Below are 67,214 nucleotides of genomic sequence, written 5' to 3' on the forward strand. Positions count from 1 at the left end.
ATTTTTCTATGTAAGCTTTTTATATCAGTATATAATTTACATACAAGAACAAATTGATTTTCATCTTCTAGTAACATTAATGACATTTACTTTCCGAATAAGGTATAACAGCTGGTTTATGCCATCTTCTAGCCTCTACCTGTAATCTTTGTGCAGACATCCTTTATCTTGACAATGCAATTATATAATAATCAATTTTAACTTTTTTTTTAGATAAGTTGTATTGTTGAAATCAGCAAATAGCACATTGGTTTTATCTCTGGTAGATTCTATTAATTCTGAGCGCAAATTATATATAAATATATCAGTAACTCTGTGCTAAAAACATTCAAAAAGTCTTTAAGTCAAAAAGCATATATATATATATAGTGTGTGTGTGTGTGTGTGTGCGTGTGTGCGTGTGTGCGTGTGTGTGTGCGTGTGTGCGCGTGCGTACGCACGTGTGTATATGTGTATGTGTGTGCGCGCGCGTGTGTGTTCCTTTGCTTACCTTTGCGCCATATATAATACACCACGATATATCTATAGGTACTTCAACATCTTTTCATCAAACTGGCCATGACACTTACTTTTTAAAGCTGAAATTTTCGTCCAACACTGTGGACATCATCAGAGCAACTGGCCTGACTATCGCTCACTCGCAGCTCTGACACTCGGGACTTCCCGCCGAATTTCCGTAATCCGGCGAAAAGTGGGTTGTAAATCCCAGAAAGGAAGGCCCCCTCGTCCCGGTTCATAACTGCCCCCTCAGTTTTGATGCAGATAGCCTCCTTCGTTTTTCGCACTCTCCAGTCTGATTCTCTCTCTATTACGCGTGCCCCCTCCCAGTCTATTTCATGATTATTTATGTTCTGGTGATCTGTGATTGCACTTTTTTCTATTGTCGATTCTGATTGTTTTCTAGTTGATCTAGTAAATGCCTTATTTGAGTTTGTTTCACAATCTTTTTTGTGTTCATTCAGTCTTATTCCAAATTTTCGCCCCGATTCTCCCACGTAGACTTTATCACAATTTTTACAAGGTATTTTGTAAATTACTTCTGCTTTCTCTGTTGTTTCCTGTTTGTCCTTGGGGTGCACTAAGATGTTGCGTAGTGTCTGATGTGGGCGCATGGCCGTGGCGACTCGATGTTTATTAAACACCCGGCTCACTGCTTCAGATAGCCCTTTCACATACGGAATAACCACCATCCCTTTAGATTTATTGTCTCTATCTGTATGTTTCACTTTTTTCTTGTCCATGTTTTCATTTTTTCTTTTCAAAATCTCGGTCTTAACCCTCTTTATTGTCCAATCAGGGTACCCACACTGGCCTAAAGCTTGTTTTACATGTTCTTCCTCTTTATCACTATCTTCAGTTTCGGTGACGAGGTTGTAGCACCTGTCTAATAGAGTTCTGACAACGCTCAGCTTGTGCTGTATTGGGTGGTGGGATGAAAAATTCAGGTATTGGTCCGTGTGGGTTTTCTTTCTATATACTAGCAGTTTGATACTACCATCTTCCTTCCTGGTGATGAGAGTATCCAAGAATGGAATAGCCCCGTTGCTTTCTTCTTCGTGGGTGAACTTGATGTTATTGGTAACGTCTACAGTGTTGAGGTGGTCAGTGAGGTTCTGTAGTTGTCCTCTCTGAATCTTCTCTAATATGTCATCTACGTAGCGTTTCCACAAGGTTGGTTTACATGTCACCGGAGCAGTTGCAATGGCTTCTCTTTCCAAAAACTCCATATACAGGTTAGCCACTATCGGAGATACTGGACTTCCCATAGCGGTGCCAAACTTTTGTTGGTATATGTCACCTCTGAACTGAAAGTATGTTGTAGTCAAAATAAAGTCTGTTAGATTCATGATGTCATCCACACTCAGCTTGGTTCTCTTTTTTAGGGTCTTGTCTTTCTCTAGGCGGTCTCTTATGACTGATAGGGCCTTGTCGATGGGGGTGTTGGTGAAAAGTGACACCACGTCATGTGAGGCAAACACTTCGTTGTCTTCAATCATCACTGTACTCAACGAGTCTGACAAATGTTTAGAGTTTTTCACATGGTACTCACTTAATCCCACTAGTGGACCTAATACATCTGCTAACAGCCTCGAGCTGTTATAACCGATAGATCCTGTATAGTCGACGATCGGTCGGAGTGGGTTCCCCTCCTTGTGAATTTTCGGAGTGCAATACATTCTAGGTACCTGCTCTGCTGTAGGGTATAAATGTCTATACTGTCCTTCTGTAATCTTGTCATCTTTTTTGAAGCCTGTCAATATAGAGACCAACTTCCTCTTATAATTTGATGTGGGGTCTTTATCTAACTTCACATACGTCCGTCCATCACCTAGCATCACTCTCACCTTCCCCTCATAGTCAGTGGTATCCAATACAACGGTGGACTTACCCTTGTCGGCTCGGAGAATAGTGATATCCTTATTTTTTGACAACTCTCTCAAAGCCACTCTTTCCTCCTTAGAAATGTTCCCTTTCGACAACTTGGCGTTTTTTAGTAACCCAACAACCTCAGTTCGCACAATATCCGCCTCATTATTGTCAAGAAATGAGCATACTTTTTCCGTGGCACAAATGTACTCTGACACCGGTACATTTTCTGGGGAGACTGCAAAGTTCAGACCTTTAGACAGTACTTTTTCTTGTGTGGGGGAAAGTGTAACGGATGAAATGTTTCTTACCCATTTTTTGAGCTGACTACCAGATAAATCTGGTTCCGATGACTCCTTTTTCTTAGATAGCCAACGTGAAAGTTTCTCTGTGTGCCGCCATTTTGTGCATGAAAATTCCTGTTCTCGCGATCTGTCAACGAGATCTCGCACCTGTTGGAGGTCGTCGCTAGGCAACTTCTCTTTCAAAACAAGCTCACAATCAGCTGATTTTACTTTCAAAACACTTACTTTATTGCTATTAACACGTATTCTTTCATTCAACAACCCCTTTCTTGCTCGATCTACCATCTTTCTGGCGTTATCCGTATTGATAGGGCATTTCAAGTTTAGACTGGGAGGTGTCAAATTCTCATCTTTGCAACGAAGGGAGAAAACCAAATGATTTCGATGTCTCGCTAAACTTTTTACAGTTGTTTCCCATTTTCTCGCTAGTTTTAAGGTCTCCTGACCGTACTTGTCACGAATATTCTTTCAGTTATGAACCGGGACGAGGGGGCCTTCCTTTCTGGGATTTACAACCCACTTTTCGCCGGATTACGGAAATTCGGCGGGAAGTCCCGAGTGTCAGAGCTGCGAGTGAGCGATAGTCAGGCCAGTTGCTCTGATGATGTCCACAGTGTTGGACGAAAATTTCAGCTTTAAAAAGTAAGTGTAGTGTTTGAAGAATATGTTATCAATCTATTGGATTTACCTACACAATGAACTCATTCAAGAATGGCCATGACAGCTTTTTTGATGTTTATTACATATTTGTGGAGAACTATTTACAAATGTTAAAGTTTAACACTGAACACCTGATATTTCCTCCTTTCGTTATTGCATAATCTGATAATGTAGACGGACATGTTTTTAATATTTCAGCTATAAGCAGTTATGTATAGTATAAGATCTTATTATTTCCTGACACGTCCGGTCACAAACATTGTTAACAATCCATTTGAAATTCCATTATAAACCCCATTTAAAGACATTAGATACATCGGTGAAATAACTCCAATAACCAAGACCTTAAGTTGGTATGATTATTTATTTTAGTTTTATTCTTTACTATACCATTCATTGATGGAAATTTTAAAAGTCTGCGTTTATTTGCTTTACCGAATGTACACTATTAAGAAAACCCTGTGTGTTATGTATTGACATTTTTTGTTAAATATTATATTACGGGAAGAATCCATTAAGGAATGTTTAATCTGTGTTGTTATTTTCTCCATACGTTTTTACCAAACATTTTGATCAAAAGATCGTTTTTACTCGTTATTCCCTTGAAAATCTTTGACAAGAACATTACAGTAGGACTACCGAAATCGTTTACGTTTTTCAACTGCAAATATAATATTTTTATAACCTAATATGTGTTGGTAGTAAATATAACTGACTACTCTAATATTTACCTCATTGTATATGGTTATTGAATATAAACGTGATAATAACGAATATATATATATATACTCGTATATGTATATCTATATATAATAGATAAAATACAACCTGTCGTGCTATCTTCAGAGAATAATAAATAACTGTTTCTGTTTTTGTGAAGTCAGAAAAAATGGATTTATTTATTAGACGAAGATGAAATTTCTCGAACCACAGATATAACGTATTTAAACTGGAACAACTCAGACCTGTACGGTCTGTGTCCCGCACAGAATTAACTTCAGATGGAGTTATTGCAAGACTTAGCACCAAGGTAGGTACATTTCTTTTGAAAATATCTTCAATGGCCAAACAATTTCTTCTTTAATGATAAGGCATTGTGAAAAGTTCTTAATTTAAATACGTCTTTTTCTTAACAAAAGTACAATGCAATATAAATCTAAAAACAATTAAATGAAATAAGTTGAAAAAAGCGAACAGCAAGTTGTAAACGTTCGTTAATCATAACAATGGTAAGTACAATTCAAATTAGGCAAACAATAAGAACTTCAACATGAAATCCGTTAATTGGGATTTCCTGGCTGCTTATGTTTTTATTAAAGAACGTATGTCATTAACGATGGCAGTTAAGCACGTGACCTCATTCCAGCTTATGAAACCGAATAAAGCTAATATGCAACTGTGTTTTAATAGTGATAGCATCAATAGTCATTAGGTCATCAGAGCGGCTGATATACAATTAAGCAAATTGAAAAAATAATACAATGTACATAGTAATTCAACGTAACGCAACAACAATAACACCTTTCAATGACAATTGATTGACACCACCTATGAAATAATTCAAAACTATGATATGGAATAAGACCTTGCCTTGAAATAAACATAAAAATAAATACAAACACAAGTACAGACAATAATCATATAACGATAAATAAAAAACATAACAAATACAAACAGAAATCATACGAAAGATAAATCGACATTAAATCAATATAAAACAGAAACGATTGAGTAAACAGAATATAGAGTGTGTATACCACGAGATAAATTAAGTCATAAATGCTACGTCGGAAAGCAATATATTGCTTCAAATAAAAAGATTAAACAAAGATAACATTCATCCTTTTAAATGAAACATGGCACAGTCTACGCCGCTTACAGAGCCCTGCCTTTTGTGTTTTTACTAGAGTTTGATTGAGAGTTAAGTTTCTTAAAACACTTCGACAAACCTTTTCACAAAACCGCCGCCTAATGTAGCACTATCAAAACATTTTTGGAAAGAGGTTTGTCGAAGTGTTTGAGGAAACTAATCACCAGATCAAACTCTGGTAATAAAACGAAGGCGGTGCTCTTTAAGCGGCATAGACTGCCCTTTTTATTTAAAATGGTTAAGAAAAAGAAAAGTTATCTTTGTTTTAAGCCATTATACGAATAAAAATGCTGCCTTTAGATGTAGCATTTGTGACGTAATTTATCACGTAGTATACACACACTGAGAATACAAACATAACAAAGATGTATTGTAATTTAAGGCCTTCAGTCCCAAATAGGAATGAAAAAGCAAAGATAATGCCATGTAGAATAAATCAATGCTGCGTTAATGGATAAATCATAATACTAACATACAGAAAACTTATACAAATAAAATAGTGACTTTCTGTAACTTTTCAATGAAAGCATAGCTGTTAAAATCAGTGTAGCTTTATTCAAATCACGATTACTGCGGTATTCTCTCCTTTTTACATATGTCTTAACATTGCATTTTGAAAAGGCGAAACAGGACTTGTTACTATTTTATGACATTATTTTTAAGGAGAACTGTGTAACCATACTATTATCTGCATAATGCATTCAAATAACTATAAGGCTCATATATTACATAGTCATATACAATATTAATGTTCTTTTCAAACAAATGTGAGCATTTTCCTAAGACATTGCGAGATGCGAAATGGTGTTTGCTTAAACGTTTTGACTACTGGGCATGCTCCTGCAGTTTTCATTGTATTATCATATTTTATAATTACCCCATTGCTTATTTTCTAAATGGATCATAAATTAATTATTGAATATGTGATGAATGAATACATACATATACATCACAATTAAGTATTATAACCACATAGTAGAAATGATATTTATCTTCAATATTATTAGTACTTCATAGTTTAAAAATAAAGATTTTGGTACTTGTGACCTTTCATAACCCGAAATAGGCCTATTTTAAATAGATTAACACTCACTTTAGTAACATGGTCAAATAAGCACCTCACTAATGGTATCATTACTAGTTTATTCGCACAAATGAACGAATCAATGTATTTTCGTCAAACTGTTCATCATGTTTTTTTTGACAAACAAGGTAATAAATGGTTCACTCTAATTCTGAAGGACGGCGACAGGGCGAAGTACAAGTATGGATTAGCGAAGTTGTTTATGAAGTACAGTCTCAACAGCAAAAAGACTAAAGTGTTCCATGCGGTTGACTCTGTCTTTACTATAAAAATAAGTAGATGCATGACCGTTGGGATAGTATATGATAAAACAAACACCATTGCTACGAGGCCCATCATCTTGTTAGTTCTCATTAGCCGCCTGTTGCTTCTGGAAAATGTTGTAGATGAACTGGAATCCATGTGTTTTATGTGACGTCGAAAAAACAATATTATTCTTGTATAGCAAACAATTACCACTGTACTTGTTAGGAATGCGATGAAAATGTAACCAGCATTGAGGTGCCTGATGGTTTTACTTTCCTTGTTAATTACACAATATCCCCAACGATCAGTATGCCTGTTTACTAAGGCAAATAGAGATATTAGAAAAGACACCAATAGTATCGTGATATACAGGTGCGTAGCTTGTTTCGCCGTAAATAAGTCCTTCCCTTTGGTTGTTTTTCTTTCTCTAACAAATGCTGTCAGAGCAGTAAGCGTGCTTGCAAAAGAGAAGCTCATTAATAACACTACGTAATGTATTTTACACATAAAAGATGGCATGTACATGTTCCACAACAAATGGGTGTCCATCACAAAACTAGGAGCACATATTAGTAATGACAGTAAATCGGAGACAGCTAAATAGAAAATTGTCCAATCTGTAACAGACGGCTGGGTAAGCTTTCGATGGGCGAATAAAACCACGATGTTACCTGTGATCCCTAAACAAAATGACGTCACAAGAAATGACGTCAGAAGTAATGATGCCCACGAGGGAACTTTCGCTACAAGGGAATCCGTGTATTGTTCAGCCGTAGACATATTTCCGACGAGATTACTGCTAGCATGGACTGTAGTGATGTTCATCTGCGCGGATGCCCTTTGCAATGACCTGGTTATTAATGGAAACAAAAATAAAAGGTATACATTGGTCAATTCTCTAATTGGTCATCTAACGTCTTTGCTAAAAATTTAATGACGTAAACAAATATAATTCAAAACGTCAGTCATATCTTTACCTGTAAAATATTATTTCGTAAACATGGATATTTCGTAGTCTTGACTAAGTTTGTGACAACCTTATAACCAGACAAAAGCAAGGAATCCAGAACGGATAGGTAGCATAAAATATTCATACGCATATAACAGTTTAATGGTAACATTCAGAAAGAAACTTAAATCAGTGCTGCAACATTTTGCCTTTTCAGAATCGAATGTTCAAGATAATAAAAACAAGAGATGTTTGTCAAAAATTATGCCCCCTCCCCCCCTCCTGAGCTCCATGTTGTCAGTATTATTTGGACAATTGAATGAAATATGCATGGACCGAAATAACAGCTAATTTGTCATTGTCATTAGATGCATTTGAGGCAGTTTTAAGATTATGACCATTCAAAGTGTGGGGATAGTAGGTACAGTTTTATTCATGTTCAGATGATGACTGATATTTGTAGATAAAAATGTATCCTCTCTACAGCAGTGAATTAGTAACCTTTTACCTTTGACCTGCAGACCCCTAAAATCAAAATTGGTAATCTATAGGTCAGGCCCAACCTCCAAGTCCAGTTTGAGGGCCTCGGGTTCAGGCATTGTTAAGTAATCACTGGAACAACATTTTAACATTTAAAAGTCACTGTTACCTTGACTTTTGATCCGATGACTCCTAAAATGAATAGGGGTTATCTACTGGTCAGGCCCAGCCTCCATCACAAGTATGATGACCATAGGTCCAGGTACTATTGAGATATCAGTGGGAGACGCTTTCATAACTTTTTCACGTAAATGGTCACTGTGACCTTGATCTTTAGCCTGATGACCCCTAAAATCATATACTGGTCAGGCCCAACCTTCATGTCAAGTTTGGTAACTATAGGTCCAGGAATTGTCGAGTTTGCCTTCAAGGTCACTGTGACCCAAAAAATCAAAAGGGTTCATCCACTGGTCAGACCCAACCTCCAAGTCAAGTTTGAGGACCATGGGTGCAGGGATTGTTGAGTTATCACTCGGACAACCTTTAATCACTCAAGGTCACTGTGACCTTGACCTTTGGCCCAAAGACCCCCCAAATCAATACGGGTCATCTACCGGTCATGCCCAACCTCCAAGTCAAGTTTGAGGACCATGGGTGTAGGCATTGTTGAGTTATTACTCGGACAAACTTATACATCCTTTTACCATTAAAGGTCACTGCGACCTTGACCTTTGACCCGATGACCCCTATAATCAATAGGGTCATCTACTGGTCAGGCCCAACCGTCATGTTAAGTTAGATGATCATATGTCCAGGAATTGTTGAGTTATCACTCGGACAAGCTTTGGTCTACCGACAAACCGACCGACCGACATGTGCAAAGCAATATACCTCTCTTCTTCGAAGGAAGGAGGGCATAAAATTTCTTTGTTTTATCTAAAAGCTTATTTTTTTTTATTATACATTAATATGTCTAGCAGTTGAAACAGAAAACTACTGTACTTTGTTTAAACGCATTTACAGCATTTTGTGTCAAATTTAAACAGTTCTTCACAGCCCGATGCAATGTGCCCTTCTCACATTTAGCTGTTCTGCACCACCCTGCCCTTCTAAAAACCTGGCTTTAATAAAATATGATCATAATAAATAAATCATGCATACTAATAGGTAAAAAGCCGTAATATACCTCGAGTGCTAATTGGTTGAAGAAACTGTTGAACTGCACTGCTATCACACAGACCACTTCTTCTCTTACATACTCTGGAAATTAACTAAAATATAATGACAATAAAAACTACAGAAACAAACCCATTTCAATATTTCAAGTAAAGCCCTGAGTAGAGGCACAAGGTAGGGGCCCAAAACACTGGTATCTATTTTGTAAGGCCATGGAAAGTACCCTTATAGTGGACCAAACCCACAGCTTCTTGGATGAGAGGCCGACACCTAAACCACTCTCACCCTTCGTTTTTCTACTGTTTACCCATCCAAGGTTCCAATATACTATCAGAGTCATTTACCATTGTGTTGTTTTATCACATCTTCCAATTATAGAATGAAATCTTCAGGGAAAAGCCCAGTAGTCAAAACTATAAGCCCTGTTTAGAGGTACAGGGTGAGGACCCAAACAACACTTGTACAAACACCATACACAGACCACACAAACACCAAAATAGCTTTATTAATAAATGATGGGATTACTGCATATAAACCGTCAGTGAAACAGGAGTTCACTGAAAGACGAGTTCACTTGGGATTTAAACTAGTTTATATGCACATAACCTCACACTTTGTAGCAAGTTCCCACAGCGCATGCAGGCATGCATTCGTGTTTATTTGTTGATGCAACATGTTATTAAAAATATCAGTACATATGACATCCAATAACAGTAAGAAAACAGCCATTCTGTCATAGAATTGACTTTGTGGAAAGACTAGAATTCCAAAAATAATATGTGTCGCCTGTCAAGGCATCTATCATTTTTCTAGTAAAGGTCACCATGACCTTTTTCTTTGACCTTTAGAACCCATTATCCATAGGGGTCATCTATTGCACATGATGACCAAAGTGCAAACAAAGTTTGTGGACTACAACAATTCAACAAGTCATTTACAAATTATGCTGATATGTCTGCCATGCTTTGCAGGCGACACTATAAAAAAGCAAAACACATTAAGCACATACCCTGGTACATAAATTTAAGTCTTGACTTCCCCTGTAGATAGTCTACCAATTTGTTTTCCTGGCTTTCAATGTATTCATGACTACCCTGTCTGCTCCTTCCCTCATTTCCATAGCAACTAGAGCCCCCATCTATCGATCCATAATCGGTTACCATAGCAGCAGATGTTTTCTGGCTTTTATTTGTTTCAATACTTTTAGCTGACCTGCTTACAGGCCTACTATTTGGTTCTGAGTAAGCCTTTACTGAAAAGCTATTTAAAGAGGATGGTGTATGTGACCTTGACCTTTGACCTTCTTCAATAAAACCTTCAGCTGTTTCTATTAGATCATCCGGGTCAGATGTTGGTGACCTTGATCCAAATGCACTATTTATAGATTTCTTATCACAGTCCTCTGTAAAATCAATTTCTTTATAGATATCTTCATCATAATCGTAACAAACATTATGTTTTGACCTTGAACTTTCATCACGAATTTTGACCTGCTCATTAACAACTGAGCTCACATTCATTCTATGCAAGTCAGTGTAAAGGAAGAAGATGATAAACATCTGAATGACCCACATGCATGCCATAAATGCCTGAAATAAGATAAAGAAGAGAATTATTGAATATCCTAGGGGTTGAGCTATGATATATTATGGAAGGGTGCTGCACACTGTCCTATTTTTGGAAGCACTCTTCTGCCCTCATGGAGAGCAGCATGTGCACCCTTCTGCCTTCATAGAAGTTAATGTTCCAGAGTATCAAATATTTATTTTGTTTTGATTAAAACATCTACTATGATTATAGATACAAATTTTACATATTTTACATTTGAAACCTTATATTACTTTAAATAAACGCCATTCCAAACATTTTCTGTCAAATTCATAATATTCAAGTTCTTATAACACTTTAGCACCCTGTCTCTTTTCTGCAGCACCCTGCCATTTCCAAAATATGGCTACACCCAATATCAAGACAACAGAAAAGTAACAGAAGGCAAGCCTTAGGGCCAAAGATAAACCCTTTTAAATGAGCAAAAGAAAATGTATACTACTTAGTCTTTGAAATTAGACTTAAGAATGCATAAGACAGAATTCTTACACTTAAGTGTTTGGCATAAAAATCTTTCAACAAGCCCTACTATATAAAATCAAGAAAATTGACCAAGCTTTGGAAGCATTTTAGAATCCAGGGCTTGCAGGCTTGTGCTAATTTCGATCACTGAATACTATGGACTGAATGAAACTTGATACAGTTTTAAAGCTGCACTCTCACAGATTGAACGTTTTGACATTATTTTTTTTTTGGTCTTGAAACGAGCCAATTTTTGTGAAAATTCATGGAAACCAGTCATAAAAGACTGATGACAAAAAATTAGACCGCATATTTTTATATTTAAGTTCAAAAATTGATGTTTTATGCATTTTTCTTTAACTGTTAGTAACGGTTTAGCCATAAAACATTAATTTTCGATCGGAAATATTAAAATAATCGATCTGATTTTTGTCAGTAATCTTATATCATTGGTTTGCAGAGATTTAAGCAAAAATTGGCTCATTCCAAGACAAAAAATAAAAAAAGTTGTTAAATTGGTAAATCTGTGAGAGTGCAGCTTTAAGACATGACAAATGTAAAGATAAAAAGAATTGAGGCATAAAAAAAAACACAGGCAAAAACAAATAGTTTGGTAAGGGATACATCCTTTTCAATAATAGGTTGGGTAGGGAGGCCTTTTTATGTAATAATGTTATTGTCATTAGTGGGGAACAGCTTTAAAGCAATACTCTGTATAAAGCTTTGAAGGTTTAAAGCAACATATTAAAACACACCAAAAAACTTCCTTTTTTTTGTTACTTTTTATTGCCAACGGACTATAATAGTGATTTAGTTTGCACTTATTTCGTAGGTGGGGTCAGGTAACTCTAAACAAATATTGTTTTTTTACTCCGTATTCAAAATAACCTTCAAAATGTGGATTTAACAGGAAGACTGTATTTCTTTCATTCCAAAAAAGAAGAAAAAAAAACAATAATAAAAAAATACTGATACAGTTCTTTGAAATTCTAAAAAAACATACCCCAGGCACATTGTACTTTGTGACATGGAATCCATCTACATCAAAATTCATCTCCCGCAGAAATAGATTCAAGCCTGGTCCTGGAAAAACAAACAAGTCACAAGTTATGTTATATAGTTACAATACTTTGAATGGTGTGTACAATTTATTCATCATTCCCAAACAACTTGTACAAAAAGTTTCATATACCTAGCTTGCAATTCTTGAGTAATTGCAGGATCTATTTTATGTTCTTAACGAATATTCGAATACCCATTTTGGTATCCGAATACTTGCGTGATATCCGGATACTCGGATATTCGCTTCCATCTCTAATTTTTACAAGGTTGACAGAAATACATTGGCAATGACATTCATATTCTCTTTTACATGCCAAGCTTTATGAATGCAGATTTTATAAAATTTTGAGTTACAATAAGATCCTGTCAAAAAGTGTTAGTATCACTAGTTTCATTGCCATAGGATCAACAACTGTTGTTAAACAAAGTATTAAATGACCTGTATAATCCCCTTATAGCCCCTTATACACAAACTAACTTAACCGATTGTTCATGCTTCTTGATTTAATGTAGCGTCCAGATTTTCCGGACAAATTAACAGAGGAGGGTAAATCTGAAGTCCCCCTTGGTGAAACTGTAGGAGGACTACTAATAAGAAGTAGTATAATGTTAGAAATACATTAGTAAATTACTGGGGGGGGGGGGGGGGGGGTCAAATTGATATTCAGAACAAGAAGAAATGATTTTTGAAGTGTATAGGTAAACTATTCTTTGTGTATGGAACCTTTAAACAATATCAGTACAAGTATTGTTGATGGTGGAAATACAACAGTAAAGTACTGCTGTTGGTAGAAATACAACAGTAAAGTACTGCTGATGGTGGTAATACAACAGTAAAGTACTGCTGTTGGTGGAAATACAACAGTAAAGTACTGCTGTTGGTGGAAATACAACAGTAAAGTACTGCTGTTGGTGGAAATACAACAGTAAAGTACTGCTGTTGGTGGAAATACAACAGTAAAGTACTGCTGTTGGTGGAAATACAACAGTAAAGTACTGCTGTTGGTGGAAATACAACAGTAAAGTACTGCTGTTGGTGGTAATACAACAGTAAAGTACTGTTGATGGTAGAAATACAACATTAAAGTATTGTTGATGGTGTAAATTCAACAGTAAAGTATTGTTTTTGGTGGGAATACAACAGTAGAGTATTGTTCATGGTGGAAATACAACAGTAAAGTATTGTCAATGGTGGAATACAACAGTAAAGAATTGTTGCTGGTGGAATACAACAGAAAAGTATTGTAGATGGTGGAAATACAACAGTAAAGTATTGTTGCTGGTGGAATACAACAGAAAAGTATTGTAGATGGTGGAAATACAACAGTAAAGTATTGTTGATGATGGGAATACAACGGTTAAGTATTCTTGATGGTGGGAACATGTTAGTTAAAGTATTGTCCATGGTGGAAATACAACTGTAAAGTATTGTTGATGTTGGTTATACAACAGTAAAGTGTTATCAAAATCGTTTCCAGTGCTTTGCAAAATTTATACAATCTTACAGCACACATATCAAGGCCTTAGAACAAGACTGTTATAACACTTTCTTTATTCATCTTATGTTACAACTGCCTTGTACTAAGCCCGCAAAACATCAATGCTACATAATACCCTTTCCATGAAACTTCTTTTCTGAAGTTCAAGCATATATATGCATTTGCTGCACGAGCCAAAACTATTCTTATCAAGCCTAATACCTTTAATTTAAAAAAAGGACTAACAGAGATTAGTAGGTAGTGGAAACTACAACCTACCCACAAGAAGTCCTGTCTGTCTTATGGACACAAGGATGGATATTGTGCCAGTGCGTGATTTTGTCTCAGTGTTCCTTGTAACCTCCGCCAAAATAACCGCCTCCACTCCCCCACCTATACCTGCAGTTAACATGTGATGTAATGTTTCTGATTTCAAAAATATATTTTACTGATTGCAATCTGTTATGTTACTGAATGCAAAATGTTATTTTTCTGAATACAAGGTGTGTGTTTTTTCAAAAGCAAATGTTAGATTACTGGTAATACATGTTATGTTACTGAATAGAAAATGTTATGTTACTGATTGCAAAATGCTATATTACTGATTGCAAATAGTTATGTCACTTAAAGCCAAATGTTATGTTAGTGATTGCAACATGTTATGTTACATAAAGCCAAATGTTATGTTACTGATTGCAACATGTTATGTTACATAAAGCCAAATGTTATGTTAGTGATTGCAACATGTTATGTTACATAAAGCCCAATGTTATGTTATTGATTGCAACATGTTATGTTACATAAAGCCAAATGTTATGTTACTGATTGCAACATGTTATGTTACATAAAGCCAAATGTTGTTACTGATTGCAAAATGTTATGTTACATAAAGCCAAATGTTATGTCAGTGACTGCAACATGTTATGTTACATAAAGCCAAATGTTGTTACTGATTGCAAAATGTTATGTTACATAAAGCCCAATGTTATGTTACTGATTGCAATATCTTATGTTACATAAAGCCAAATGTTATGTTAGTGATTGCAACATGTTATGTTACATAAAGCCCAATGTTATGTTACTGATTGCAACATGTTATGTTACATAAAGCCAAATGTTATGTTAGTGATTGCAACATGTTATATTACATAAAGCCAAATGTTGTTACTGATTGCAAAATGTTATGTTACATAAAGCCAAATGTTGTTACTGATTGCAAAATGTTATGTTACATAAAGCCCAATGTTATGTTACTGATTGCAGAATGTTATGTTACATAAAGCCAAATGTTATGTTAGTGATTGCAACATGTTATGTTACATAAAGCCAAATGTTGTTACTGACTGCAAAATGTTATGTTACATAAAGCCAAATGTTGTTACTGATTGCAAAATGTTATGTTACATAAAGCCCAATGTTATGTTACTGATTGCAATATGTTATGTTACATAAAGCCAAATGTTATGTTAGTGATTGCAACATGTTATGTTACATAAAGCCCAATGTTATGTTACTGATTGCAACATGTTATGTTACATAAAGCCAAATGTTATGTCAGTGATTGCAACATGTTATGTTACATAAAGCCAAATGTTACTGATTGCAAAATGCTATATTACTGATTGCAAATAGTTATGTCACTTAAAGCCAAATGTTATGTTACTGATTGCAACATGTTAATATGTTACTGGTTGCAACATGACACCTCTCATTGCAACATTGTAATGCTGCTAAATTTTGTAGAACAATGCAGCATTGTGTGTTGAGTGTAATGTGTTGCATTAAATTACAAATGGAGTAACTTTTACGAGTTTAAAGACTCATCCACAATATCTTTTATCTGAAATTGCACATGTACCGGTATTCACATGCAGAGGTAAAAAAAGAGAAAAAGCACAATTCTCATCACAATCCTCTTTTTTAAGACCACATATAGAGAAGGCTGTATTGTAATATAAAAGTTATTGGCAAAGCTGGGGTCATATGAATCTATCAATTGTCTTTTTCTGACATTGTAAGTTTAACAGACTGCACAAATCGCTATGCACATTGCTATATCCATATTATGTCCGGGTTTGAACCCTGCAGGCGGACACTCTTAACAGGTCGCTATAAAGCTAGCCTTATAGCAAGACAGTACAAGTGCCACTATATACATATTGTATACCTGGTTACACATTTCCCCTCCATTTTGAAATTCGTCCTCAAATTTCAGAGACTCACGTCAATTTGCAATGACCTTGAGGCTAATCGTGCAACAGGAGGCCAAATGTTGGGCGCAAAATGTAACAGACTGCATAAATTGCTATGCGCATAATCATGTTGGGGTGCAAACCAACGACCTCTCACTCTGCGGGCTGACACTCTTCCACATTGCTATAAAAGCTATCTCTTTTGCGAGACAGTATAAGTGCCGTTATATATATATTAATATTGCCTACCCAATTACATAAGGAATAAAAAGGAGTGAGCTCACTAACCTGCCACCATCCTGCTAGCCAGCAGAAACCAAACAGAGATGCCAGCAAAGTACATGAGGCTGCCGGCAACTTCACAGAGTATTCCAAATATGATCAAAATCTTCGGCTTTCTGGTCTTATCAGCATATCTGAAACATATCACAAGTGCGTTAAACAGAAAGAAAATAGTAAGATTTATTTTATTCCAAAAGGATGAAAAAGAAGCATAAGTGACAAACATACAAACAAATTTGCGTTGTATATACAATTTAAAGGTGGCAGATCCATGGCCCTGTGGTAGTACAATTGACTGTCAATTCATGGTCGCAGACTCGATTCCCCGCCACGTCACTTAGAAAAAATACTAATCATCTTCTAGGAGGGACATTAAATGGGGGTCCTGTGTGACAGTGCTATACACTGGTGCGCGTTAAAAGAACCAGGGTAGTTTTACCACAGTTACATTCTGTATGTACATTCCAAAACCTAAAAACACTAACAATCTTATCGGGCACTCGACAAAGAGCCCAAAGGCGCTTATAAATAAGCTTACACACCACAACATTTTCGAGACATTTACCTTTTCTGCATAGCAACCAGTAATTACGTGAATCATTGAGTTTCTCATGGCAAATTTTTCACATATTTTCCAAACCATAGTCAATGGGCTGTTGCATTAACCACACAACCATCACCACCAATAATTAACCTTAATATCTTTGATTCACCTGTTAAGAAAACCGAATCAAAATTATTTACTTTTGGCATGACAGATGCTGCTGCAGTCATCACAGTCAACATTAAGACTTTGAAAATATGTACCACTCTCACAAATTGACAGTTTCTCTGTGGCCTAGTGGTTAAGCTTCCGCCTACGGAGTGAGTCGTGGGTTTGATCCCTGGCCGCGTCATACCAAAAGATGTAAAAAGTTGCCTGGCGCTAAGCATTTAAAGGGTAGTGCTTGGAAAAGTGGTGTACTCAGTACTGGTTTAACCCTTGAAAATTGTACACCGTGTACCTTGCATTACACATAGCACATAATATATTATAAGAACCAAGCGGTCTTTTCGAAAAAGTGCTAGGGTATCGCACCCGGACTTCCTTGTATCCCATCATTGTCTCTTCAGCAAAAACAAAGGAATCTGTTGGAAATAAGTGCTTGCACTTTTACGGGTTATCCTTGACCGCATGGTCTAAACAAATACATAGATACATACCTTTTATTCTAAAAGAAATCTCAGAATCATTTTTGCATCAGTACCTTCAATTCACTCAGATAACTCGCAATGGAACAGAATTGATCTCAATAGTAAACTGCCGAAAAATTTCATTCTTCTTAAAGCAATTAGTAATGCTTTAAGCCATAAAACATCACTTTTCAAACATAAATATATGAAAACTGCCATCTGCTCTTTTGTAAGCAGTCTTATAATACTGGTTTCAAGACATTTTCGCAAAAATTGGCTCATTCCAAGACATAAAAAAGTAAAAAAAAGTTGTCAAAACCTTCAATCTGTGAGAGTGCACCTTTGGAATAAAATAAAATGATCTTGTCGGATTCAATCCCAATATGATATTTAAAGTTACAGGGTTAGTAGACCACCTGATACGGTATTAACAAGGCAAAGGAAAACAAATCCTTTATATGGTTTCCTGCGCCCAGCATATCCCTTAACGAGTCACCTACTACCGGTAATCCTGTAAGGTATTCATCACATCAATAAACTAACCTTGATAAAGATGCCAACACTATAAGGGAAATGTTTCATTTTTTCATCGGAATCGGAAAAAAGACACCATTTTGGTACGATTTAAAAATTATTGACCCAATATGGAAAAATATATTCTGGACCATTAGCGTTGCGTCAGAAGCATGATACATAAAAGTACATATAAGTTTTTTTTGGCATATAAATAACATGCTATATACCTGCCAAGTATTGGTCCTGCTATGATGGCCGCTAGGCTGTATCCAGAGAGAAGAAAGCCTAGCATGTACTCCTCTGCATCGAAATCTTTGCTGATATACAGCCATATTGTGGGAAGGATCACAGCTGAAATATAACAGTCATCAGATGAGGACTTGGGCCAAAAAATATATAAATTTCTGATTCGGGTTACCAGACCCTTCCTATGAAATAGGCGTCTAACCTACTGTTTTTATAGTCTGTAAGTTAAATGATCACTTAAAAAAATATCAAAATGTGTGTTTTACTATGTTATTTAAAGCTGCACTCTCACAGATTTACCGTTTTTCCAACTTTTTTTTGTAGAATGGTATTAAAGTAATCTGAAATAAATGGCTTTTTTAAAGCTGCATTCTCACAGATTGAGAGTTTTGACAACTTTTTTTTATTTTTTGTCTTAGAATGAACAACTTTTTGAGTAAATATCTGCAAACCAGTGATATAACACTGCTGACATATTTACATATTTCCATTCCAAAATTGATGTTTTATGGCTTAAACCGTTTAAGAAAAATGCATAAAACATCAAATTTGGAACGTAAATATGACAATCTGCGATCTGATATTTTGTCAGCAGTCTTTTTACACTGGTTTGCAGATATTTACGCAAAAAAAATTATCTACCCTAACAGGGATAATTCTTTGTCAGATTTTCAATGAGAGAATTGCTCCCATTTGTCCAAAATTGGTGAGAGAATTTTAATTTAAGTGAAATTTTTGTAATACATAGATAACGCAGTGATTAAACAAGGCAGACAGTAACTATATTCATCAGTGATTTTTTTTGGAATTATTTTTACCACCTGTGCCGTACAAATTGGGAAAAAATGTCGCCTTAGGGAAAAACACAAAATCAGGCCAAAATAACTTAAATGGTGGCAAATTTACATGTTTCAACTTTTTTATGCATACATTATGCTGTGAAGAAGTACGGTAAGTATTGTCAAGATTTTGTTTATATTTCAAGATATTCATTGCCTTGTTATTCATAAATTATGTAATGGACATAAATTTATCAAACTGGGAAAAATATATAAAAAAAATTGGGAAAAATGGACAGTTTTTCACAAGGGGAAACAGCCTTTAGAAGGCAGTAAATTGCACCAAAAAAAATCACTGTTCATATACACTTGTTGGCGAGAAGGAAACACTTGTTAACAGTTCAGACATCATGAACATTAATACTCATCATACTTGAGCAAAAAATAGGATTTAGCCATTTTTGCTGAAAGGTGCATTGACTTTTTTTTGGTCATAACTAAGGCTTTCCATTGTCGTTTTTGAAGCTGATAATTTATTTTGGTTTAGAGGTTTTTTTTCAAGGAATGCAAACAACGTTTTCTAATTTGACATTTTGATGCTTCCGATATATTGTAGACAATTAGAATGCAGTGGTAACCCTCGTTAAATTTTTTATTCCGGGTGGCAAAAACGCTTGATAATACAAAGGCATTCAATGTAGGGGAGGCAAAGCACAAGAATATCTAGCATTTATGTGATTTGGATGCGATTTGGGCGATTTTTATGCGAGAAATCGCGGAAATCGCTCACTAGAATTATCCCTGCCCTAACTGTTTTTGGACAAGATGTAAGAAATTGTAACTAGCCAATAATTAAAATTCCAAACTTTGGACAAGCCTGTTCAGGATATCAGAGCTACTGACAATGTTTTACTTAAAGTGTTTTGTATGCCTTTATGTTAATTTATAAAGTGTAATGATTGTTGTTAAAGTGTACTGCAAACATTAACACGATAGGATATATCCTAAATGCAGAACTTCATCAATTCAAGAACCACCTAAATTTCATGTTTTTGGACCAAGCATAAATTTTCCTGATAATGCATCTGAAAACACTTATTTTATCATTATTTTACTAAATGATATCAAAATTGCAGAAAAAACAACATAATAACAATATAAAAAAGTATGTGCCGGTAAAGTTAAGAAAAAAAAATACGAAACAGAGGCCACCAGGACTTATACAAGTGATGAATATTTTGACGTTTAAACAAATACATTGATAACAGCATGTGATAATGTCAATCAACCAATCATGCAACAGCAAATTGCTCATAGCTGTTATTAATGCTGATGAAAATTGTGGTCCTCAAAAACGGTGTTTGAGCAAATATCAACATATGCTGAAGTGTTTGAGGTTTTGGCTCCTTAGTTTTAACACTCCTAGTGATTTGCCACACTTGAATTTGTCATACAAAAAAAATCGCATTTTATAACAAGAGTGACACTCACAAAATACGCCCATCAATAATTTCTTGGATTCTAAGACAACTTACTGTCACATTGGCCCTTTGAGAAGCAAGCTTTTCAAGAAGCAAATGATTTGGCACAATATGGCATTAACAGTAGAAAAAAATTATTTTATCATACTTGACCGATTTATTTTACCAACAAATATTTTCAGCAAGTTTGGTGAAGATCAGATGATAACTGTTCAAATTAGACAGTGGACAAAGCAAAAATGGCAAATTTTGACCAATTCAAGGGCTTTAATCCTGAAGAGCCTGGCTGGTTATAGAACTTTGCCAAGAATATATACCAACAAACATTTATAGTAGCAAGTTTGGTGAAATTCGGATAAAAACTGTTCAAGTTTGAGAGTAGACAAAGCTAAAATGGCCAATTTTGATAAATTCAGGGGGCCATAACTCTGGAGTGCCTAAAGCGATTAGGCTGGTTATCGAACTTGACCTAGATATTTCACCAACAAACACTTTCATGAAGTTTGGTGGAAATTGGATGAGAAATGTTCAAGTTAGAGAGCGGACAAAGCTAAAATGGACAATTTTGACAAATTCAGGGGGCCATAACTCTGGAGTGCCTAAAGCGATTTGGCTGGTTATTGAACTTGACCAAGATATTTCACCAACAAACACTTTCATGACGTTTGGTGGAAATTGGATGAGAAATGATCAAGTTAGAGAGCGGACAAAGCTAAAATGGCCAATTTTGATAAATTCAGGGGGCCATAACTCTGGAGTGCCTAAAGCGATTTGGCTATTTATCGAACTTGACCTAGATATTTCACCAACAAACACTTTCATGAAGTTTGGTGGAAATTGGATGAGAAATGTTCAAGATAGAGAGCGGACAACATTGTGGAGCCGCCCGTCCGCCGCCCGCCCGCCCGCCATGGGTGTTCCCATAATACGGCCATCGTAAGATGGGCGTATAAAAACTGGAGGGATGTGTGTGTGAATGAGAACCAGGCGCAAAGTAAGCTCAGTTGGTTTGGGCACTGTGCTTGTGTTCTGTCTGTCATGGGCTCGACCAATCGAAAATAATAGACGTGTTATACGGGTTTCTTCCAATCCCTAAAGTCTAAACGGGTTTGTGCAAAAACCGGGTGGATTTGAAAAATATTGAAATTGTATTAAGTGAAGTATTTTATGGTTGAAAGGGATAATAAAGGTTCATATTCATATTTTACCATGTAAGTGAAAAGTTATTTTGCACAAAACAAGCAATTAAAGCATTAAAACACATTATTAACTTTTCCAATAAAACAAAAGTTGACCGACACAATTATGCCAAGCGGAACAACTCGACCCAATCGTAATAACTCGGCCTCCTCCGACAAACTTCAAGATAGACCTTGTAAGTACAATCGTAACAACTCGGTCATGACCTAAATGTTTGGATTGTTTTTAAATTGTGAACTGAAGCCTTGCAGGTGCCCTTCATGTATATATCGTTATGTTCTCATAATTATTCATTGGATATTTATTTTTTGTGTACAGAACTAATATAAAATAACATTATCAGGTAATATTTCTTGTTTTTATGGTATTTTATAGACGCAATATGCTTTAACCTGGAATCCCGATAGGAATAACTATCCGTCAATATACAATTATTTGGACTAGGGCTCGAGCCCCACACTGGGTGCATTCCGTCCCCCACCCCTCCCCAATCAGGATCACTTAAGAACATATGATTAACATTATAACCAGACTTAATAAATAATGATCAGAAAAGATGGGATCCAATGGTTCAAGATGTTACAAAATAGCATTTTATTACATTGACACACATAAAAACCGGACAGGCCAAGAGTAAAATAATATCATTGAAGTAGTATAATTACCATATTCAACTCCACTCATAAAATAAAACAACCCTATTGAAATAAATGTCAGTCTTCTTCGCCATTTAGTTTCCATTTCCTATTTATGGTCACGAAAACACATGACTTTTTTACCGGAAGTCAACATTGAGTATTTCCCGCGCAAATGTCAATTTGAATGGACACAAAATATTTTAGATAGTCTGCCTAGTGACCCGTTACATATATCCGTAGTAAAACAGCGTTACGTTTAATAATAGTATTTATCCAACCGCTAGTAATAAAATTATCATGGAAACCGAGGCGCAATAAAGTAACAATCAGGGGCGTTTCTGTGCTATTTTGAAGCGGTATGACTAAAATACGAAAATAGGTTATTTTCGCGAAAATAAGATTAGAAAAGTGTGTTATGAAATGGACTTTCTTTTTAGTAAAATATAGAGTCCATCAATTTAGAATTTACGTTGCATTTCAGTGAAAGTTATAAAGCTTCTTTTTTTAAACTGTGGCTAAGTTAAGACTTTCTTTGGCTAAGTTAAGAGTATTGAACATAGTTTGACAAAAAATAAGCGAAAACTTTAATAAAATATTATTTTATTTATTAAAATTTGTATTTTCTATATTCAAAGAGAGTTAATTTGGAAACTGATAAATAAGTTAGTTATTTTGGAGTGTTCAGGGGCGTAGATTGATAAAAATAAATGTGTAGGCCACTTTCTTGGGGGTCTTCTTCTTCCGATTTTTATTTTAGCTAGGTTGTCGTAGATGCGTTTTGTTGTAAAAAACATTAATGAAAACAACAATATTACTGCGTTTTACCTTGAATTAAATCAATATTAAGGCGCATTTGTCGGGATTTCAAATTTACGACCGTAACCCCATATGCCTTCAGTTTTATTGCAGATTTGGCAATTTTATTATTTCGTTTTCTGTGCAAAATGTGTAGGCCGCGGCTTACACGGCCTAAAGGAAGCTACGCCCCTGGACTATTTGTGTGTGGGGGGGACACAACTAACATTTATATATTCAGTTTTAACAGTTTATTGCAAAGAAAATTTGCCAAGTAGCGACGGCGAAAATAAGGTAGTTTTCCCGAAAATAGCATAGCTGGCGAAAATAAGCTTACATGTATAAATTTGCGCTCAAATAAGATTTATATGTTTATGATACCAACAACGCTTCCTCGATAATATAGTGGTAAGTATCCCCACCTGTCACGCGGGAGACCGGGGTTCGATTCCCCGTCGGGGAGCATTTCCTTTTATTGTATGTTTATGCATTTGTGGCACTGGAGTGTATACGTCTAATATGTGTATATCGTTTTGAATATTGGGCATCTAGCGTTCAAACGGTAGTACCAGAATTCGAGTTTAACGGTTTACACGGTTAACCCAATTATTAAGTAAGCACGCCACACCATTTTTCATGTCCCCGTAGCGCAGTGGATAGCGCGCTGGACTTCTAATCCAGAGGTCGCGGGTTCGAATCCCGCCGGGGATGCAAAACTCGTTTTGTCTACCTGCGCATTTCGAAAATAATGTCTTGACTAGTTCAATTTCGCTGGACACGAACCAAGAAACCGACAGTACACGAAGTGTGTATCCTTAGGCCCAGTGTTTTTAAGAGTGAAGCAGGAAAAGTAAAATACTTTCCCAAGCGGGGAATCGAACCCCGGCCGCCGCGGTGAGAGCGCGGAATCCTAACCACTAGACCACTTGGGAGAGATGAGTGTACAGCCTCGAGGCAATGCACTATAATACATACATTAGTAGAAATACATTTGATATATATGACTAACATCTCATAGTCGATTTAGTCCAATATTTGTGATATCAACGTACACTTACCATCGCTTCCTCGATAGTATAGTGGTAAGTATCCCCGCCTGTCACGCGGGAGACCGGGGTTCGATTCCCCGTCGGGGAGCATTTCCTTTTATTGTATGTGTATGCATTTGTGGCACTGGAGTGTATACGTCTATGTGTATATCGTTTTGAACATTCGGCATCTAGCGTTCAAACGGTAGTACCAGAATTCGAGTTTAACTTTAGTAGTTTACGAGTTGTACTTACTTCAGTACTTTCAATTCACTTTGCACGGTTAACCCAATTATTAAGTAAGCACGCCACACCATTTTTCATGTCCCCGTAGCGCAGTGGATAGCGCGCTGGACTTCTAATCCAGAGGTCGCGGGTTCGAATCCCGCCGGGGATGCAAAATTCGTTTTGTCTACCTGCGCGTTTTCGAAAATAGTTTCTTGACTAGTTCAATTTCGCTGGACACGAACCAAGAAACCGACAGTACACGAAGTGTGTATCCTTAGGCCCAGTGTTTTTTAAGAGTGAAGCAGGAAAAGTAAAATACTTTCGCAAGCGGGGAATCGAACCCCGGCCGCCGCGATGAGAGCGCGGAATCCTAACCACTAGACCACTTGGGAGAGATGAGTGTACAGCCTCGAGGCAATGCACTATAATACATACATTAGTAGAAATACATTTGATATATATGACTAACATCTCATAGTCGATTTAGTCCAATATTTGTGATATCAACATACACTTACCATCGCTTCCTCGATAGTATAGTGGTAAGTATCCCCGCCTGTCACGCGGGAGACCGGGGTTCGATTCCCCGTCGGGGAGCGTTTCCTTTTATTGTATGTTTATGCATTTGTGGCACTGGAGTGTATACGTCTATGTGTATATCGTTTTGAACATTCGGCATCTAGCGTTCAAACGGTAGTACCAGAATTCGAGTTTTACTTTAGTAGTTTACGAGTTGTACTTACTTCAGTACTTTCAATTCACTTTGCACGGTTAACCCAATTATTAAGTAAGCACGCCACACCATTTTTCATGTCCCCGTAGCGCAGTGGATAGCGCGCTGGACTTCTAATCCAGAGGTCGCGGGTTCGAATCCCGCCGGGGATGCAAAATTCGTTTTGTCTACCTGCGCATTTCGAAAATAGTTTCTTGACTAGTTCAATTTCGCTGGACACGAACCAAGAAACCGACAGTACACGAAGTGTGTATCCTTAGGCCCAGTGTTTTTTAAGAGTGAAGCAGGAAAAGTAAAATACTTTCCCAAGCGGGGAATCGAACCCCGGCCGCCGCGGTGAGAGCGCGGAATCCTAACCACTAGACCACTTGGGAGAGATGAGTGTACAGCCTCGAGGCAATGCACTATAATACATACATTAGTAGAAATACATTTGATATATATGACTAACATCTCATAGTCGATTTAGTCCAATATTTGTGATATCAACGTACACTTTAACATCGCTTCCTCGATAGTATAGTGGTAAGTATCCCCGCCTGTCACGCGGGAGACCGGGGTTCGATTCCCCGTCGGGGAGCATTTCCTTTTATTGTATGTGTATGCATTTGTGGCACTGGAGTGTATACGTCTATGTGTATATCGTTTTGAACATTCGGCATCTAGCGTTCAAACGGTAGTACCAGAATTCGAGTTTAACTTTAGTAGTTTACGAGTTGTACTTACTTCAGTACTTTCAATTCACTTTGCACGGTTAACCCAATTATTAAGTAAGCACGCCACACCATTTTTCATGTCCCCGTAGCGCAGTGGATAGCGCGCTGGACTTCTAATCCAGAGGTCGCGGGTTCGAATCCCGCCGGGGATGCAAAATTCGTTTTGTCTACCTGCGCGTTTTCGAAAATAGTTTCTTGACTAGTTCAATTTCGCTGGACACGAACCAAGAAACCGACAGTACACGAAGTGTGTATCCTTAGGCCCAGTGTTTTTTAAGAGTGAAGCAGGAAAAGTAAAATACTTTCCCAAGCGGGGAATCGAACCCCGGCCGCCGCGGTGAGAGCGCGGAATCCTAACCACTAGACCACTTGGGAGAGATGAGTGTACAGCCTCGAGGCAATGCACTATAATACATACATTAGTAGAAATACATTTGATATATATGACTAACATCTCATAGTCGATTTAGTCCAATATTTGTGATATCAACGTACACTTACCATCGCTTCCTCGATAGTATAGTGGTAAGTATCCCCGCCTGTCACGCGGGAGACCGGGGTTCGATTCCCCGTCGGGGAGCATTTCCTTTTATTGTATGTGTATGCATTTGTGGCACTGGAGTGTATACGTATATGTGTATATCGTTTTGAACATTCGGCATCTAGCGTTCAAACGGTAGTACCAGAATTCGAGTTTAACTTTAGTAGTTTACGAGTTGTACTTACTTCAGTACTTTCAATTCACTTTGCACGGTTAACCCAATTATTAAGTAAGCACGCCACACCATTTTTCATGTCCCCGTAGCGCAGTGGATAGCGCGCTGGACTTCTAATCCAGAGGTCGCGGGTTCGAATCCCGCCGGGGATGCAAAATTCGTTTTGTCTACCTGCGCATTTCGAAAATAGTTTCTTGACTAGTTCAATTTCGCTGGACACGAACCAAGAAACCGACAGTACACGAAGTGTGTATCCTTAGGCCCAGTGTTTTTAAGAGTGAAGCAGGAAAAGTAAAATACTTTCCCAAGCGGGGAATCGAACCCCGGCCGCCGCGGTGAGAGCGCGGAATCCTAACCACTAGACCACTTGGGAGAGATGAGTGTACAGCCTCGAGGCAATGCACTATAATACATACATTAGTAGAAATACATTTGATATATGACTAACATCTCATAGTCGATTTAGTCCAATATTTGTGATATCAACATACACTTACCATCGCTTCCTCGATAGTATAGTGGTAAGTATCCCCGCCTGTCACGCGGGAGACCGGGGTTCGATTCCCCGTCGGGGAGCATTTCCTTTTATTGTATGTTTATGCATTTGTGGCACTGGGGTGTATACGTCTATGTGTATATCGTTTAGAACATTCGGCATCTAGCGTTCAAACGGTAGTACCAGAATTCGAGTTTTACTTTAGTAGTTTACGAGTTGTACTTACTTCAGTACTTTCAATTCACTTTGCACGGTTAACCCAATTATTAAGTAAGCACGCCACACCATTTTTCATGTCCCCGTAGCGCAGTGGATAGCGCGCTGGACTTCTAATCCAGAGGTCGCGGGTTCGAATCCCGCCGGGGATGCAAAATTCGTTTTGTCTACCTGCGCATTTCGAAAATAGTTTCTTGCTAGTTCAATTTCGCTGGACACGAACCAAGAAACCGACAGTACACGAAGTGTATATCCTTAGGCCCAGTGTTTTTAAGAGTGAAGCAGGAAAAGTAAAATACTTTCCCAAGCGGGGAATCGAACCCCGGCCGCCGCGGTGAGAGCGCGGAATCCTAACCACTAGACCACTTGGGAGAGATGAGTGTACAGCCTCGAGGCAATGCACTATAATACATACATTAGTAGAAATACATTTGATATATATGACTAACATCTCATAGTCGATTTAGTCCAATATTTGTGATATCAACGTACACTTACCATCGCTTCCTCGATAGTATAGTGGTAAGTATCCCCGCCTGTCACGCGGGAGACCGGGGTTCGATTCCCCGTCGGGGAGCATTTCCTTTTATTGTATGTTTATGCATTTGTGGCACTGGAGTGTATACGTCTATGTGTATATCGTTTTGAACATTCGGCATCTAGCGTTCAAACGGTAGTACCAGAATTCGAGTTTTACTTTAGTAGTTTACGAGTTGTACTTACTTCAGTACTTTCAATTCACTTTGCACGGTTAACCCAATTTTTAAGTAAGCACGCCACACCATTTTTCATGTCCCCGTAGCGCAGTGGATAGCGCGCTGGACTTCTAATCCAGAGGTCGCGGGTTCGAATCCCGCCGGGGATGCAAAATTCGTTTTGTCTACCTGCGCGTTTTCGAAAATAGTTTCTTGACTAGTTCAATTTCGCTGGACACGAACCAAGAAACCGACAGTATACGAAGTGTGTATCCTTAGGCCCAGTGTTTTTAAGAGTGAAGCAGGAAAAGTAAAATACTTTCCCAAGCGGGGAATCGAACCCCGGCCGCCGCGGTGAGAGCGCGGAATCCTAACCACTAGACCACTTGGGAGAGATGAGTGTACAGCCTCGAGGCAATGCACTATAATACATACATTAGTAGAAATACATTTGATATATGACTAACATCTCATAGTCGATTTAGTCCAATATTTGTGATATCAACATACACTTACCATCGCTTCCTCGATAGTATAGTGGTAAGTATCCCCGCCTGTCACGCGGGAGACCGGGGTTCGATTCCCCGTCGGGGAGCATTTCCTTTTATTGTATGTTTATGCATTTGTGGCACTGGGGTGTATACGTCTATGTGTATATCGTTTAGAACATTCGGCATCTAGCGTTCAAACGGTAGTACCAGAATTCGAGTTTTACTTTAGTAGTTTACGAGTTGTACTTACTTCAGTACTTTCAATTCACTTTGCACGGTTAACCCAATTATTAAGTAAGCACGCCACACCATTTTTCATGTCCCCGTAGCGCAGTGGATAGCGCGCTGGACTTCTAATCCAGAGGTCGCGGGTTCGAATCCCGCCGGGGATGCAAAATTCGTTTTGTCTACCTGCGCATTTCGAAAATAGTTTCTTGCTAGTTCAATTTCGCTGGACACGAACCAAGAAACCGACAGTACACGAAGTGTATATCCTTAGGCCCAGTGTTTTTAAGAGTGAAGCAGGAAAAGTAAAATACTTTCCCAAGCGGGGAATCGAACCCCGGCCGCCGCGGTGAGAGCGCGGAATCCTAACCACTAGACCACTTGGGAGAGATGAGTGTACAGCCTCGAGGCAATGCACTATAATACATACATTAGTAGAAATACATTTGATATATATGACTAACATCTCATAGTCGATTTAGTCCAATATTTGTGATATCAACGTACACTTACCATCGCTTCCTCGATAGTATAGTGGTAAGTATCCCCGCCTGTCACGCGGGAGACCGGGGTTCGATTCCCCGTCGGGGAGCATTTCCTTTTATTGTATGTTTATGCATTTGTGGCACTGGAGTGTATACGTCTATGTGTATATCGTTTTGAACATTCGGCATCTAGCGTTCAAACGGTAGTACCAGAATTCGAGTTTTACTTTAGTAGTTTACGAGTTGTACTTACTTCAGTACTTTCAATTCACTTTGCACGGTTAACCCAATTTTTAAGTAAGCACGCCACACCATTTTTCATGTCCCCGTAGCGCAGTGGATAGCGCGCTGGACTTCTAATCCAGAGGTCGCGGGTTCGAATCCCGCCGGGGATGCAAAATTCGTTTTGTCTACCTGCGCGTTTTCGAAAATAGTTTCTTGACTAGTTCAATTTCGCTGGACACGAACCAAGAAACCGACAGTATACGAAGTGTGTATCCTTAGGCCCAGTGTTTTTAAGAGTGAAGCAGGAAAAGTAAAATACTTTCCCAAGCGGGGAATCGAACCCCGGCCGCCGCGGTGAGAGCGCGGAATCCTAACCACTAGACCACTTGGGAGAGATGAGTGTACAGCCTCGAGGCAATGCACTATAATACATACATTAGTAGAAATACATTTGATATATATATGACTAACATTTCATAGTCGATTTAGTCCAATATTTGTGATATCAACGTACACTTTAACATCGCTTCCTCGATAGTATAGTGGTAAGTATCCCCGCCTGTCACGCGGGAGACCGGGGTTCGATTCCCCGTCGGGGAGCATTTCCTTTTATTGTATGTGTATGCATTTGTGGCACTGGAGTGTATACGTCTATGTGTATATCGTTTTGAACATTCGGCATCTAGCGTTCAAACGGTAGTACCAGAATTCGAGTTTAACTTTAGTAGTTTACGAGTTGTACTTACTTCAGTACTTTCAATTCACTTTGCACGGTTAACCCAATTATTAAGTAAGCACGCCACACCATTTTTCATGTCCCCGTAGCGCAGTGGATAGCGCGCTGGACTTCTAATCCAGAGGTCGCGGGTTCGAATCCCGCCGGGGATGCAAAATTCGTTTTGTCTACCTGCGCATTTCGAAAATAGTTTCTTGCTAGTTCAATTTCGCTGGACACGAACCAAGAAACCGACAGTACACGAAGTGTATATCCTTAGGCCCAGTGTTTTTAAGAGTGAAGCAGGAAAAGTAAAATACTTTCCCAAGCGGGGAATCGAACCCCGGCCGCCGCGGTGAGAGCGCGGAATCCTAACCACTAGACCACTTGGGAGAGATGAGTGTACAGCCTCGAGGCAATGCACTATAATACATACATTAGTAGAAATACATTTGATATATATGACTAACATCTCATAGTCGATTTAGTCCAATATTTGTGATATCAACGTACACTTTAACATCGCTTCCTCGATAGTATAGTGGTAAGTATCCCCGCCTGTCACGCGGGAGACCGGGGTTCGATTCCCCGTCGGGGAGCATTTCCTTTTATTGTATGTGTATGCATTTGTGGCACTGGAGTGTATACGTCTATGTGTATATCGTTTTGAACATTCGGCATCTAGCGTTCAAACGGTAGTACCAGAATTCGAGTTTAACTTTAGTAGTTTACGAGTTGTACTTACTTCAGTACTTTCAATTCACTTTGCACGGTTAACCCAATTATTAAGTAAGCACGCCACACCATTTTTCATGTCCCCGTAGCGCAGTGGATAGCGCGCTGGACTTCTAATCCAGAGGTCGCGGGTTCGAATCCCGCCGGGGATGCAAAATTCGTTTTGTCTACCTGCGCATTTCGAAAATAGTTTCTTGACTAGTTCAATTTCGCTGGACACGAACCAAGAAACCGACAGTACACGAAGTGTGTATCCTTAGGCCCAGTGTTTTTAAGAGTGAAGCAGGAAAAGTAAAATACTTTCCCAAGCGGGGAATCGAACCCCGGCCGCCGCGGTGAGAGCGCGGAATCCTAACCACTAGACCACTTGGGAGAGATGAGTGTACAGCCTCGAGGCAATGCACTATAATACATACATTAGTAGAAATACATTTGATATATATATGACTAACATTTCATAGTCGATTTAGTCCAATATTTGTGATATCAACGTACACTTACCATCGCTTCCTCGATAGTATAGTGGTAAGTATCCCCGCCTGTCACGCGGGAGACCGGGGTTCGATTCCCCGTCGGGGAGCATTTCCTTTTATTGTATGTGTATGCATTTGTGGCACTGGAGTGTATACGTCTATGTGTATATCGTTTTGAACATTCGGCATCTAGCGTTCAAACGGTAGTACCAGAATTCGAGTTTAACTTTAGTAGTTTACGAGTTGTACTTACTTCAGTACTTTCAATTCACTTTGCACGGTTAACCCAATTATTAAGTAAGCACGCCACACCATTTTTCATGTCCCCGTAGCGCAGTGGATAGCGCGCTGGACTTCTAATCCAGAGGTCGCGGGTTCGAATCCCGCCGGGGATGCAAAATTCGTTTTGTCTACCTGCGCGTTTTCGAAAATAGTTTCTTGACTAGTTCAATTTCGCTGGACACGAACCAAGAAACCGACAGTATACGAAGTGTGTATCCTTAGGCCCAGTGTTTTTTAAGAGTGAAGCAGGAAAAGTAAAATACTTTCCCAAGCGGGGAATCGAACCCCGGCCGCCGCGGTGAGAGCGCGGAATCCTAACCACTAGACCACTTGGGAGAGATGAGTGTACAGCCTCGAGGCAATGCACTATAATACATACATTAGTAGAAATACATTTGATATATATGACTAACATCTCATAGTCGATTTAGTCCAATATTTGTGATATCAACGTACACTTACCATCGCTTCCTCGATAGTATAGTGGTAAGTATCCCCGCCTGTCACGCGGGAGACCGGGGTTCGATTCCCCGTCGGGGAGCATTTCCTTTTATTGTATGTGTATGCATTTGTGGCACTGGAGTGTATACGTCTATGTGTATATCATTTTGAACATTCGGCATCTAGCGTTCAAACGGTAGTACCAGAATTCGAGTTTAACTTTAGTAGTTTACGAGTTGTACTTACTTCAGTACTTTCAATTCACTTTGCACGGTTAACCCAATTATTAAGTAAGCACGCCACACCATTTTTCATGTCCCCGTAGCGCAGTGGATAGCGCGCTGGACTTCTAATCCAGAGGTCGCGGGTTCGAATCCCGCCGGGGATGCAAAATTCGTTTTGTCTACCTGCGCATTTCGAAAATAGTTTCTTGACTAGTTCAATTTCGCTGGACACGAACCAAGAAACCGACAGTACACGAAGTGTGTATCCTTAGGCCCAGTGTTTTTTAAGAGTGAAGCAGGAAAAGTAAAATACTTTCCCAAGCGGGGAATCGAACCCCGGCCGCCGCGGTGAGAGCGCGGAATCCTAACCACTAGACCACTTGGGAGAGATGAGTGTACAGCCTCGAGGCAATGCACTATAATACATACATTAGTATAAATACATTTGATATATATGACTAACATCTCATAGTCGATTTAGTCCAATATTTGTGATATCAACGTACACTTTAACATCGCTTCCTCGATAGTATAGTGGTAAGTATCCCCGCCTGTCACGCGGGAGACCGGGGTTCGATTCCCCGTCGGGGAGCATTTCCTTTTATTGTATGTGTATGCATTTGTGGCACTGGAGTGTATACGTCTATGTGTATATCGTTTTGAACATTCGGCATCTAGCGTTCAAACGGTAGTACCAGAATTCGAGTTTAACTTTAGTAGTTTACGAGTTGTACTTACTTCAGTACTTTCAATTCACTTTGCACGGTTAACCCAATTATTAAGTAAGCACGCCACACCATTTTTCATGTCCCCGTAGCGCAGTGGATAGCGCGCTGGACTTCTAATCCAGAGGTCGCGGGTTCGAATCCCGCCGGGGATGCAAAATTCGTTTTGTCTACCTGCGCATTTCGAAAATAGTTTCTTGACTAGTTCAATTTCGCTGGACACGAACCAAGAAACCGACAGTACACTTAGTGTGTATCCTTAGGCCCAGTGTTTTTAAGAGTGAAGCAGGAAAAGTAAAATACTTTCCCAAGCGGGGAATCGAACCCCGGCCGCCGCGGTGAGAGCGCGGAATCCTAACCACTAGACCACTTGGGAGAAGTGTACAGCCTCGAGGCAATGCACTATAATACATACATTAGTAGAAATACATTTGAGACCGGGGTTCGATTCCCCGTCGGGGAGCATTAATTTGTTTTATTGTATGTTCATGCATTTGTGGAGCTGGAGTGTTTACTTATTTGTGTATATTGTTTTGAACATTGGGAATGAAGCGTTTTAATCGTTTGCATTATACGAGTTTTACTTACATTAATACTTTAAATTCAATGTACTCGGTTTACCAAATTATTAAATAAGCACTATTTTTCATGTCCCCGTAGCGCAGTGGATAGCGCGCTGGACTTCGGATTTGTCTAGATTGGTACCCTACGTTACTTTTTGGTAAACAAGTTGTAGACAAGAGAAAAAAGGGTACTAATCTACATTTATACATACCGATTTTGAATCCGGGTCAACTTGGCCCAATTACCTTTTCGATCTGGTCCAAATCGGCCCAGTAACCAGTTCTTTTATTATTATTATTATTATTATTATTATTATTATTATTATTATTATTATTATTATTATATTCGTTTGTGAATGTGTATATTAGATTACATCGATGTTGAATATATTATTTTCAGACATTCTTTTTCCCCAAGAGACAAAATGGAATCAAATAGAATGAGAAATATGATGTATTAAAATATTTGTTTCTTAACTAATAAATACTCTGCAACCAAACACTTTACAAAAAATACAACAATGATTGGTGATCTTCACAAAAACTGAAATGTTCATCACATCCTGACACCATAAATCCCTCCAACAGTCAGTTGGGGGAACTGTTATGCCTTGAGGGTTATTTCCATATACTGCTCCCAGCATTTGTTAATGACTTGTCCAGCTGCGTAGATCTCTTTGCGGATCCTCGATCCAAATCACCGCCATCAACTGCTAACTTTACTAATTCCGCCTCTCATCTTAGTAGTGGACAAAGTCGATAGAAACCCAAGCCGGCACACTCTGCCTTCGAGTATACCTGAATATAAAACAATTTAGTTTTTAATTTGTTTATGTGTGACGCATAATTGAACCTTTTTCTAAATAAATAAGTATTTAATTGATATGTATTTAACATTGCAAAGCCGCACGGTATCCTGATATATTATACATTATTAATGAATCTGAGTAGTTTACCTTTCTCGTCATTGTTCGTTCTGATTGTTTGTTTGAAAACACACCAATCCTGCGTTGAAAAGACGCTGTTGTTTAGTCACTGGCGCGTTAATATAACTACGAAGTCCACAAGTTGCTTTGTCGCAGCTACTGTCGCTTTTGCTCGCAGTGCATCCACTGCTGGGGCGATGTGGGCCGCAGGGAGAAACGGGGGGGGGGGGGGGGGGGGGGCAGTAGCATCCTGCCGAAGTTGTGCACAACAATTCTCCTTCGGTAGACTTTTGTCAGTCCCACAGATTGGGCATGGCGCCTCACGGCATGGTCCCAGGTGAACGCGCAGCCCTTCACTTCTACCCGCGGGAACACGTCTTGCACTGCTTGCCATGCAGCTGAATTCAAAATAATATATTGATAATATATTTTAGACATGTATTCATGAGTGAAACTTTTTTAAAACATAAACATATATATAGATCCCTTCTATTCACTGAACATACAGTAAGCTACTGATATATACCTTGTTCAAAATCTGCGACATAGCCTTCGACAGATGCTGTCCCGATCCTCTCCTAAATCGACTCCAGGGACGCTGACGAAGTCTACCTTTGTTCGTCTCTACTCATCAGACAAAACGCCAGGGACTTCATTTGATCCGCCTTCTCGATAAACGCATGTATAGAAAAAAGCTGGCCGTCGCGTCTGAATGGCTCGCCAACTAGGAAACATAAATAATTGTAGGATATCATTATCAATATCGTATCGTATCGTATCGTATCCGGTATCATAATAATCATATCATATCATAGCATATTATATACCTTAAATGTGCCTGATGTACCTGCGTTTGGTTTCGCGAAACAAAGACAAAGTTTTGGTACTCCGTCGCGAATACGAAGTGTCGCTGGCCGTCCATCTGAAGACCAGCAACTAGAAAGTCGTCCTTGTCGATGAACGACCCGTTCTATAGCTAGACGTTTTGTCTATTTGTAAAATGGCTGCCATTGGGAAAAAATGTGTTGAATAATTTCTATACAAATCTTGCAAGAATGTCACAGCAACAAGCTCCCGGCAGTTATGGTAAGTGCTATGTGACTTAAACAACCATAACTGCAATTAAATGCATAAGGTAAACATTATATTGTACGCACTATTGCGTATAATTGAAAGTTGGCGTCGAATTGTTCTGCCAGTGTTGTTGGTGTCGAATTAGTGACTTAGCCGTCTTTGGCCACTTTATGTCCTAATAAGGCACATATGCACACTTCATTTGAGATTTTTAACAATCCCTGAAATATGTCCATAGAAGATGAGACAACTGTCAGGTGAAAAATAACTCTTATATCGTGACCAAATCATATATCCAAACCATCCGTCATGGAGAGTATGGACACAGGTGTTTTGGTCTGGGGTGTACTGTAGCTCTCCCAAGAGTTTTGCAACTTGCTTTACTGCACCATCGTGAGAACACATGCTTTGTTGTACAGTACTGTTCTGTTTTAGAAATTAACTGTACACTAGTCCACCTAAATGGCCGTCAACCAGTCTTTTGACAATTTTTAGACTATGGCAGACTGGTGACGTCCACCATCCCAGCAAAAAGTAGCAAACGGGCCTTGCGCAGAGGATCCTCCCGGCCACAATTTTTAAATTATCTTTGTTATAAATTCAAATTTCTACGAAAATATCATTGCCTACTATCAAACACACATTTATTTATGTCTTTATGCCAAAAAAACATGTTCAGATACCATAATGCACTTACATGCATCGATTGTATCCATTAATCTGTAAATCTAGGTCAAATCTGACAGGTTGTGTACATGTATGAAACGGGGTAGAGGATTTCGAATATTTTGGTCGTTAATAGGCTCGGTTAAATAACACTATTAAAATGCAACCATTTCAATGCGCTGAACGCTAACGTGTTTGATGGGTCAAGTTGGGAGAAGTTGACGATGATGATGTTTGTGATGATGATGATGATGATGATGATGATGATGATGATGATTAGGTATCACCATTTTTGAACACTGTTGCGTTGCTCTGCACAATACATAGAAAAGGGAGGATAACTGTGACTGCGCACAGGGTTAACCATCATTGACGGATGGGTACAAATTTATTCGATAAAAATCAACATGTATAAAAAAATGGTGGACTGCTACGCTCATTTCGTGACCCAGAGTATATTTATGTTAAAATAACGACTCTAACGACAAATCCAACCCAGTTAAGATCACTGTTAGGTACATTTGTAACAATTATATCATTATTAATCAACATCGATGCATAATATTACTATATATTCTTTCGCCCAGTGTTAAATGGTAGAGAGTTGTAGCGTTACAGGGATACACATGAAATGTCAAAATAATAAAAAAGTATCCCTGATCGCTCATTATTGTAGCTAAACTGTACACTGACAATGATTTACTGATTTACAAGTTCTCCTTTCACTTTCATTAAAATTTACTGTAAGTAAGCTTGCACTTGTTTCCCGCAGCGCTGGTGCTAAATAACTTTAGTTATGGTTGACATACTGTGACAAAACGTGATATGTAGGAAGAGTTAACGGAGGACTTTCATGGGATTGTGTTTGGGGCCCCAAGGTCTCTGTTACAAAAAAATTAGAAAAAAGCAGTTGAAACTGAATCTCTTTTGCCAATCATTAAAAAACCCAGTTTTGTCAGATCGGGGTTCTTGTTTACTTTTTAATTTGATTTTTTTATTGCTTTTGACAGGCACATATTACATCATTGTTTTCACTTTTAAGACAAGGCAGCGTAGTCGAGCGCGCTGTCTTACAACAGCTCTTGTTTTTAAATTGAGTCGAGATATAAATTGAACAACTTAAACAAAATATATCGTAGCATTGTTGTTTTTCAAAACCTCCGTACTTAGTGAAAAAGCTGAAGGTATCCGTAAATATGCATAATGGGCGGGGTAAACAGGTCATTGAGTTTGAGTGCTGTTAATTGACATGGTTACCGGCCAGATTCCAGATCGATAATCACTTGTCACTTCAGGTGTTAATTGCTCTTGACTTTAATTGGTTAAACAAATCATTCTGGTCATGCTGGTCATGCATTATCATATAATCAAGCCACTGTGGTGCTGTAGTCTGGTATTCCAAGACTACCAAATTTCGATCAGAACTCATATTTTTTCAAGTTTATGCATATTTATCCGCTCCCAGGAAAGTGATTTGTTTGTGGATATGCTGAGCCAAAAATTAACAATAAAAAATGGTGCTTACATTATTTTGTTGTTAGTATTGACCGTTAACTTCAACGTTTAAGCCAGGAGAGCCCTTAAAAGCGCTTTCAAAAAGCCAGTTTGACTTCTGCCCTGGATCTGCAGTGAGGACCCAACACCCTTGTCAAAAGGGTTCCAACCCTTTAAAGCTGCACTCTCACAGATTTACCATTTTTTATTTTTTGTCTTGGAAAGAGCAAATTTTTGCGTAAACATCTGCAAACCAATAATATAAGATTGCTGACAAAAAATCTGATCATAGATCTTCATATTTCTGTTCGAAAATTAATGTTTTATGGCAAGAAAAATGCATAAAAGATCAATTTTTGAACTGAAATATAAAAATCTGCGATCTAATTTTTTGTCAGCAGTCTTATTTAACAGGTTTTTTTTTATGGATTTTCGCAAAAATTGGCTCGTTCCAAGATTATTATTTTTTAAAGTCAAAACAATCATATCTCTGACTTAGTGACTACTTCACATTGATTTACTGGTTCCACTACTTCAGACTACAGCCAAGCTTACCCATACACACAAGCAGCGACAGGCAGTACAGGATATGATTACTCCAGCTACAACTACGCACAGGCAGGCTACAGCACCTATGATGGTTATTCCAGTAAGTATATAATGATGGAGGAACTATGATATTTCTATAATGTTAAATTAAGCAATGGAGTCCTGTAATCTATCAAAAGCTGTGAATATTATAACCTTAATCTGCATACATGTAGACAGGTTGTAAAAAATTGTCACAACTGACTGTTTCAAAATTTTGACAGAACTATAACAAAATTTTGACAGAACTATAAAAAAATATTTCTATTCTTTATTTGTATTCTAAAGATTACAGTGGGTACAGTCAGACACCAGGAAGTTACGACAGTTACTACAACTACTACACTCAGCCAGGAACAACGACAGCAACAGCAGCAGCAGGAAGTTCAGCAGCTACATCACAGAGGTTAGAATCACATATCAGATCAGCAATAAAACATCTAGATGTGTGTGGTTGATGCTTAGTGCTGGGCTTGTATTTAAATCAAATTTGAGCACTCGGCTTCAAGAAAACATGGAATAATCATTTCCATAATGAACTGTTACTTATGTTCATTTAATAAAAGTAAGCGCATGCAATCTTTTTTTAATATCATTTAAATGTCTTTTATAATTTGCTGATTCAAAAGTAGGGTACATAGTTTTGATCAGAGGGAAGTAACTACTATTGAAGCTCTTCTTTAAGGTGTTATTTTCACTTCTTAGTTTGTATTGAAATATAAAACTTATATTATAACTGTTGTTATTTCACTGATAACACGCGATTTTCCACCGAAAAGCATTGAAGAAGAAAACAGGATTGAATTATATATACGGTACATGTATTCATGATCAAGAAATTTAAAAGATAAATTAAGAAGACAAGGAGGTAAGCCATGAAATTAGCAAAAAAATCTTGACAAGAGACATAGGTTTACCCTTCTTAGGCATACTAAAAAGTTTGTCGGCATTGGCGTGACACCTTGGTTAAGGTTTTGCGTGCAAGCACACATAGGTTAATATATCAGCAACTACTTGAGGTATTGCATTGAGACTTTATACAATGGTACACAACCATCCAACCTACTTGATTAACCAAGTTAGATAACTGTAGTTTGCATTGAATGCAAATAATTGCCCTTTATTATTGGACATAGAAAATTTGGTTAAGGTTTTGCATGTAACCACTTTTAAGTCAATACCTCAGCTAATACATCATGTATTGCATTGAAACTTTACACACAGGCTCCCAGGCATTTAACCTTCTTATTCAATCAAGTTAGATAACTCTATCTTTCATATTATATCATTTTTGCCCCTTTATTATGCGACTTAGAAATACTGGTTAAGGTCTTGCATGTTAGCACATTAATGTTAATATCACAGCACATCATGTATTGCATTGAAATGTAATCTAACAGTGATCCATGCATGTTTGGCCAAAACTTCACTCCTTACACTGAAAAGCGGCAGAATAGTCGAGCGCGCTGTCTCTGTGACAGCTCTTGTTATTGTTAAAGTGACACACTGAAATCAATACATACACATGTTTAACACACATCAATTTTGACTGATAATCCTTTAACTACTTACTAAATGATGCATTTATGGAAAATATTACTTACTGATATATAAACAAGATTGTCACCGTTTATTCACTATCAGAAAGCGCAAAGATATTAAATGATTGGTGAATGCTAAAAGAATTACTGTGGTGTACTATAGTCTCATAAGGTGGAAATACAGTGTTTTATGCTTATTTCTTTCAAATTAAACTCGGTATCCTTGATAAGAACCATTGTTTTCGACATTTATTCATCTTGTTTGAAATATTAGAACAACATTGTTAATTGTAGTAAATCTTATTTGGGAGTAATAGTGCATCTTCAAACGTTATTCAGACCAAATGGTGCTTGTGCGACAAAACATGACAATGATATTCAGTGACAACTTTACCTGAAAAAACATCTCGACCTACCTGCCCTATTCTGTTTAGGTAGTGAATTTGGAAACAACCACTTTTTATTTATTTTTTGGAGTAGCCATTCTGAACAAAATATTGGCCAGTTAAAATAACCTGATAAAAAGCTTTTTTGTACAAAAAGTAATGCAAACTTTTACATGTATTTGTTTAGAATAAGAACAAGGCCTTTTTGAACTTTTATCCTTTAGCAAAATATGGCAAGACTAATGTCATGTCACTAGTAATGTAATATCTGTTAACACTGGAAGTATCCATCTTTAGTAGTATCATTTCTATGTCTTATTTTTTCAGTACTGTAAGTGGCCAGTCACCGGCAGCACCAGTAACAGGTAACATTACTTGTACATTAAATGTATTTATTTATTTGTTTAAAATGCTTGTTCATAGACAGACACCTTTTTATGGCTATGGGTGCAGCGGCTGGGCAGTGACAAATTTATGGTCCGATGAATATCTTTAGAAGCATAATTTGCCTAGTCATCACCAAATTTGGTCAGTATGTGTATGGGCATAATATTCAGACAAGTTTAATAACTAGTCCTTTCGCTCAAGTCACTTGAATGAATTTATAACCCTTTAATTACATATATAGAAATTACCTAAAATCAGTCTTGTTAAATCAATAACTTTAGAAGCCTTTGTCCAGTCATAACCAATGTTCAACTATTTTTTTAGGTTTGACCGTAGCTCCTCCCCCACCTCCACCCTCTGACCCCAGCCAGATTCCTACAAGCCCTCCCAGTACTCCTGGGTCCAGCTCCTGGGGTGCTGGATATTCCGGAGGTAGTCAAGGATACGGCACCCCCACACCTGCCCCACCCGCATCTGGTCAACCCATCCAGACAACATCAGGTTACGGACAGTACGGCACGACCAACCAATCGCAATCAGGTTGGTATTATGTATATTAAGGCTTGTAGCCAGGTATTAAAAAGGACAGGGTGCTTTAGGAAAGGGTCAGAGTGCTAAGGGTAAAAAAGGGTAAAAGTCATGCTGTGAAGAACTTGAACATAGGAATTAACTTTAACTTAAGTAATATTAGGTTCAACAGCCAAATATCTAATGTTTGTATGCATTTATAATCTAAATATATATTAAAAAGGTAGAAATCAACACCCTTGCAAAACTCTTGAGCTAAAAGCCGTAGTTAAATGCATTCGCTGAATGTGGGGATCTGCATGTATGTAGGGTTCATGTTAAAGGGATTAGACTCCAGATGGCCCCTAAATCAGCAAATACATGATTTCCTCAAAATAATACTAGAATTGTCAATACGAGCTAGTACGAGGCCGCTAATAGTAAATACATCACTTTACACGAATAAAACAATATTTTGTTGCTGTCTCAGCTGAGTTTACCTTTTTGAAAATAATGGTTTCCCAGGTTATAGCATGTAAAAGTCATGTGATTAGTACAGATGTATTCATATACAGAAGCTATTTTGAAATTAACTCGTTTTTACTTGGTAGACAAACCCAGTAAATTTTAAATTGGAAAATACGCAAAAACTGCGAAAGATACATGACTTTTTTGTGCTGTAAGTGATACATCAATAAGTAAGATAAAATACGTTGTACACAACAATAATATTATATAATGGTGTGTGCTTTCACAAATAAAATTGTTTTTTTTGCAATTGTATCATCTGGTATCTAGTCCCTTTTATTTATTCAACAGTTTGTTATTTAATCCTTCTTGTTGATAAACTTTCAGTTCAATTCTCCTGGTGCTAACATTTCATGGTGTGTGCTTTCACAAACAAAATTGTTTAACAAAAGTATTTATAAAACCGCAGTGCATATGTACCAGTATATGTTCTTGTCCAGAGATTGTATGTATTTTCATTGGTTATTGGTTTTGTATATGTTCAAAAACGGGTAGATTGGTCTCATATGATCATAAGATTTTTGGCTTTGAGATGGCTTTTTGTAAGACATTTGTAGCTCCTTCTTTTTTTGTTTTTTGGACCAACATACCTCTAGTGTTGAGTATTAGTGGTTTAAGGATAGCAATTCTATGAATAACATTTAGAAAAATATTATTTTCATGTATGCTTAAGAATTATTCAAGAAAAAAATGTTTCCCTGGTCCAAATATATCAAAACTTCTTTATTCCATTATAACATGATCAAGCAAAGCTCACTATTTTTATTAACCCTTTGCATGCTGGGTAAATTGTCGTCTGCTCAAAAATGTTGTCTGGTTTATTCTAAATTTCTTTCAATTTACTTAAAACTATGGGTATATATTGACTGAGTGGCAAACAGCTTGGAACCTGACCAGGCGCCGAGTTACTCGGCGTCTGGTCTGGTTCCAAGCTGTTTGCAAAGCCTTTAAAATCGCCATCAGCAGCTTAAGGGTTAAGGTATTATTTAAGAATTGTTTCCTTCTTTAAGGGTTTTTAGACTTCAATAAAGAATGATCTTTTTTATATAAAAAAATACAATAATCCATTTTCCATTTATCAAAATCAAATTTAAGTATGCATTTTAGCAAATTGAAATAACTTACTTTAGCTTAAGGATTATTGAGAAATTATGGACTGAGAAGTGTGGAAAAAAGAAAACAACCATTACAAGTCTGAAAGTCTATTACTCAAGATCAAATCCTATTTTCAGGTACGGATCCAGCTTCACAGCCTTCAAGTGGCTATAGCCATCCGTCAGCAGGTTCTTACAGTGGCTATAGCCAGTCCCAGGATCAGTCTAGCAGCAGTGGCTATAGTCAGCCTTCCAGTGGATATAGCCAGCCATCCAGTGGATATAACCAGCCATCCAGTGGATATAGCCAGCCTTCCAGTGGATATACACAGTCCCAGGGACAGTCTAGGGGCAGTGGTTATAGCCAACCATCCAGTGGATATAGCCAGTCCCAGGGGCAGGCTAGCAGCAGTGGTTATAGCCAGCCATCCAGTGGATATAGCCAGTCCCAGGGACAGAATAGTAGTAGTGGTTATAGCCAGCCATCCAGTGGATATAGCCAGTCCCAGGGGCCGAACAGTAACAGTGGTTATAGCCAGGGTCCGGGCAGCAGCAGTGGGTACAGTCAGCCATCTAGTGGATATAGTCAACCAGCAGATCAGGCCGCTAGCAGCTCATATCAACAGCAATCCAGCGGGTATGACAACCAGGGAAAGTCCAGCTATGGGGGAAGTGGGTCAGGCTATTACAATCCAGATCAAAACAAGTTTAAATCAAGTGGCTCATATGAACAGGGAAATAATCAGCCTAAGAGCTATAACAGCAGCTATAGTCAGCAGTCGTCTCAGAAAACTGAATATGGGAAGACATATGAACAGAATGAATATGGGGGGAGTGGTAGTGGAAGTAACAAGGGTGGAAATTACACAGGTTTGAACACTGGCGTTCCAGGAAAAGGATTTAATCCACAGGATGGTGGAAGTAGGGGATTTTCTGGCTCGGACAGGGGGAGGGGAGGGTTCGGGCGAGGGGGATCTGGGGGGAATAATTACCAAGATAGGGGAGGGCGAGGGGGATTTAGGGGGAATATGAGAGGGGGAGGCGGTGGTAGAGGGGGATGGGATAATAATGATTCAGGGGGATTTGAAAGAGGATCTAGGGGTAGAGGATTTGATGATGCCGGAGGGAGAGGCAGGGGTGGGTTTGATAGGGGAAGGGGGAGAGGCGGATTTGGTGGAAGAGGGAGGGGAGGAGATTTTAGTGGAGGGGGAGGAAAGGGTGATTGGGGAGAGTCAGGGGGAGATGGGGGTGGGTTCGGAAATAGGGGTGGAAGAGGGGGATTTGAGAGGGGCAGAGGTGGTGACAGGGGAGGTTCCTTCAGGGGAAATAGGGGCAGGGGAGGATTGGGCTTTCAGAAGGATGGTAAAACAGACAATGGTAAAGAGGTTGATAGTCAGCAGAGTAAACCTTGGGTAAATATTGGAGAAAACAATGAACTGAAGAGAAAAATGGAGCCATCCGAAATTAGTCCTCCTAAGAAGAAAAAGGAGGAAGAAACAGTTGATGTTCAGCCCTTCATTCAAGCTCACATTGAAGAAAACTGTGGTGCCAATCTTGAGCATAGAAAACTGGCCGAGGAGTCACTGAAGAAAATGATGCAGCCCATGTATTGTCTGCTCTGCAACGCGAGAATGAGTGGTCCGCCCCAGGCTCTAATGCATTACCAGGGGAAAAATCATCAGAAGAAGATCAAGAACTTCATAACAACAGGTATGCAGAAATACGCAGAAAAGGTGAAAAATGAAGAAACAAAGTCGGACGAGCAATTAAAGCGTGAAAAGCTTGAAGAGGAAGAAAGAAACCGACTTCTTGATGAGAAAGTCGCTCAGGTTTGCAACAAATATACTCACTTGTACATTGTACACTGAATGGAAGCACAATGTTATAATAGCTAGCCCGGGTTCTGATATAAAGCATTTTCATTTAAGCTTGTCTGGTTTTCAAAGAAAGTCACAAAGTTATTAAAATTTACATTGTTACATGTGTGTTTATAAAAAACACACAATAAAAAAAATTAGTTTAATTAACAGAATTTGCGTATATATTTATATATATTTATAATGTTTATTTATATAGTATTTTTTAAGTCTTATTAGGGTAAATTTATAAAAAAAACAAAACTATGTTTAATATCATGATATAATTTTTCCGTTGTTTGGGACAAAATCCAAAATGAATGTGCAGTGAAAGAATTTGCAAGAAAATTCACAACTGCAAATTCATGTTTTAAAATTTTGTCTACATAAAAACATAAGGAAATGAATCTCTCAAGTATATTTTGCTTTACTGCAACTTATATTACTGGTATACATGTATACATGACTGGGTCAATAACTAAATCTGGGTCTTTCATGAGCTTTGATGAACTTACAATAAGATACCAAGCCATTGTGTCTTCAATCAGTTTACAATTGACAGTTCTGCACTTTGATGTAAAATATGTCTGTTACATAGTATGTACTGCTACATCTAAACTCTAAATTAAGGACTATCTTAGAAATATTAACTTGAACCATCATCTTGGAGTTTAATACAGATCTATGTAGATTTAGTTGTCAGTTTTATGTGCACTATAAATTTCTAGTCAGTTGATTTAAATCATTTTAATGATTTTTAGTGAACACCATTTCAAACATAATAATTGAAAGAAACACATACATACATCTATATTATTTTCCGTGATTTGAACAAGAAAAAATGAGAATAAAATCTGCAAATGTAATTCCATGTTCAAGGCAAGTATTCATAAAAAAACATCTTTTCTTTTAACTTAAGTCATTTTCTTTAAGTATCTCACTGACCATTTGATAAAATAACTGAATAATATTGAATTACTTTATTTTCATTGATTTGATGAGATATACACACTTTGTGTTAAAAACACAAGGGCTGTTACTCATAAAACATCTTAAGTCATTTCTTAACTTAAGTCAAATTCTTAAAATTTTCATTGTCAAGAAAAAGAAAAGTATAAGTAATTTTAGAATAAAATTATGTAAATATTTAATAACATCAATAAAAAAAGCTGCATTCTCACAGATTGAATGCTTTGACAACTTTTTTATTTTTTGTCTTGAAACGAGCCAATTTTTGAGAAAATCCATGGAAACCAGTTATATTAGACTGCTGACAAAAGATCAGATTGCAGATTTTTATATTTAAGCTAAAAAAAATAATGTTTTTTTGCATTTTTCTTAAACCGTTAGTAATGGTTTAAGCCATGAAACATTAATTTTCGAACGGAAATATGAACAACTACGATCAGATTTTTTGTCAGCAATCTTATATCATTGGTTTGCAGATATTTACGCAAAAATTTGCTAAAAAAGTTGTTAAACTAGTAAATCTGTGAGAGTGCAGCTTTAAGCTTTTATGTCAAATGACTAGTAAGATACTTAGCTCAGGAAAATGAAGTTAAGAAATGATTAATGATGTTTTATGAATACTGTCCCAGGTTGATAAAGAAGATGTTTCGAGTCAATATCTCTAAAGTCTGTCTGACAGATATTTGAGTAATCTGTTCTGTGAAACCATTTATTTTGATGGTAAATTTCATTGAAATCTGAATGTTTATTTTTATGAAGTGGTGGAGTTTGTAATAAAAAAAAGCTTTGTTTTTTTACAACGCAAAAACACATTTAATGCTTTCTAATATTAAGAAAATGAATGGTTTCATAGGATTGATTTTACTGTATACAGCTTTAATTAAGAGGTCCCTTTATTCACAAATGTTTGGTTATGACTACAAAACAATTCTGATCAGTCCTTGCTTAAGATATATCTTGCTCTAAAATACATGTTAATTTTTATATATATCTATACTATTTTAAACAAGCTTACATTCAAATTTGCAATGAGATGGAATTGTGAAAATTAGCGAAAATGAAGCCCTCTTCAAATTAAAGCAGGCTACAGTATACACATACATACTTGATCAGCCTCTACAACATCATAACTTTTAAATTGCAAATTTTTTACCGCCCCCTCTACCCTGCAGGCACGGGTGACCTTGAACTTACAGGACTCTGATTTCTGCAAGCTTTGTTGTGTGGAGTTCTCATCACAGCAGCAGGCTGAACAGCACTATAAGGGCAAAAACCATCAAAAACGGATACGAATGGCCAGCGCTCCCGAGGAGGAACTGTGAGTGATGACCTTTGTATTTTATCGACTAGTGCTTCTAACATTCAAGATCAATACTGAAATCAAGATTGAGGGCTTTTAAATTTAGAATATTGTACAGTTGTAAAGATTGTGGTTTTTTTTAGCTCTGACATATACAACATGTACAGTGGTCGAAATGAGCACAAGCCCGCAAGCCCTTCACTGGTAAAATGTCTTCCGGGCTTGCTCAAATTCTGAATTTTATATAGCAGGGCTTGTTCAAAAATATGATTCCATGCAATAGTATAAGAATTCGGGCTTGTTCATCTGAAAGTCTAATTTCGATGACTGCATGTACATATCAAAAACTGTAGGAAGTACCTTAACCCTTTGCATGCTGGGTAAATTGTCGTCTGCTCAAAAATGTCGTCTGGTTTATTCTAAATTTCTTTCATTTTACTTAAAACTTTGGGGATATATTGACTGAGTGACAAACAGCTTGGAACCTGACCAGGCGCCGAGTTACTCGGTGTCTGGTCTGGTTGTAGCTGTTTGCAAAGCCTTTAAAATCGCCATCAGCAGCCTAAGGGTTAAATAAGCAGAAATGACTTTCAAATTGGGTCTAAGCCTCTTTGTATATTGGGTATGAATCCCTCATACTCGGATATTTTAATTTATATATAAATATTAATCATTATTATAAAATTAGAACACCAAACATTTCAGTTCAAACTTGTCTAAACCTTATGTCTTATCTTCATGAGAGTGTATCTAATATAATTGAAGTTATCCTTTATTATTTTGCAGAGGTGGATTCTTATGCGATGTCTGCAACGTACGAGTGATGTCACAAGAGATACTCAATGTCCATCTTGCAGGACAGAAACACAAGTCAAAAGCAGCTAGGGACAAACTACTTAGTCATAAAGGCAGAAAAGACGAAGATAAAATCATTCCTCAGGGTGGATTGTTGGTCGAGGGCGGGACTCGACTTAGGCCCGGTATGTAAATGGTTTATTGTTTCAAGTATTATACAGGGGTTCTAAAGTTCAGAATTTTGAGCTTTCAACTGCAGATTACTGTGCATTTAAAAAAAAATATGCTCATTTGCATTAAAAAAAGGAGGAAGTACCTTTAAATAAATAGATATAATTTAGGTCTTTGGGCATGAATGATTGAATCCATTGTTATCAAACAGTAGGCATGAATCCTTTATTCTTAGACAGAACCATGGCTATTTTTTTTTTATTGACAATCCTCAGCTTTTAGAACCGGTGATTGAAGAATCACCCCTGGTAGTTAGGCAGCATCTACCAAAGATCTCTCCTCATTCAATCTTTAACCAACTTGGTTAAAATGTTCATGGGCATAATATCTTGATTATGACCATTACCTGCCTGATCATTTTTTACCTATTGCATTATGGCTCTAAAATTGTCCAAATTTTCCCACATTCTCCTTGTCTGCCCTTGTAATTGACTGTTAAATATTAAATCAATACCAAACTCCTTGATAGTATTTATTGGTACAATATACTAGTGGGGAAAAAACCCTGTTGTTTATATGCTCTTTTTCTGAAAGTATCCCATGTCATTTTTGTGATTAAATGTTGTAAACCTCAATTATTTAAAACTTTAATGTAACTTTGATACAGAGTAGTGTACAGGCTTATGTCATGTGACAGCTTTTAAGAAATTTATAATTTCCTAAAAGATGTGACTTCACTTGTCATTTAAGAATCAGTATGTGATTGTATGTGATTGTATGCACAGTAAAGAGGGTCATCCCAAAATAGCATAGAATTGTTATTTTAGAAAATGGAATAGCGAGAAAATGATAAAAAGCTAGGAGCATGTTTTAACATGATTTTTTGTAGATAATGTCTGAAAATATCAAGGATATATATACATACAATGTTAAACTTTTGATGTAGATTAGAAAGACATAATAGGCTGTGTCGAGGCCAACATTACATCAATCTCAGTTCGGTCAGTTTCAGAACAATATTATATTGCAAAATAAATTTATTTAAGATAAATACGCTATTTTGGGTCAACCCTCATACTTTTTCCTGTTGCAAAATTAATTTATTTAAGATTAATACGCTATTTTGGGTCAACCCTCATACTTTTTTCTGTTGTTTGTCTTTGAAAGTTTTACTATTCACATTGACATTAGTTTTCTTTGTAGGTTTATTGCTGATAATTATTGATTCTATTTTCCCAGGATGATGTCCTTGTATTGCATCAAAATCATGAAATATACCATGTTGAAGTAATGCCTGTAATTGTCAGGTTTAAAGGGAGTCGCTCATGTTTTGGGTTAAATTTGATGTTTAGCAATAATGCGTCAGAAAACACTAATATTTTAATTATTTTACTCTTTGGTACTAAAATTGCAGAAAACAACAACAAAGCATTAAAAAAACCTGGTTTTAGTTTGGAACAAACCCGAGCTAGTACGGTTAAGAAAAAATAGAAAACTGACAACAGAACCACTCACCTACGAGATTTCTAACATAAACTGATAAATTATTTAACCTTTAAGCATATTTGTTAAAAAGTGTTTCTATGCTTCATGGACTTCAAAGACAATATTTGAGCAAATATTAACATTTGTTAAAAGTTTGCAGCTAGTATCTTAGTTTTTACAATCCTAATGATTCCCCACACTTTATTTCGTCATATCATAAAGAGTGCTATTAACGAAACGTGAGGGAGTCTCTTTAAAGAGTGAAAAAATACTGGTGAAAATTACTTCATTTACCATTTGAATTTTAGCTAGTCTCCTTTTTGCTTTTTTTCAAAGAAAAGATGATAAGGTTTTGTCTTTGCCATGGTGTCCGCCATGTTGTTACAGTGCAAAACTGGATACTTTTCTGTAACTAAGAAAATATTTGAAGATATTTGAATGAAACTTGGTTCACATTTCGCCAGAGACAGAACACACATGTCTACTATTAAGGCCTATAATTCTGTGAATAAAAGTTGCTGAGGTTTGCCCCTTTTTCAACTGAAAAGACAACAACATATTACCATTGATGTTCCCTCTGTGGCAACAATATTTCATGCTAAAAAATCACAAAAGTGCTTTAATTCAAACAATTTAAGGTTCCTTCCTTTCTGGATTAAGTATGATACACATAATTATTGCCAAGAAATGTTTACAAATTGTTTTTATAAATCTTTCTGAGGAATCAACTTATCTCATGGCATTACTACAAAATGTTTTCTAAGCTAGAGAAGGTGGCCTGTTTTTAGAGACAGGGATCACAACTTTTAGCTCAATTCAAATGAAATTCTTCAAGTATTAAACATTTAGAATTTTCCTAAATAAATGTTGAAGAGTAGTGATTATAAAAAATACATAAATTGACTTTAGTTTCTGATTTTGAAATTGACTTTATTGTCTGATTTTGAAATTGACTTTAATGTCTGATTTTGAAATTGACTTTAGTGTCTGATTTTAAAACTGGCTTTAGCGTCTGATTTTGAAATTGACTGTAAAGTCCAATTTTTCATAATTTTGTAACATTCTTCTAATATCAATTTCTTATCACTGAGAGATAGCTCAAGTTCTGTTTTTTGTTTGTAAGTGAACAGTTACGACATGGTATGAATTTTTTGTGCTTGTGTATTTTTTAGCATCAATTAAAACTACCAGTGATCCAGGTTTCCAAACAGGTCATTTTCTCTATCTTATAGGTCAGCGTGTACCGGACGGCTTTGTTGTCAAACCTTATAAGGAACCAACAAAAAACGAGGCTTTTACCAAGAGATTTGAAGGTCCAGATGGTTTTTTTGGAGACAATCCTACACCGATTGAAATTATCAACGAAAACGAAGAGAGACCTCTCTCTAAGAATCAGAAAAGGAGACAGAAGCAATACAAAGGAGAGGGAAAAGACTATAACATCATCTGAGAGTCATATTGCATTTTCATTATATAATTAGCTAGACATGAAGGCTTGGCGCAAGAAAAGTAATGTGTTTAGGTCAGCATGGAACAGTTGACTGTGTTCTCTAATGTTCTAAAGTGCAATTTCTTTTTCTGGCGAAAATCCAAAGTATTAAAACAGATGTAAAGCCATTTTAAAGTTTAGAAAGTATCAAACAATTCCATAAACATGGAAAGTTTTACAGCCCAAAACTTACATACTGACTTCTAAGCCAATTTTGTCAGTCTTGCCATGGTTATTGATTGTAAAGCATGAAAAATAGTTATGGTAATAATCAAATTATTCTCGGATACTGTTCATGTAATAATTGACAAAAGTCCTGACTTGTTTTGCTAGGGGGTTGGAACAAGAACCCAGGTGAGATCTCGTACCAACCACGCACAAGACCCAACATAGACTACAGCAATTTTCGTACACCAAGCGGCAAGTTCTACTGCCCCATGTGTGACGTCACAATGAACACTGAAATCCAGTTTGCTCAACATAGCCAAAGCAAGCCGCATAGGCAAAAACAGATGGAGAAAAAGTATCAAGAACTTAATAATAAAACTTGACTTGATATTGTTCTTTGTAAAAATAGGTGATGTGATAACTGTTCGTTTTGTTTTGGGTTTTAAACCTTAATGATAACAATTGTGGTGTAATTGCTGTCTGAGGGTTTTTCTTTAAAGAAAAATGTTGAATTACATGCGATTGAGAAAAAATGTTTAAGTTTGAATGACTATTGTTTTTGATAGTGTTTGTTATTATGTTGTAAAATTGTTAAGAAATATTTGTATTACCTTGCCATTAAGTTTATTGAGAAGATAACTTGGGTAAATGTACTCCGTTAACAACTTCAGTTTCACAATCATTGACACTACATGTATATATATATGATTAGAAAAGTGAAGTCATTTATTAGCTCTTCTGGAAATAAATCATCTTCGTCCTATAAAAACTTGACCCTGGGCCATTATTCTAAAAATGTTCAAGATGTGCAAATAAAACGCCGTACAATCAGATATGTATTGTAAAAAAAAAAATATGCACATGTATAGCAGGACCGATGACTCAGGCTTTAATAATTGTTTCATCATGCCTTCTTTGCAAAAAACAACAGACAAATATTTGTTTTCTCTGCAGCACTTTTGTAACGCAAGTTATGGGCAATGTTGCATTACTGGCTCTGTTGCTTTATGGGCTTAATGGGCTCTGTTGAATTATGGACTTCATGGGCTCTAATGCATGATGGACTTCATGGGCTCTGTTGTGTTATGAGCTATGTTGCATCAGGTGCTATGTTGCATCATTGGCTCTGTTGCATGAGGGTCTCTATGGCCTCTATAGCCTTATGGGCTCTCTGTTGTATTATGGGCTTTGTTGCATAATGGGCTATGTTGCATTATGGGCTCTGGGCTGTGTTGCATTATGGGCTGTTACATTTTGGGCTCTGTTGCATTATAGGCTCAGTTGCATCATGGGTTTTGTTGTGTTATGGGCTCTGGGCTCTGTTGCATTGTGGGCTATGTTGCCTCATGGACACTGTTGCAGAAACTTTGATACCAATATGCTTTTTGTTCAGTCACAAAATATGGTATGTTGTGTTCATTCCTTTGCATGTTTTTCTTGTTGTTCAACCATTGTTTACAAACTATTCAATATAGTTCCATTATGGCTTAGCCGCTATTTGTGCTTGTGTTAGTTGTATTAGGAATATTGCTTTCAAAGATGATGAATTGGAAATATTTATTACATTCTTATCAGTAATGTTTTTGTATTGATAGATATGGGATCCTGCTTTCGTAAAGCAATGTCTTGTCTGACTAACATTGTTAAAATATAAAAATACAGAATGTTATTGTTGTGTAACATTGATCATTCAAAAAAGTCATTCCTGTTAAAGACTGTATTGTTGGATATCAAGTTCTTTGTAAAATATGACCATGCAAATAAAAAATCCAAAATCAGCGCTTTGGTGTTATTTACTAATGGCAGTGATTTTTTAAAAGTATTTTTACTGCCTGTTCCTTGCAAATTGGGGAAAAAAGTCGACTTTTGGAAAAATGCAAAATCAGGCCAAAATAGCTAATATAATGGCAAATATACGTTTTCAATTTTTTATGCATACATTATGCTGTGATAGAGTTATTACTGTCAAGATTTTGTTTATTTTTTCAAGAAATTCATTACTTTTTTATTCATTAATGTATTCTTCATTCATCAAATTGGGAAAAAAATATAATTGTTTGGGAAAAATGTACAATTTTTAAGCAAGGGGAAACAGGCTTTAGAAGGCAGTAAATTGCACCAAAAAATCACTGAATGGAGTCCAACTTACAATGCCTGGTGACTCCATAATATTTTGGTATCATTTGAAAATGATGTGTACAAAAAAAAAAGAAAATATAAAGGCTTTACCAAGAACAATTATAATGGGATAAATAATTAGGTCTAGCCTTCAAAGATTCCAAAATGTGTCTTTAACGTCTGGTTTCAGTCGAAATTAAGAGAAAATATACAAACTTTGATAAATTTATGTATGAATTAATTCTGGTAATTTGTTTGACAATTGGTAATAGCAAGAAAATACCTAAATGGAAGAGGTCAGGCGCCATCAAAATTTAACCAAGGTTAAGGGAGTTATTTGAGAACTAATCTATTATTTATAACTGATGGACACCGTTGCGAAAATCTTATATTTATAACATACCTCGAAGGTCAAGGTCGAACACAACTTTTAAAGGTCAGAGTACACATGCTGGTGTCCGCGCTATAACTTACTAATGCATTGATGGATTACCCTATACTTTGGTACAAATGTTGTCATTATTAAGACAATGCTCAGTGACTTTCACCTGGGTCCATAACTCAAAAGGTCAAAGTCACACAAGACATTGAAAGGTCAGAGTACACATGCTCGTGTCTGTGCTATAACTTACTTGCGCATTGATGGATTACCATATAACTTATTACAAATGTTAACCTTATTAAGACTATGCTCAGTGACCCTGACCCATGTCCATACCTCATAGGTCAAGGTCACACTAGTCATTTAAATGTCAGAGTACACATGCTCGTGTTCAAGCTATAAGTTACTTATGAACTTATGGATTACCATATTACTTATTACAAATGTTGTCCTCATTGAGACAATCTGCAGTGACCTTCACCCGGGTCCATACCTAGAAGGTCAAGGCCAAGCAAGACTTAAATGTCAGAGTACACATGCTCGTGTCCTTCTCCGGACCCGGGTCTATCCTCGAAGGTCATGGTCACATTGTTATATATTTGATTGCACTTTATTGAAATGGCATAGTATACTTTTCATAAACCAGAAATAAGAAGTGGCACCCTGTTGCTTGTGATTCACCTTACATGAGGGGTGTAATGGGTTTTTCCAGCACTGGTCACATAACCGCAAATACATGTCTAATATGCATGAAAAGTTCTAGTTATGAATAAGGAATTGAGCTTCTTCATCACATTGACATCGTTATTTTACTTTACACATATTCGTCTGAATAGAAAGCTCTATAGAGCTTATGTTATTTATTAATTGGTCAAACAAAAAATATATCATTTGGCCAATTGTTAAGAACTTCATTCAGGTTTACAACAATGCAAAAGTTATCCTTGTTAATGCTCTTAAAGACTCTTATGATCCACAGTTTTCCTAATAAGAATTGAGACAACTAGCTGTTTCAGCGCATACTTGTTTAATTTAATTAGATGAGCACATCATAAAATAGTTCGCCTTTAAAAGGTTACAATGTCGTTAATCACATTGTTAACTTTAACAAAGTTCTGACAGCCTTTTGAAGGTCCTGCCTTCACCTCTCTCATTTCTATTTATCGTAACCAGTGGAGTAGTGTCTTTTAAAAAAAGAGAAATTTAAACTGATTTTTTGTGTGTTTATTTTTTATAAACAAAGTTATCATACTACCTATATAATGTTATATGTATATAAATAAACAAATATATTGATATCACAGCAATTGCACCCTCCCAAAATATGCAGGTGTATACTAGTCACCAAGTAAAATACATAAAACAAAGCAAAGCTGGAAAATATATGCACGAGTAGAGGTATTATCAGTATTCATTTCTAAATATTTACATTTACCTTGTCCTTTTTATAGGTGAAAGTTTACTTTTATATTGTATAACATGTAAGAAGATATGATGTCATTGTTTGTTTCAATATTGCACTCTGATTGGATTTAATAGCGTGAGGTCACATAACGAATGATATATGGCGTAACAAAAGTCAGCTATTCATTAAAATTTCATTTATACAAACGTGTGTTATTGGTTACATTTCTTTTAGAACAAATACTCAACTGAAGAAGATGATGGCTCATTTTTAATTGTAATGAAAAATTATTTAAAATGTATTAAAATATAATTATTGATAGCATTTAAACTGTATGAACCCTGTAGGGCAAGCAAGCATATGACCAAGAAATGCTATCATGTTTCATGGAATATTTCCTCGTGTGCCCTACTGCATTCACATAGGACATAAACAATACAAATTATAAATATAAATTTTGTTATCAAAAAAAATAAATAAAATTGTGACAAATGGTGCAAACATGTTAAAGATATGATATGCATTTTTCCAAGAGGAGTTACCACCTAAAAGTTACTGGTTTAATGTTTTTATCACATGATCTTATGCAAATTCAATCATGACCATCAAAATATGTACAATAACATAAAAAAAATACAAAGATAAATGCAAACTTTTAAAGCTGCACTCTCATAGATTGACATTTGACAACATTTTTTTGTCTTGGAATGAGCAAATATTTTTGTACTGTAAAATGTCTAAAAACCAGTGATATAAGACTTCTGACAAAAGATCAGATATAAATTTTTCAAATTTACATTCGAAAATTGAATTTTTTCAATGGCAAAACTCGTTACTAAAATTTTCAGGGAAATGAAATATTTGGCAATTTACCAAACAATTGAGATTTGTTCTATTATGAGTTTCCAGTATCTGATATGACTGAATTGATGGGATTGATGCCAAAATCAGCTGATTCAGAGACCATTTTTTTTTTTTAAAAATGTCACAACGGTCAAGCTGTGAGAGTGCAGCTTTAATATTTACAATCAAATCCCCTGAGCCAATAATTTATAACATGAAAGCAAACTATATCTGATAAATGAGAATTAACCAATAGGTTATGAGTATTATTATTTATCAACCCCTGATCATAGAAAATATATATTCACAAGCACAACAACCTGTGAAAAGACTACTTTTTGTGATCACTCTGTGTGATTATAAGTATCTTCCATGGCCGAGAGTGTAAGATAGGTTCATTCCGACCCGAGCGTAGGGTGTTTTGCGGAAACGAGGTTTACCAGGATGAACCTATCTTACACGAGCGGCTATGGTAGATGCTTTTTCTCCCACCTCAGTTAAACAAAATTAAGTAAAAAATTTAATTTTTTGCCGGAACTCTTTTGTGCTTAGTGATACGTACGGATATGCAATAATTCGTGGTTGTCATGGATATTCGCGTAGTGATTCAGAGTATGTAAATGGTCTGATCGGTCTTTAAATAGTTCTAAGTAGAGTGAAGCATTATTTCTTGAAAAGTGCGTAAAAACTGTTTTCTGGTGACATTTGAAGCGAGAAATAATTAACTCGCGTTCTAAATATTGCCACCAGACAAGGTTTCCATGATGCGCTACAGACGACAGTCTTCAACAAGGGAGGTAATTAAAATGTGGTGACCATTAAAGAAGTTCCATACGGGCATTTTATCTTTGCCCGTGGGCAAGATAAGAATTTCTAGCATGGTTAAATTAATGGATCTACTTATCTGAGGTGGGAGAAAATTTCTTTCTAACACCCAGCCCAAATTTCTCAAAAGTTCTTAAACAAAATAAGCTTAAGTAGCTTATTTCCTTTAGCCAAATTTCTTTTTTAATCTTACTTAATCTATATGTTACTAAAAAATAGTATATGGTGATAATCATAAAGATATTTTCCAAATTTATAAGTCCAAAAACTCTAAAAAAGAAATTATAACATAAATTATACCAAACAAATATAGAGATCTTAGCTTAACTTTGTTATTAGTTACTAGAATGTTTGAAGAAATTGGGTCCAAAATTCAATAAATATACAGTATATGTTTACTATGTCAAACCCATACATCTATCATCATTTTCACTCCGTCTCATCACCCGAGTCATTCCTCCGTATCTGTCGATATCGTACATGTCGCTTGGTCTGAAACATAGCTGTAATTTCCTCAATCCTCCTCCCCTTAGTTTCAGGAACTTTGAGCAATGTGTACGTCCAGAAAATGGCCAGTAGCACCACAAACGGTACAAAGGAATATGCCTTGATCTTTTTCTGAAACAGACAAAAAAGTTTTTGGTATTTAATGTAGAATATATTTACAATTACAGCAAAAAATAAGCTGAATTGGAAGGAAAATAGGAAATTGACCATATCACCATAAAAGTAAAATACAAGAAAATGTATAAAAATGTTTGAGAATTGTTTCTTTAGCAGCACTGATTTAATGAATGCTCTGAGCAACAACAACATGAACAAATGCTTTGGTGATACTATTACATAACTGCAGCATGACAAAGAACACAGTAAAATAAAAGTTATATTGGACAATCTTGGAGGAGACAAGGAAAATATATTTATCATTATACATAAAAAGTTTTCAACTTAATAGCACATCAAAAAATTCAATAAGTATTTTGGATTAATGAACATACAGTTGAATACTAAATATTAGGGATGGCAACGAGTAGTAAAATTAATACTAGAGTACTCGGACGATCGTTCGATAGAGTACTCGGGTACTCGATTACTCAGAAAAATTGAATATGTGTTCGCAAAGACAAGATTGTGTATACATGTATCGTCAATGACGTATATTGTGCGTTGGTCGTATTATTGGTCATTTTCACCTTTAAAGTAAACTTTCATTACGTATTTTTACTATTTTAACAAAAAATGATATTAAAAGAAAACAAATGTTGTATCAGGCTTTAATTTTGTCTTATTCGTTTCATTTTATACAAGTATGCACTGCGGAAATGAACAACAATCAGAATTACAATGAACGAAAATTTATAATAGCATACATAAAAATAGTGAACTAAATTCAATACGAAGTTCAGTTGTTGAGTTGTTAACTCTACAATTTTTATTTTTTTTAAATGATAGATTTTCGTACTGTGTAATTGTTGTTTACCTCATTAATATTCATAATTCTTGATTTAATATCAACCAATCAATTGTGATAATCATTGCAAAAATAGTTAAAATACGCCCATTAAGAAATCAATTCTCGTAACGGTCTCTAATTGAGATAAAATAGAATAGTGTAGGTGAAAGTACCGCTATCAAAACTTCGCTAATTGACATCAGTGCTAATTTGAAATAGGGGTCCTTTGTTGACAGTTTGCAACTATCACAACAACTGTCAACTAATTGATTGAGGTCAATTGTGTATATAGCGGGGATTAGAGGGACCGTTAATTGTCCTCTTGGCAACTAACCAGATCTGATATTTTGTCTTTAAATCGTGTATTTGGTGATTTTTATAGATTTTTTTATTTTTTTTTCCGAGTACTCGAGTAGTGATTTGGTACTCGAGTACTCGGACGTTCGATCGAGTACTCGGATACTCGTTGCCATCCCTACTAAATATTTATGATTAACAATATGGTGGTACAGGTTGTACCATTGGAAATATTTGGCGTAACTTTTCACTAGCATAAAAGTAACAGAATACTATCCCTTGCTGAATAAAAACACCAACGGTATAAATAATTACCTCAAGGAATGGATATGTTATGCCAACAATAGCGTTGGCCGCCCAGTTAACAACAACGCCGATACTGACTGCTGCTGATCTTGGACCTTGGGAAAACAGCTCCGCAGTGAAAAACCATGGAATTGCACCTGCAGTGGAGGCGGAATACATGCATTATGGTTTTAAATTGACACAGGCCTAGAAATAATAATCTGAAGTTTGTAATGCACATTTAAAAAAAGAGGGAGCAGGGTTTTTTGGGTTTTTTTAAAGTTGTTTTTTTTTAAGAGTTGTTTTCATTATTATGGCCTTAAATTGATACATATGATTTATATAAAACAATAGGCATTTATGAGAATGATCTCAAAATAATTTAATGGAAACATTTCTCAAAATCATTATTTTTTGCAATAAATATGGCTATTTGCTTGAAAACCAGTAGGCAGTACCTGAAATGAATTAATGTCTATGGAAACAATTTCAAAATTGGTCTAAGCCATTTAATCCTGCTTTGTGCATGAATCTGGTGTACTCACCCAGACCCCCAGCTGTTTTTCAGAATTGCCTATCAGCTATTAGAACACTTGAAAACATTTCAACGTTTTATAGTTACTTTTCTTTACTCAGCAAATTGAATCTTCTGAATCAACAAGCTAAATTTGACACTACAACAAGCCAAAAGTTAGCCATAGGTATATTTCAAACTCAACCACTGAATCTTAATTTATTGTGTGTCCTTTATATGCTATTAGTGGTATTAAGTTTTTTTGCCTTGATTTTTCTTGTATTTTTTTGCCTGCGTCCTACGAAAGCATCATATACACAATGATTTACTGTAAGTAATACACAGTTACATTATATTTACCTGGCCCTGTTGCGAATGATATAATGTATCCTATCACAGCAACCACACATATTATACCCAGCCATGTGTGCTTGTCATATTGCTGGAAATAAAAGAAAAAAGGGTGTGACTGACAGATGGAAGGATGCACGAATGCACCAAAATTTATGGTTTGGAACAGTGAAAATATCGAAGTGATTTTTAGCTTGCTTTCAGCAAATGGGCCCCGGGGTGCGGAAGCATTTGGCGGATTTTACCAGCAGTTTGTCCACGCAGAGCGGGGATTTTACTCGGGTTGGCTGGACCAAAAGTAAAGTCCCCGCTATACCCCGGGTCTGGGGGAGCCATGGTTACAATTGATTGGTGCATAATGAATATCCAAATGTTAAAAAAGTTCCCTTAATGCCCATTACTGTGGCTAGTTGTCACCTTAAAATGCAAGAACTCAGTTACGGCTCAATTTCAATACGTGTTCTTGAGTTCTTCTAGGGTGATAATGTGTTGTTGGTCAAGATTTAGTAACAAATGGTCAAGCTAGAGAGGAGCCTTGTTTAACAGTCAATTTTTTGCACTTAAAGAACCATAACTTAGGAGAGACTGAAACAAACAGAATGGTTATCAAACTAAACAAAAGCAGTTTTTCCTTAAAACATGCGAGTTACTGGTAGCCTACTTTGGTGGACACTAAATGCCCTTCCACCTTCCACTATGGGTAATCCAAGAAATGACACAATTTTTAAATGGGTGTATAAAAATTGTGTGTATGTGTGTTTTTTTAAATGCAAAAGTACCTACCTCGTATATCTGTCCTAGAGTGAGTATATAACTGAAGATGAACATTCCTCCCAGCCCAGTGAGATGTAATGTCCGTCGGCCCAGCTTATCCATTATGAGGGCTGATACAAAGGTCATGGAGGAGTTAACTGCCCCTGTTGCTAAGGTCGCGAACTGGGCACCTTTCTCAGACAACCCTGCAGACTCAAATATACTTGTTGAGTAGTAGATCACCTGAAACATAAATAATACTTAAAATTTCAGTACATAATTATATTTTAATTCAAAATACAATCAAATGTTAAGTCAATCAAATCAAATGGTGAGCTCTAAAGAGTTACTCACCCTGTTGACCTAAACACTTACTCACCCATTTCACCAACAGAGTTACTCACCCATTTCACCTACAGAGTTACTCACCCTCTTGAACTAAAGACTTACTCACCCATTTCACCTACAGAGTTACTCAACCTGTTGACCTCAAGAGTTACTCACCCTGTTGACCTAAAGACTTACCCACCCTGTTGACCTAAAGACTTACTCACCCTATTGACCACAATTAAAGTTCACTGTAATAGCTGTAGTACATAAGTAAACGTGCAGTAGGTAGCGGCCAATCTAAGAATCATAACGTTGCTAATTAAGACACCGATTAAGAGCAGTGTGCTGATAATAGATTAAAAGAACAACCAAATATCATCTAAAACAAGTACATTTGATGCAGCTATAATGATGGCGCCATCTTATTGTTTAAAAGATCAAAAATAAATGCCACTTAGTAGTCTTTAGTCGAAATTAATAACTAAAATTGGCGGTTGTGTACTTAATATTAGACAAAAGGATTAAGTGCACATTCTACCAAAACCATAGGCTGAGACATAGTAATAGCATAGAATCATAGTAATATCAATTCTTCCATCACAAGCATGGAAGTTAGATTATAAAAAAAGGAAAATAATGTTGAAATAATAAAGAAATATAGAACCATCTTGCAGTTGTTTATTAGCTTGTTTTATTTTTTTTCAAATTTATACTGTTAAATTAGGATTTTTAGGATTAAGTTTACTTCTAAACTTTCATGCTTGTGTCGAAAGCTGCTTCAAGTAGCCAAAAGAATGATGTCCCATTCCTAGCCTGGATGGAGGTCAGCGGACAAGTTGGTTTTTCTTTGTGCCCATAGCACAAGGCAACATTCTAGGGCAACATCGTGCAAACGCCAATGATGTTTCACGTAAGTTAATATACATTTCTTCACAATGGTTGTAAAAATAAATAAAATTTACCTAAGCTTTTAGATGCATTCTACGGTTTCCTTCCATTGTAGAAACCAGTGTCCATTGGTTTAAACAGTATTTAATTAGATAAGATAAAAAATACAAACATAAAGCATAATCAAACTAGTACAAGTGAAAATGCAAGCTTTAGTACATAAAGAATGCATAATTTTGGTCGAAATGTATTGATAGAATTGAGAAGAAAGCTTAAAGCTTTAATACAATGCGTCCTTTCTGGAACCAGTGTCCATTTTGACATGCCAAAAGATGGCTCAAACCAATGACCTCTATGATGAGAGACAGACCACCATTCTCTCATGCATGTCTTGTTGCAACATTATTACATATAGATGTAATGAACTTACAGCATTAATGCCAGATAGCTGTTGAGACAGATGCATCACAATACAGATAAACAGCGGCTTCCGTAGTTCCTCACTGTTGAATAAATCGCCAATCGTGAACTGCAAATATATACAATAAAGAATATTAGTTCACAAAAGTCTGTTTCGTTTACAACTACAAGAGCAAAACTTGTTCAACAACTGGTTCCTTTCAGTAACAAACAACATTATAATATATACAGTGTACTGTACTTTGTAGACAACAGCCTGCAAAACATATCAATTATAAAGCCCTTTTAGTCCTTTTTTCCTCAAATTTAATGATACAGTTATTTTTGGTGACCGACAGGATTGTGCTACCTTTTTCCTCACATTTCACTCTCTGAGTCAAAAAAAGGGTAAACCGCGACTATTGATGAAGCCCAAGTTGTATGATTAAGAGGCATAACTTGACTGTTGATGAAGCCAGAGTCACATGATAAAGGGGCATAACTGACTATTGATAAAACAAGAGTTATATGATATAGGGTCATAACTCGACTTTTGATAAAGCCAGAGTTATATGATAAAGGGGCATAACTGACTATTGATAAAGCCAGAGTTATATGATAAAGGAGCATAACTGACTATTAACAAAGCCAGAGTTATATGATAAAGGGGCATAACTGACTTTTGATAAAGGCAGTGTTATATGATAAAGGGGCATAACTGACTAATGATAAAGCCAGAGTTATATGATAAAGGGGCATAACTCGACTTTTGATAAAGCCAGAGTTATATGATAAAGGGGCATAACTGAATATTGATAAAGGCAGTGTTATATGATAAAGGGGCATAAATGACTAATGATAAAGCCAGTGTTATACAATAAAGTGGCATAACTGACTATTGATAAAGCCAGAGTTACATGATAAAGGGGCATACCTGACTATTAACAAAGCCAGAGTTATATGATAAAGGGGCATAACTGACTTTTGATAAAAGCAGTGTTATACGATAAAGGGGCATAACTGACTATTGATAAAGCCAGTGTTATACAATAAAATGCATAACTGACTATTTATAAAGCCAGAGTTACATGATAAAGGGGCATAACTGACTATTGATAAAGCCAAAGTTACATGATAAAGGGGCATAACTGACTATTAACAAAGCCAGAGTAATATGATAAAGGGGCATAACTGACTTTTGATAAAGGCAGTGTTATACGATAAAGGGGCATAAATGACTAATGATAAAGCCAGAGTTATATGATAAAGGGGCATAACTCGACTTTTGATAAAGCCAGAGTTATATGATAAAGGGGCATAACTGACTATTAACAAAGCCAGAGTTATATGATAAAGGGGCATAACTGACTTTTGATAAAGGCAGTGTTATACGATAAAGGGGCATAAATGACTAATGATAAAGCCAGAGTTATATGATAAAGGGGCATAACTCGACTTTTGATAAAGCCAGAGTTATATGATAAAGGGGCATAACTGACTATTAACAAAGCCAGAGTTATATGATAAAGGGGCATAACTGACTTGATAAAGGCAGTGTTATATGATAAAGGGGCATAACTGACTAATGATAAAGCCAGAGTTATATGATAAAGGGGCATAACTCGACTTTTGATAAAGCCAGAGTTATATGATAAAGGGGCATAACTGAATATTGATAAAGGCAGTGTTACATGATAAAGGGGCATAACTGACTATTAACAAAGCCAGAGTTATATGATAAAGGGGCATAACTGACTTTTGATAAAGGCAGTGTTATACGATAAAGGGGCATAAATGACTAATGATAAAGCCAGAGTTATATGATAAAGGGGCATAACTCGACTTTTGATAAAGCCAGAGTTATATGATAAAGGGGCATAACTGACTATTAACAAAGCCAGAGTTATATGATAAAGGGGCATAACTGACTTGATAAAGGCAGTGTTATACGATAAAGGGGCATAAATGACTTATGATAAAGCCAGAGTTATATGATAAAGGGGCATAACTCGACTTTTGATAAAGCCAGAGTTATATGATAAAGGGGCATAACTGACTATTGATAAAGCCAGTGTTATATGATAAAGGGGCATAAATGACTAATGATAAAGCCAGTGTTATACAATAAAGTGGCATAACTGACTATTGATAAAGCCAGAGTTACATGATAAAGGGGCATAACTGACTATTAACAAAGCCAGAATTATATCATAAAGGGGCATAACTGACTTTTGATAAAGGCAGTGTTATACAATAAAGGATTATAACTCGACCATTGATAAAGCCAGAGTTATACAATAAAGGGGCTTAAGTTGAATATTGATAAAGCCAGAGTTATATGATAAAGGGGCATAACTGACTATTGATAAAGCCAGAGTTATATGATAAAGGGGCATAACTGACTTTTGATAAAGCCAGAGTTATAAGATAAAGGGGCATAACTGACTATTGATAAAGCCAGTATTATATGATAAAGGGGCATAAATGACTAATGATAAAGCCAGTGTTATACAATAAAGTGGCATAACTGACTATTGATAAAGCCAGAGTTATACGATAAAGGGGCATAACTCTCCTATTGATAAAGCCAGAGTTATATGATAAAGGGGCATAACTGACTATTGATAAAGCCAGAGTTATATGATAAAGGGTCATAACTGTCTATTGATAAAGCCAGAGTTATATGATAAAGGGGCATAACTCGACTATTAATCATGCAAGAGTTATATGAAAAAGGGTCATAACTGGAATGTTGATAGAGCCAGATTTATATAATAAAGGGTCATAACTGGACTATTGATAAAGCAAGTGTTATACAATAAAGGATTATAACTCGACCATTGATAAAGCCAGAGTTATACAATAAAGGGGCATAAGTTGAATATTGATAAAGCCAGAGTTATATGATAAAGGGGCATAACCTCATAAATGATAAAGCCTGAGTTAAATCTACTGAAAAGTATGAAGACCCCAAGGCTACAATAATAATTTCCACTTTTTTCCTTAAAAAAACAAGAACAGACAAGCTAATGCACACCCTGCCCTAGGTCAAACGTATGCATGGATAGGCAGTGGTACCTTTGTCATATCTTTGGCAGCTTCTCTTTCTTGAATCATCTCGGAAATTTCATCATCAACATTTTCAGAATCCCGCAACCACACCAGCGCTGAAAAATGAGGTTAAAATTGTTAAAATGCTGTGAATTTGTGATCTTCAAAGATTGCTTGATTGCAATGAGCTCAACCAAACTTTTTTCAATGAGTCAGTATAAGGTCAGCCATTATTTTTTATGTCTGTTAGATGAAAAAACCAAGAGCGCAAAGCTAAAGGCTAAAGCTCTTCTTGATTTTTTTACATCGGAATATAGGCAATAATTGTTTTTCTTAAAGCAATAGTAACGCTTTTAGCCATAAAACATTAATTTTCAAACGTAAATATGAAAACTGCGATCTGCTCTTATGTCAGCAGTTTATATCACTGATTTCCAGATATTTATACAAATCTTGGCTCATCTGAAACCAAAAAATAAAAAAGTTGCCAAACCAATTAACCTGTGAGAGTGCAGCTTTTATTTATTATTTTTAATATTGCAAAATGTTCTTCCCACAAATAAGCTGCTGATACTTATGACACTACCAGCAACAACAACAACACTTAGGCTATGGCCATATTCTTTCAACGCAAATAAAATATAAAAACATAGTATCTACCTGTAAACATCTCTGCAATATTATATAAGCCAGACCATACAGTATTAAATAATCCCTACTGAGATTATAATCAGCTGCAATTATCAGCAGTAAGTGATCTCTCCGGGAGCCCTCCAGCCACATTGGGGCTTATCAGGAAATGTTTGCAACTGAGAGGAAAGCTTGTGTCAACATTGGGGGGAATCTGGCATATATTGGGCTTAACGATTGCACCTGTCTGTTCAAAGCAACAAAAACAACTAAAGAGCTGTCATGGGCTAAAAGTCATTCCGAATGAGGCGAGTTTTCAGTAGGACAAGTCAAACACCTGATTTCAGCCAGTGGTTACAGCAGTAAGGCATCTCAAAACATAGCATCCAATAAGAGCCAGTGACACATATGGGCTGAAAATTACAAATGAAGTGAATCAAGAAATTTTAACTTACAAATTGTACTTTTTCAACCTGATGGCCAAAGAAACCTGCATAGGAATATATTTTCCACTTTTTCACCATAAAATATTGAAGAGAAATACATTGTTTGACTACACACATAGAGACAAAAATACCATATATATGTGTGTGATTTATAACGGTCTGCATCAGAGCATGATCTGGGGTTCAACATCATGACTGTCACACTAGATGTGTGAGACTTGAATGGCTTGTGTCTTATTTGATGTCTATATGTTATAGAGAGTACAGCATTTGAAAGCACATTACTACTCGTCTTACAGGACAGACGTTCAATGGGGGTCCTAGGTGAGAGCAATAATCTGTTCCATGTTAAAGAACCAGGGTAGCTCTAACCAGGGTTACATTCTGTGTACTATGGTCCAAAAACCTAAAATGACTAACAATCTTATCGGAGCACTCACCGCATGGGTCTTGAGTGAGTATAAATAAACTCATAACCACCAATGTAAAGACATTTTGTAGAAAAAACACAAATACTTTAAAATTACTCCAAGCTTGAACGTGATCTTTTCTGAGAACATTTAAACCACATCTCAGCTCATCAAAGTGGGTTTTCGGACTGTTAGCAAACTGACTGCTAATTAGGCAATGCCAAATGTATTATATGTTTAGTGACATGGTTGGGTTTGACAAATATCTATATTAGGTGTGAAAATGCTAAATTGATACTTTGTTTCACAAAAAAAAATATGGCAGATTTCACAAAAAAGGCAATTATTTGGCCCATTTGCTTTCATTTATTGTTATTGCATGTCAACGTCATATATACAGCAATTGCCTTTCCCAACCCAATAAGAACACCTAATAGAAGTGATTTGTATTAAAATAATGAAAATATTGTGTTAAATAAGGTAAAAAATGTAAAAATATGCCGATATTTAGGACAAAAAAGACAGAAAATCTTCCCGGTACCAATATACCACTTTTTTGAGGATGCTTTTCAGTAACATCTGGTAAGTATTTTATTCTTGTCTGTTGAATAATGTTTGCAAGAAATGTTAATTAAAACAATAATATATCTAAAATGATTGCATTTCGTTCGTAATATACTTAAATTTTCGGTAATTGCGCATGGTGATAACGTTACGGTAATCTGTCCTCGAATTGTTGTGTAACATTAGCAGACATGATCCACTGCTAACTGTTTTAAGCCTAAACACACCTTTATTAAATCACTGAAAACAAAGACTACGTGTCGTATAAAACCAGTATTGCATGTAACAAGAAATTGGTCATTCCCGATCATAAAGTTTTTTAGGTCTAAAAATGTGTTAATGTTACTCAAAATCGATTCTGTCCCATTTTAGCATGACGATAGCA

General features: G+C 36.6%; 4 protein-coding genes and 42 non-coding genes across 46 annotated transcripts in view; 29 read left to right on the plus strand and 17 right to left on the minus strand.

Annotated features, from left to right (window-relative positions):
* Positions 1-572: 572 nt before the first annotated feature.
* LOC128245749 (uncharacterized) lies at positions 573-2,957 on the minus strand. The gene is made up of 2 exons (XM_052963976.1): positions 1,307-2,957; positions 573-1,213 (listed from the first exon to the last, which is right to left on the minus strand). The coding sequence occupies exons 1-2, from the start codon at positions 2,955-2,957 to the stop codon at positions 573-575; spliced, it is 2,292 nt and encodes a 763-aa protein (XP_052819936.1).
* A 3,672-nt stretch (positions 2,958-6,629) lies between these two features.
* LOC128245750 (uncharacterized) lies at positions 6,630-22,412 on the minus strand. Its single transcript, XM_052963978.1, has 8 exons — positions 22,282-22,412; positions 18,138-18,261; positions 16,228-16,355; positions 14,027-14,146; positions 12,211-12,290; positions 10,147-10,726; positions 9,148-9,221; positions 6,630-6,656 (listed from the first exon to the last, which is right to left on the minus strand). The coding sequence occupies exons 1-8, from the start codon at positions 22,355-22,357 to the stop codon at positions 6,630-6,632; spliced, it is 1,209 nt and encodes a 402-aa protein (XP_052819938.1). The 5' UTR covers positions 22,358-22,412.
* Positions 22,413-23,440: 1,028 nt separating this feature from the next.
* Positions 23,441-23,512, plus strand: Trnad-guc (transfer RNA aspartic acid (anticodon GUC)). The gene has a single exon. It is a non-coding gene; the product is annotated as a tRNA-Asp (tRNA).
* Positions 23,513-23,687: 175 nt separating this feature from the next.
* Positions 23,688-23,760, plus strand: Trnar-ucu (transfer RNA arginine (anticodon UCU)). Its single transcript has one exon. It is a non-coding gene; the product is annotated as a tRNA-Arg (tRNA).
* A 149-nt stretch (positions 23,761-23,909) lies between these two features.
* Trnae-cuc (transfer RNA glutamic acid (anticodon CUC)) lies at positions 23,910-23,981 on the minus strand. The gene has a single exon. It is a non-coding gene; the product is annotated as a tRNA-Glu (tRNA).
* Positions 23,982-24,114: 133 nt separating this feature from the next.
* Trnad-guc (transfer RNA aspartic acid (anticodon GUC)) lies at positions 24,115-24,186 on the plus strand. The gene has a single exon. It is a non-coding gene; the product is annotated as a tRNA-Asp (tRNA).
* A 215-nt stretch (positions 24,187-24,401) lies between these two features.
* Trnar-ucu (transfer RNA arginine (anticodon UCU)) lies at positions 24,402-24,474 on the plus strand. Its single transcript has one exon. It is a non-coding gene; the product is annotated as a tRNA-Arg (tRNA).
* A 151-nt stretch (positions 24,475-24,625) lies between these two features.
* Trnae-cuc (transfer RNA glutamic acid (anticodon CUC)) lies at positions 24,626-24,697 on the minus strand. Its single transcript has one exon. It is a non-coding gene; the product is annotated as a tRNA-Glu (tRNA).
* A 133-nt stretch (positions 24,698-24,830) lies between these two features.
* On the plus strand, positions 24,831-24,902 carry Trnad-guc (transfer RNA aspartic acid (anticodon GUC)). Its single transcript has one exon. It is a non-coding gene; the product is annotated as a tRNA-Asp (tRNA).
* Positions 24,903-25,117: 215 nt separating this feature from the next.
* Trnar-ucu (transfer RNA arginine (anticodon UCU)) lies at positions 25,118-25,190 on the plus strand. The gene has a single exon. It is a non-coding gene; the product is annotated as a tRNA-Arg (tRNA).
* Positions 25,191-25,340: 150 nt separating this feature from the next.
* Trnae-cuc (transfer RNA glutamic acid (anticodon CUC)) lies at positions 25,341-25,412 on the minus strand. Its single transcript has one exon. It is a non-coding gene; the product is annotated as a tRNA-Glu (tRNA).
* A 134-nt stretch (positions 25,413-25,546) lies between these two features.
* Trnad-guc (transfer RNA aspartic acid (anticodon GUC)) lies at positions 25,547-25,618 on the plus strand. The gene has a single exon. It is a non-coding gene; the product is annotated as a tRNA-Asp (tRNA).
* A 215-nt stretch (positions 25,619-25,833) lies between these two features.
* Trnar-ucu (transfer RNA arginine (anticodon UCU)) lies at positions 25,834-25,906 on the plus strand. The gene has a single exon. It is a non-coding gene; the product is annotated as a tRNA-Arg (tRNA).
* Positions 25,907-26,057: 151 nt separating this feature from the next.
* On the minus strand, positions 26,058-26,129 carry Trnae-cuc (transfer RNA glutamic acid (anticodon CUC)). Its single transcript has one exon. It is a non-coding gene; the product is annotated as a tRNA-Glu (tRNA).
* Positions 26,130-26,262: 133 nt separating this feature from the next.
* Positions 26,263-26,334, plus strand: Trnad-guc (transfer RNA aspartic acid (anticodon GUC)). The gene has a single exon. It is a non-coding gene; the product is annotated as a tRNA-Asp (tRNA).
* A 215-nt stretch (positions 26,335-26,549) lies between these two features.
* Positions 26,550-26,622, plus strand: Trnar-ucu (transfer RNA arginine (anticodon UCU)). The gene has a single exon. It is a non-coding gene; the product is annotated as a tRNA-Arg (tRNA).
* Positions 26,623-26,771: 149 nt separating this feature from the next.
* Positions 26,772-26,843, minus strand: Trnae-cuc (transfer RNA glutamic acid (anticodon CUC)). The gene has a single exon. It is a non-coding gene; the product is annotated as a tRNA-Glu (tRNA).
* A 131-nt stretch (positions 26,844-26,974) lies between these two features.
* Trnad-guc (transfer RNA aspartic acid (anticodon GUC)) lies at positions 26,975-27,046 on the plus strand. Its single transcript has one exon. It is a non-coding gene; the product is annotated as a tRNA-Asp (tRNA).
* Positions 27,047-27,261: 215 nt separating this feature from the next.
* Positions 27,262-27,334, plus strand: Trnar-ucu (transfer RNA arginine (anticodon UCU)). The gene has a single exon. It is a non-coding gene; the product is annotated as a tRNA-Arg (tRNA).
* Positions 27,335-27,482: 148 nt separating this feature from the next.
* Trnae-cuc (transfer RNA glutamic acid (anticodon CUC)) lies at positions 27,483-27,554 on the minus strand. The gene has a single exon. It is a non-coding gene; the product is annotated as a tRNA-Glu (tRNA).
* Positions 27,555-27,687: 133 nt separating this feature from the next.
* Trnad-guc (transfer RNA aspartic acid (anticodon GUC)) lies at positions 27,688-27,759 on the plus strand. Its single transcript has one exon. It is a non-coding gene; the product is annotated as a tRNA-Asp (tRNA).
* A 215-nt stretch (positions 27,760-27,974) lies between these two features.
* On the plus strand, positions 27,975-28,047 carry Trnar-ucu (transfer RNA arginine (anticodon UCU)). The gene has a single exon. It is a non-coding gene; the product is annotated as a tRNA-Arg (tRNA).
* Positions 28,048-28,197: 150 nt separating this feature from the next.
* Positions 28,198-28,269, minus strand: Trnae-cuc (transfer RNA glutamic acid (anticodon CUC)). The gene has a single exon. It is a non-coding gene; the product is annotated as a tRNA-Glu (tRNA).
* A 131-nt stretch (positions 28,270-28,400) lies between these two features.
* Positions 28,401-28,472, plus strand: Trnad-guc (transfer RNA aspartic acid (anticodon GUC)). The gene has a single exon. It is a non-coding gene; the product is annotated as a tRNA-Asp (tRNA).
* A 215-nt stretch (positions 28,473-28,687) lies between these two features.
* On the plus strand, positions 28,688-28,760 carry Trnar-ucu (transfer RNA arginine (anticodon UCU)). The gene has a single exon. It is a non-coding gene; the product is annotated as a tRNA-Arg (tRNA).
* A 148-nt stretch (positions 28,761-28,908) lies between these two features.
* On the minus strand, positions 28,909-28,980 carry Trnae-cuc (transfer RNA glutamic acid (anticodon CUC)). The gene has a single exon. It is a non-coding gene; the product is annotated as a tRNA-Glu (tRNA).
* A 133-nt stretch (positions 28,981-29,113) lies between these two features.
* Trnad-guc (transfer RNA aspartic acid (anticodon GUC)) lies at positions 29,114-29,185 on the plus strand. Its single transcript has one exon. It is a non-coding gene; the product is annotated as a tRNA-Asp (tRNA).
* A 215-nt stretch (positions 29,186-29,400) lies between these two features.
* Trnar-ucu (transfer RNA arginine (anticodon UCU)) lies at positions 29,401-29,473 on the plus strand. The gene has a single exon. It is a non-coding gene; the product is annotated as a tRNA-Arg (tRNA).
* Positions 29,474-29,623: 150 nt separating this feature from the next.
* Trnae-cuc (transfer RNA glutamic acid (anticodon CUC)) lies at positions 29,624-29,695 on the minus strand. The gene has a single exon. It is a non-coding gene; the product is annotated as a tRNA-Glu (tRNA).
* A 136-nt stretch (positions 29,696-29,831) lies between these two features.
* On the plus strand, positions 29,832-29,903 carry Trnad-guc (transfer RNA aspartic acid (anticodon GUC)). The gene has a single exon. It is a non-coding gene; the product is annotated as a tRNA-Asp (tRNA).
* Positions 29,904-30,118: 215 nt separating this feature from the next.
* On the plus strand, positions 30,119-30,191 carry Trnar-ucu (transfer RNA arginine (anticodon UCU)). Its single transcript has one exon. It is a non-coding gene; the product is annotated as a tRNA-Arg (tRNA).
* A 148-nt stretch (positions 30,192-30,339) lies between these two features.
* Positions 30,340-30,411, minus strand: Trnae-cuc (transfer RNA glutamic acid (anticodon CUC)). The gene has a single exon. It is a non-coding gene; the product is annotated as a tRNA-Glu (tRNA).
* A 134-nt stretch (positions 30,412-30,545) lies between these two features.
* Positions 30,546-30,617, plus strand: Trnad-guc (transfer RNA aspartic acid (anticodon GUC)). The gene has a single exon. It is a non-coding gene; the product is annotated as a tRNA-Asp (tRNA).
* Positions 30,618-30,832: 215 nt separating this feature from the next.
* On the plus strand, positions 30,833-30,905 carry Trnar-ucu (transfer RNA arginine (anticodon UCU)). Its single transcript has one exon. It is a non-coding gene; the product is annotated as a tRNA-Arg (tRNA).
* Positions 30,906-31,054: 149 nt separating this feature from the next.
* On the minus strand, positions 31,055-31,126 carry Trnae-cuc (transfer RNA glutamic acid (anticodon CUC)). Its single transcript has one exon. It is a non-coding gene; the product is annotated as a tRNA-Glu (tRNA).
* A 135-nt stretch (positions 31,127-31,261) lies between these two features.
* On the plus strand, positions 31,262-31,333 carry Trnad-guc (transfer RNA aspartic acid (anticodon GUC)). Its single transcript has one exon. It is a non-coding gene; the product is annotated as a tRNA-Asp (tRNA).
* A 215-nt stretch (positions 31,334-31,548) lies between these two features.
* Trnar-ucu (transfer RNA arginine (anticodon UCU)) lies at positions 31,549-31,621 on the plus strand. The gene has a single exon. It is a non-coding gene; the product is annotated as a tRNA-Arg (tRNA).
* Positions 31,622-31,772: 151 nt separating this feature from the next.
* Positions 31,773-31,844, minus strand: Trnae-cuc (transfer RNA glutamic acid (anticodon CUC)). The gene has a single exon. It is a non-coding gene; the product is annotated as a tRNA-Glu (tRNA).
* A 133-nt stretch (positions 31,845-31,977) lies between these two features.
* Trnad-guc (transfer RNA aspartic acid (anticodon GUC)) lies at positions 31,978-32,049 on the plus strand. Its single transcript has one exon. It is a non-coding gene; the product is annotated as a tRNA-Asp (tRNA).
* Positions 32,050-32,264: 215 nt separating this feature from the next.
* On the plus strand, positions 32,265-32,337 carry Trnar-ucu (transfer RNA arginine (anticodon UCU)). The gene has a single exon. It is a non-coding gene; the product is annotated as a tRNA-Arg (tRNA).
* Positions 32,338-32,487: 150 nt separating this feature from the next.
* Trnae-cuc (transfer RNA glutamic acid (anticodon CUC)) lies at positions 32,488-32,559 on the minus strand. Its single transcript has one exon. It is a non-coding gene; the product is annotated as a tRNA-Glu (tRNA).
* A 134-nt stretch (positions 32,560-32,693) lies between these two features.
* On the plus strand, positions 32,694-32,765 carry Trnad-guc (transfer RNA aspartic acid (anticodon GUC)). Its single transcript has one exon. It is a non-coding gene; the product is annotated as a tRNA-Asp (tRNA).
* A 215-nt stretch (positions 32,766-32,980) lies between these two features.
* On the plus strand, positions 32,981-33,053 carry Trnar-ucu (transfer RNA arginine (anticodon UCU)). Its single transcript has one exon. It is a non-coding gene; the product is annotated as a tRNA-Arg (tRNA).
* A 149-nt stretch (positions 33,054-33,202) lies between these two features.
* Positions 33,203-33,274, minus strand: Trnae-cuc (transfer RNA glutamic acid (anticodon CUC)). The gene has a single exon. It is a non-coding gene; the product is annotated as a tRNA-Glu (tRNA).
* Positions 33,275-35,367: 2,093 nt separating this feature from the next.
* LOC128245751 (uncharacterized transmembrane protein DDB_G0289901-like) lies at positions 35,368-52,663 on the plus strand. Its single transcript, XM_052963979.1, has 9 exons — positions 35,368-35,473; positions 38,160-38,270; positions 38,498-38,615; positions 40,464-40,501; positions 40,848-41,063; positions 42,791-44,481; positions 46,650-46,795; positions 47,564-47,757; positions 51,051-52,663. Exons 1-9 carry the CDS (start codon positions 35,443-35,445, stop codon positions 51,266-51,268), a joined length of 2,763 nt encoding a protein of 920 aa, XP_052819939.1. The 5' UTR covers positions 35,368-35,442; the 3' UTR covers positions 51,269-52,663.
* A 1,930-nt stretch (positions 52,664-54,593) lies between these two features.
* The window catches only part of LOC128203089 (solute carrier family 2, facilitated glucose transporter member 3-like), a 45,398-nt gene continuing 32,777 nt past the window's right edge, over positions 54,594-67,214 (minus strand). The window contains exons 7-12 of the mRNA XM_052904358.1: positions 64,807-64,895; positions 61,760-61,858; positions 60,142-60,354; positions 59,368-59,449; positions 58,524-58,651; positions 54,594-57,076 (exon numbers count right to left, since the gene is read on the minus strand). Of these exons, the coding sequence (XP_052760318.1) occupies positions 56,888-57,076; positions 58,524-58,651; positions 59,368-59,449; positions 60,142-60,354; positions 61,760-61,858; positions 64,807-64,895 (800 nt within the window). The 3' untranslated portion in view covers positions 54,594-56,887. The remainder of the gene's footprint in view (positions 57,077-58,523; positions 58,652-59,367; positions 59,450-60,141; positions 60,355-61,759; positions 61,859-64,806; positions 64,896-67,214) is intronic.

Source organism: Mya arenaria, chromosome 9 (assembly GCF_026914265.1).
Source record: "Mya arenaria isolate MELC-2E11 chromosome 9, ASM2691426v1".
NCBI classification, from domain to species: Eukaryota; Metazoa; Mollusca; class Bivalvia; order Myida; family Myidae; genus Mya; species Mya arenaria.

What these genes read in the sequence shown, in the direction of transcription:
- LOC128245750 (XM_052963978.1), bottom strand. Translation starts at nt 22,357, where the DNA reads ATGGAAACTAAATGGCGAAGAAGACTGACATTTATTTCAATAGGGTTG. An exon ending in ACAGACAGGACTTCTTGTGG is followed by an intron (nt 12,291 to 14,026) that starts GTAGGTTGTAGT and finishes TTGTTTTTCCAG; the next exon opens with GACCAGGCTTGAATCTATTT. An exon ending in CAAAGTACAATGTGCCTGGG is followed by an intron (nt 10,727 to 12,210) that starts GTATGTTTTTTT and finishes ATCTTATTTCAG; the next exon opens with GCATTTATGGCATGCATGTG.
- LOC128245751 (XM_052963979.1), top strand. Translation starts at nt 35,443, where the DNA reads ATGTCACAGCAACAAGCTCCCGGCAGTTATG. An exon ending in ACCGGCAGCACCAGTAACAG is followed by an intron (nt 40,502 to 40,847) that starts GTAACATTACTT and finishes CTATTTTTTTAG; the next exon opens with GTTTGACCGTAGCTCCTCCC. An exon ending in GACCAACCAATCGCAATCAG is followed by an intron (nt 41,064 to 42,790) that starts GTTGGTATTATG and finishes TCCTATTTTCAG; the next exon opens with GTACGGATCCAGCTTCACAG.
- LOC128245749 (XM_052963976.1), bottom strand. Translation starts at nt 2,957, where the DNA reads ATGGTAGATCGAGCAAGAAAGGGGTTGTTGAATGAAAGAATACGTGTT. An exon ending in AAAACAAGCTTTAGGCCAGT is followed by an intron (nt 1,214 to 1,306) that starts GTGGGTACCCTG and finishes TGAAACATACAG; the next exon opens with ATAGAGACAATAAATCTAAA.